We start from the raw sequence: 72,089 nt of genomic DNA on the forward strand, positions 1-72,089 counted from the left end.
AAAATTATAAAACGAAACGATCTCAATGTGTATGTGACAAATCTTCCACCCTCCATGGGAATTAGTTCCACATTCAATGCGGAGGATCTAGTTGCATTTTAAGGAGCCATTGATTCATTGTCCAGCCTTTCGCCTAACTATCCTGAATCCCCAGGCTTTTTCCTTAATCCATAGCCCCCTCCCGACCCATCTTCCTAGCCTTTACGTCCCATACCTACTTGTCCCGACCCATTTTTCCAACCTCTACCTCCCATACCTACCCTTCCTAACCTATTTTTCCAGCCTCTATGTCCCATACCTACCCATCCCGGCCTATTTTTCCAGCCTCTACCTCCCATACCTACTCTTTTCGACCTTTCTTTCCATCCTCTACCTTCCATACTTAGCCTTCACACACCTAGAGAGAAAATAGAGGATATCCTGGACCATCAGATAGTTTCAACGTCGGATAACGGGTTTCAGAAGTACCTGGTAAATAGAAGTCACGCCCAGCTTCAGATAGCACGTGGCTCACTGAGGAGCTTCAGAGACTTGGTCCTTACATCTTTGAGTGGTTTAGGAGTTTTATTTCGCTAGTGATGAAATATTCGCAGCTGGGGAGAATTGATGGGGACATCACGTGCACACGCACATGCCCGCCGCCCCTACGCACGTACGCAAGGAGAGGGAGGGGTCCACCGTCGATCTGGCTCGATGATGACGTCTAAGGAAGGCCTCCTAATTAGAAGACAAAGTTTTAGTTCATTAGAGTGGTCCCAATAATCAAGTAAAGCCCATCATGGGATCGCATGATCGGGGCCTACTAATCGAATTGATTTCATATTTCAAGTTTGGATTATTTATGTTATTTAGAATATCATGAACACTTTAGATTTCTTTGATTAGTTTTTATTTTGGTTTACTTCATCGCCAAGTAATAGGTTGCGCACATAGGGCGAGTTTTGGAGTATAGACTTTTCTTATAAAAAGGCACCCCTTGTATCTCTTTTGATTAATTGAAGTTGAATAAAAATTTCTGCGTATTTTCTACTCTCTGAGTTTCTGAGTTGTAGAAAAATTCAAGTGGGTGCGAAACCCTCCCTTTTCGAAGGGCTAAATTCAAGTTGGTACGAAGCCCTCCCTTTTCGAAGGGCTAACTACCGTGGTGCGAAGCCACGTTTATCCCAGTCCATCCTCCATCTTATTTCATCCATCCTTCAATCATCTTTGCCTCAAATTTACTTGTTTTGCAGCTATTTGTCTTTGTACAGTTAGTTTTCAGAATCTGGCCCTATAGGAGGGCTGAAACTTTAACAGAACACTGCGCCTCAACCGTATGTCGGATCACCATCAAATTTGGAGAGTTTAGAGACCCCCCCTATCTGACCAAGGCCAAGAAGTTCCTTTTCGGATTCGGGCTTCCTCCACACGTGCGGCCCCCTACTGTGCACGTGCGCAGATACCCTGCCCCGCTGCCCGCACGCGGGATCTGTTACAAGTTCAGGATTTCCTTCTCTTTTCCTTTTTCTTACCTAGTTTCATAATCTTAGTCCTAGTTTGCATTATCCATAATTTTTTTTCCTTTTTTCTCATCCTAATGTTCCTCAAATTGAAACTAGGGAATCCCTTGGGTTAGAGGCTGATTACTATGCATGTGTGGCTGAATTCTATTTCCCTTTGAGTATCGTTTGGTTTATAATTTTTATTGTTCCAGCCCTAGCCTGTGTAGGCCTGGACCCGCATAGATTTCCCTTAATTGAATGTTTGGACTTTCATGTGGGATATGAAATTTGTGTAGTTGTTTCTAAACTAATGTGATCTTAAGCCTAAATTCTTGCACATCATATTTGAATTTCATGTCCTGCATCAAATTTGGTATCAGAGCTTAGGGTTCTTATAGGGGAATACATTACATATTCAGGGTTAGTTTGTTTAAGTCCTTCATGCATCCAGTTTCATCACATATAGTTGTTTAGAAGCCCATAGTCCCAATAGTTGCTGAAATTTCTGTTAGCAGGGAGTTAGCAATTTACATTGTTATAACTTGCTGTTATTCCCGTATTTTGCCAACTATGATGCTAGATTTTAGTAACACTGCGTAGTTTCCCTCATATAGAGTCTCATAACATCATTTAGTCCTATCTAGTTGCATATAGTCGTCATAAAAAGTCCTTAGGTGGAGTTAGCAAGTGTATGCCCACACGTACGAGTTATGGTTTTGGTTTACACCATAATCTAAACATGGAGCAACTGCTAGAGTCACTAAACAAACTATCCCAGCAGATCGAGTCTGTGGGTAAGCGCGTAGAATAATATATAAACCAACACTTTGATCAATTTGATGTGCGCATTACCCAACTAAAGGCCTCTACCGGGACAAACCCTCCCATTGGGGTAAATGTTTAATCTCAGGTAGGAGGCCAGGAGGATAGACCAATGAACGGAGTTGGCCAAGGAATCGATTATGGGCATGCACCTGTGCACCCACCCCATAAGGGACATCAAGACCACTATTTTGAAGGGTACAACATGTGCGGCCTTATGACTGAAGAGAGTGCATCAGAGGTTAGTGTAGAGTTACCCACTGAGGCCAGTCCGGTAGTGGATGAGTTTCGTGATGTCTTTCCTAATGATCTGCCGGATAAGTCTCCCTCTAAGAGGGATATAGAGCATACCAGAACATGGGACACTGTAATACCTACAGCCGATTTTACGTTTAATAGTTCTGTCGATAGGTCCACAAGTCTCAGTCCTTATGAAGTCGTCACTGGTTATAAACCTGAGAAACCTATTAATCTTATCCCTATGTTACTGTCTCATAGGTTATTAGAGTCTGCAGAGTCTTTTGCACATCACATTCATTCATGGCATCAAAAAATCAAGTAGAAGATCACTACTAGTAATAAACATTACAAATTTTCTGCAGACCAATAAAAATGTTTCAAGGAATTCAATTTAAGGGACTTTGTGATGGTCCGTATGAGGCTCAAGCGGTATCCTCCGAGGGCCATTCGTAAGTTACACGTGCATAACGCTAGACCCTTCAAAATTATAAAATGAAATGGTCTCAATGCGTATGTGACAAATCTTTCACTCTCCATGGAAATTAGTTCCACATTTAACGTGGATGATCTAGTTGCATTTCAAGGAGCCATTGATGCATTGTCCAGTCTTTCGCCTAACCATCTTGAATCCTCAGACCTTTTCCTTGATCCATGACCTCATCCTGACCCATCTTTCCAGCCTTTACATCCCATACCTACCTGTCTCGACCCATTTTTCCAGCCTCTACCTCCCATACCTACCCTTCCTGACCCATTTTTTCAGCCTCTATGTCTCATACCTACCCGTCCCGGCCCATTTTTCCTGACTTTACCTCTCATACCTACACTTCCTAACCTTTCTTCCCAGCCTCTACCTTCCATACTTAGCCTTCACACACCTAGAGAGGAAATAGAGGATATCCTAGACCATCAGATAGTTTCAACGTCGGATGACGGGTTTCAGAAATACCTAGTTAAATGGAAGTCAGGCTCATCTTCATATCGCACGTGGCTCACTGAGGAGCTTCAGAGACTTGATCCTTACATCTTGGAGCGGTTTAGGAGTTTAATTTCGTCAGTAGCGAAATCTTTGCAGCCGGGGAGAATTGATGGGGACATCACGTGCACACGCGCACGCAAGCCGCCTCTACGCACGTAAGTAAGGAGAGGGAGGGCCCCACTGTCAATCTGGCTCAATGACAACGTCTAGGGAAGGCCTCCTAGTTCGAAGATGGAGTTTTGGTTCATTGGAGTGGGCCGGATAATCAAGTAAAGCCCATCATGAGATCTCATGATCGAAGCTCACTAGTCGGATTGATTTCATATTTTAAGTTTTGATTATTTATATTATTTAAAATATTATGAATGCTTTAGGTTTCTTTGATTAGTTTTTATTTTGGTTTAGTTCATCGCCAAGTAATAAGTTACGTACATGGCACGAGTTTTGGGGTATAGAGTTTTCTTTTAAATAGGCACCCTTTGTGGCTCTTTTGATTCATTGAAGTTAAATAAAAATTTCTACATTTTTTTCTGCTCTCTGACTTTCTGGGTTGTGGAAAAATTTAAGTGGGTGCGAAGCCCTCCCTTTTCGAAGGGCTAACTACCGTAGTGTGAAGCCAAGTTTATCCCAATCTGCCCCTCCATCTTATTTCATCCATCCTTCAATTATCTTCGCCTCAAATGTAAGACCCATATCCTAGTCCGTACCGTTCCATTAGTTTTCGCGGTCCTTCCGATCGAATTCCAGCAACCTTCGCACCGTATCCGATGATTGCGCGCGATCCTAAACCGAGTCCCGCATACCTAAGTCGGTTCGAACCAAAACTTGTATCATAGCAACCGCGCTGTCGCCGCGGTTCCAACGCCGTAACTTGCGCACTGAACCGATACCCAGGCCAGGAGATGTAGGCCTGCGTTCATTCCAAAGAAACGCCGCGCGCTACGATTATCGAGGGAATCTCTACGATATGTCTCATCAATCAATGTCAAGTACAAGCCTTACCCCAAGTACAACAACCCATCCCTACTTTTTTCAAAATTCCAGTCTCTCTCCACCTCACCATTCCCCTTTACACAATTTCAACCACAATCATACCTCTTTTACAAATTTTCAACCCAACCCATAACCTTCCTTAAATCACCCCATCCATATTATTCCCATCACCTCACTCCATCTCTCTCATTTCTCAAATCTCTCAAGCAACCCAAAATTCCAACGTCCAAACACTCTCTCAACTCCAAGTGTGGCCCACCCTCTCATCTCCCATCTCAACCATTCATCTTTCATCAACCACTATCAAAAGGTAAGGCAAGGAGCATAGAAGGCTAAGGGAGCAAGGAGGAGGCCTAGAGGTGGGTGATCCACCGTTAATTTTAAATTTTAGGGTCCACTTGTTGTGGGACCCACTTGATGTATGTGTTGTATCAATGGAGGGCCCATAGCAGCGAGGTCCCTCCTCTCCATCATCGTCTCTCTTGTCTCTCTCTCTCTCTCTCTCTCTCTCCATTATGATGGTGTGGATCCCACCAAAATGTGTAATATCTACTCCGTTCATCAACATCAGACGGTGTGGCCCACCCTATTGTAGGTGAAGATCCACACCATCCACTGTTAAAATGGATCCAATGCCCTTCTTGTTATATGTTATATTTTATATAATATATATATGATATATAATATAATATATATTATATATATAATATAAGATATATATATATATATATATATATATATATATATTATATGTATATAGGTGTAAGTGGGCCACGTACATGTGGGACCCACCATGATGCTGTGTCTATCCCAGCCGTCCAGCGTCTCTGGACGCTGGACGTGAGGCAGGGGTAGCTAACGTGGAATGCATGTACTGACATGGGTGTGTACTAACAAAAAAAATTGCTTTTAAGGTGAGCCACTCATGTAGGCCTCACCTTGATGTATGTATACAATCCAAGCCATCCATCCTCTTCCTCATATCATTTTAGGCGTTGAGCCAAAAAGTGAGGCTGGTCTAATTTCCTGGCGGGCCATGGTGAGGAAAACAGTGTTCTTACCATTGATATACTCCCTGATGTTCCTGTACATAAAAAACCATCCAATATTGATCTTGATAGGTTTGTATCGAGCCACAGGGACCATTGGCTGGGTTGGATTTGTCTGAGGCTGGCCCTGCCTACCAAAAACCACAGGAATTGTGATTTAAAAAAATAATAATAATAATAACCAAGGCAGCAGCATCTGCTGCTGCCGCTGTCAGTGGGCAGGCGAGCGGACGGACAAGCTGGGCCTCACGGCCCTAGCTGTGGGCCCCACCGTGATGCGCTTTGAACATCAACGCAGTGCATTGGGTGGGCCCCTAGGGCAGTGGCCCCCCTGCCAAAAATCAGCCGTACACGGAACTCAGGTGGGCCATACCATCTAAAATCATGTGAGGACATGCCTAAAACATATAAAATCACTCCGTGGGGCCTACCTAAAATTTGGATGCGGCTGAAACTTGGTCTAAACCCTCAGCCAAGTGGGACGCACCTAATGAGTGGGCTGGATTTGTGAACCACATCACAGTGGGTTCCCTGTCCACGTGATAAAAAAAAATCACGGTGGGCTCCCTGACCATGTGACCCTGTCAACAGGTTGCATGGCAAATAAACGTTACGGTGGGCCCTAGTCCCACCCAGGTCCACGTGGCCTTGTGAACAGATTGGATGTAAATAAACGTTATAGTGGGCCCTCTCCACGTGACCTTATGTACAGGTTGGATGTAAATTAACATTATGGTGGGCCCTGGTCCACGTGACCTTATGCACAGATTGGATGTAAATAAACATTACAGTGGGCCCAGGTTGTGTGGAAAATAAACATTACTGTGGGCCCCAGGTCTGAGTGACCTTATCAATGGGTTGGATGGAAAATAAACATTATGGTAGGCCCCACATGGGACCCACTTGTGTATGTATTGTAATCCACACCCTCCATTAGTGTGGGCTCCATCATGATGCATGTGTTTCATCCAAACCGTCCAACCAATTTGGAGATAATTTAAGGCTCATTGTTGAGGCCCATCTTGATGTATTGGTGGTCCTTGTTGAGGCCCACCTAGATTTGTATAAGGCCCATATTATGAGGCCCATTGTGATGTATGCAAGGCCCATGTGACTAGGCCCATCTTGATGCATTTGTGGCCCGTCGTTGAGGCCCACTTAATATATATATATATATATATATATATATATATATATATACGAGACCCATGTATGAGGCACATTTGATGTACTGGAGGCCCATGGGTCAATGCCCAATAGGACGTATATAAGGCCCATTGTAGTGTGATTTCACGATGGTATATGTGTTAATTTTATAGCGGGTTATACCTTGGGAGCAATGATGGTTTGATGTCCACAATGTAAGGATGATGTTGGTTAAATGTCCGCATTATCACTCTCTTCCTAGGGCCCATTAATAGGCCCATACCTGTAATGTGTAGGCCGTCTAGGCCCATCTTCATTTTGATCAGATCTCATCACCACATAACATGTTTAGTATAGATTCATGATCTATAATCATACGCATCATATGCATGCCTGATGTGAAGATTGACTGATCATTGCACATGCCTTCGGGTAGATGGTTTATGGACTCCCTGATAGACGGAGTTACCCTACATGAGCACGCAATACGCGTAGGATTATTGCATGTCTAATGGTATGATTCATGCACTTGCATTTGTGTGATTGTGATCATTGTACGCCCTAACAACATCAGAGCCAAAGCAGCAAGTTCATTACTGGGCATGGATTGGCTTGCCGAGTACCACGTCATATTTGATTGCTCTCAAGGACAGTCACGTTTTATATACCCGGCTTGCCGCAGTTCCAGTTCATTGCTAGCCCAGAGGAGAGCCATTGTCTTGCATGATGTCGTGTGCCATTGAGGAGCCCATAGCGATGAGCATCGACCAGTTGTCTGTGGTTTGTGATTTTTCTAATGTGTTCCAGGAGATTTTGGGATTATCGCCTCGCCGACTCACCGAGTTTCAAATTGATCTCGTGCCTGGTATCGCACCTATTTCGAAGGCCTCGTACCGTATGGCACCGTTGGAGTTGCGGGAACTGTAGAAGCAGTTGGACGAGTTACGCGAGTTAGGCTTTATCCGTCCTAGCAGTTCGCCGTGGGGAGCGCCGGTACTCTTCGTGAAGAAGAAGGATGGCTCGTTGAGGCTCTGCGTAGATTATCGTGAGCTCAATAAGGTCACGATCAAGAATAAGTACCCGCTCCCGAGGATTGATGATTTGTTTGATCAGCTACAGGGTGTACAGTTCTTTTCGAAGATTGACTTGCGTTCCGGTTATCATCAGATTCGGGTCTGACCTGAGGACATTCCGAAGACGGCTTTCAGGACGCGTTACGGTTATTTTAAGTTTCAGGTCATGTCCTTCGGACTGACCAATGCGCTCGCAGTGTTCATGCAGCTGATGAACGAGGTCTTCCGCCCTAATCTTGATCAGTTTGTTGTAGTCTTCATCGACGACATTCTGATTTATTCGAGGACCCATGAGGAGCATGAGCAGCATCTGAAGGTTACGTTACAGACCCTCTATGCACACCAGCTATATGCGAAGTTGGAGAAGTGCGAGTTCTGGTAGGAGGAGGTGAAGTCCCTCGGTCACGTGGTGACGAGGGAGGGTGTCGCAGTGGACCCCTCGAAGGTTGAGGCAGTGCGTCAGTGGAGCCAGCCCACGACTCCGTCTAAGATCTGCAGTTTCCTTAGTTTGGCGGGCTACTACCGGCGTTTCATTGAGGGCTTCTCTTGTATTGCAGCCCCGTTAACCAGGTTGACCCAGAAGGGCACAGAGTTTATTTGGAGCGACGCCTGCGAGCGAGCATTTATGGAGTTGAAGGACCGCCTCATGTCCACTCCTGTCCTCACTCTTCCCTCTGGGAGTGATGGATTTATTGTATTCACCGATGCCTCGCATATTGGTTTGGGTGTTGTCCTGATGCAGCATGGGAGACCAGTGGCCTTCGATCTCGTCAGCTCAAGGTCCATGAGTTGAACTACCCCACGCATGATTTAGAGTTGGCTGCAGTTATCTTCGTACTGAAGGTGTGGAGACACTATCTCTACGGGGTTAGGTTCGAGCTCTTTTCTGACCACAAGAGCTTGAAGTACCTCTTCTCGCAGTCTGAGTTGAACATGAGGCAGAGGCACTGGATGGAGCTCCTGAAGGACTATGATTTTGATCTCCAGTACCACCCGGATAAGGCGAACGTCGTGGCGGATGCCCTTAGCCATCAGCCACGAGGTTTGGTGGCGCATATGATGATTCAGGAGTGGCGGATGCTTGAGGATATAGTAGAGTATAACTTCGAGTTTGGTCTGAAGTCTTCTATCGTACAGTTATCTAGCCTGTCGATTCAACCCTCTCTTGTCGCAAGGGTAATCGAGGCTTAGCAGACAGACGAGTCATTACAGGATTACCAAGTAGAGGCAGTATCTGAGAGTCAGGCAGATTGGCAAATTGGTTCTGACGGTGGACTTCGCTTCAGAGGCCGATCGTGTGTCCCGAATATTCCTGAGTTACGCAGAGATCTTATGACCGAGGCACATTGATTGCGATTTTCTATCCACCCTGGCTCGACGAATATGTATCGTGACATGAGGCGACAGTATTTTTGGGCGGGGATGAAGCACCAGATCGCCAGTTTTGTGGCCGAGTGTGACACGTGCCAGTGTTTCAAGGCCGATCATCAGAGACCCCCTGGTCTATTGCAGCCGTTGAGTGTCTCGATGTGGAAATGGGAGCACGTGTCGACAGATTTCATTATGGGCTTGCCGGGGACTCAACGCGGTCATGACGCCATCTGAGTTGTTGTGGATCGTCTGACGAAGTCAGCACACTTTATTGCGATTCGTGCGACTTGGCCTTTGGACCAGCTTACGAGATTATTCATCGAGGATATTGTCAGACTGCATGGCATTCCAGTCTAGATCGTTTCTAACCGAGACCCGAGGTTCACGTCTCAGTTTTGGGGGAGCTTCCAAAGAGCGATGGGGACTGAATTGCAACTCAGCACCGCGTACCATCCGCAGACCGATGACCAGACCGAGAGGGTCAACTAGATCCTTAAGGATATGCTTCGGGCCTGCGCGATTGATTTCGGGGGTAGATAGGATGAGCATCTGTGATTGGCTGAGTTCGCATACAATAAGAGCTATCAGGTGACCATCGACATGGCTCCTTTTGAGACACTATATGGTAGACCATGCAGATCACCGAGTTGTTGGACCGAGGTTGGAGAGTGTCGTCTCCTAGGTCCCGAGCTTGTGTAGGAGACATCAAAGGCTATTGATATCATCAGGCAGAGGATGCACACAGCTCAGAGCCGACAGAAGAGTTTTGCTGATCATCGGTGTCGTCCCTTGGAGTTTGATGTAGGGGACCATGTGTATTTCAAGGTCTCGCCCATGAAGGGTGTAGTTCGATTTAGAGCAAAGGGCAAGCTTACCCCAAGATTCATAGGACCTTTCGAGATCACTGGGCGTGTTGGCGCCTTGGCTTATTAGCTTGCCTTGCCATCTCAATTGTCTAGCGTCCACAACGTTTTGCATGTCTCCATGTTGAGGAAGTGTGGGTCAGACACCTTCCTGTTATTGATTGGCAGTCGTTAGAGGTTCTTGAGGATGCTTCCTATATTGAGCAACCAGTCTGTATCCTTGATCGGAAGGAGCAAGTCCTCGGGACCAAGATCATTCCATTGGTGAAGATTCAGTGGGGTCACCATTCTATTGAGGAGGCTTCTTGGGAGCGCGAGGCTGAAATTCGAGAGCGCTATCCCCATCTTTTTTATGATTAATTGTGTTGTATTTTGTATGTTATCTCTGATTTTATATAGTGATGCCATGTTTCTTCTTCCTCATAAATTATGTCTAGTTGCGATGATTATGTAAATTTCGAGGATGAAATTTTTATTATGAGGGGAGAGCTGTAAGCCCCGTATCCTAGACCGTACCATTCCGTAGACTTTCGCGGTCTTTCCGGTCGAATTCTGGCAACTTTCGATCCTTAACCGGTATTTGTGCTTGACCCTGATTCACATGTCGTCAACTTGAATTGACTCAACCCGAAACTTGTACCCTTGCAACTGCGTCATCGCCGCGGTTCCGATGCCGTGTCTCGCGCACAGATCTGATACTCTGGCTAGGAGATGTGGGCCAGCGTTCGGTGCAAGGAAAACGCCGCTTGTGTGAATTACGAGAGAATCTCTACGAGATGTCACATCAATCAATCAATTAATCAATCCCATCATATCAAGTACACATCACCTCTCACCCTTCCCCAAGCAACCCCTAAAGTCAAAAGTTTCTTACACAAGCCATACTTTTCTTACACAAATTACCTCAAAAGTCAAAAAAGGCTCTTACACCCATCACTCACCACATCAACACATCCATCATCCATCTCTCTCTCTTTACAACCCTCACTCTCTCACTTTTTCAAACTCATTTCCAAGCAACCAAAATACCATACGTCCAAGCCTTCCAAGCCCTCCAAGAGAGCCACAAGTGTGGCCCACTTTCCTACTCTCTTATCTCCCATCTCAACCATCCAAACCCCATCTCCTCCGTTGAGATCGAAGCTAAGGAGCAAAGGAAGCCAAGAGAGCAAGAAGATCGAACGGTGGGTGCTTCTATAGGCTAGTTTTTCTTATTTTCATGATTGGCCAAGTGAGGCATACCGATCGATGGTATGGATCTCACTTTGGACCCTAGGTGTGGCCGATGGCCCACCTTGATCCACATGATCATTCCATGATAGGGCCATTCTCCATGAATCCCATCATGATGTTTATTTCTTTTTTTGCATGGCTAGAGGTCATCTAGACCTTCCATTTTTGTGGAGAAGGGATCTCCACCGTTGATCTTTGATTTGTTGGGCCCACGTATTAAGGGACCCACTTGATGTATGATTTAGTGCAAGGGAGGGCTCATAGTAGCGAAGCCCTCCATCACACGTCCCACTCTCTCTTTCTCTCTCTCTCTCCCTTTCTTTTTCATTTCTTTTCATGTGATGATGTGGCCATGTGGCCCACCCGGATGGACCCCACCATAAGGCATGTGTTTGATCCAAGTGATCCATAGGTGGGGGCCCACTTATATGTGTTGTATCCACACCATCTGTGCATTGGTGGCCCACTTGAGCAAGGCCCACCTTGAATGCGTGTGTTATGGCCAAGTCGTCTAGCATCCAAAGATGCTGGACGTGAAGTGAACCAAATATAAGCTTGATTCAACAAGCTTTTAAGTGGACCATGAGTGTAGGCCCCACCTTAATGAATAGTTCTAATCCAAGCCGTCCATTCCATTCTCCAGATTATTTTAGGCGTTGAGTCGAAAAATGGGGCTAATCTGACTTTCAAGCGGGCCATAGCATAGTAAACAGCGTATTTATCGTTGAAACACCCTCCAATATTTCTATACACCGAAATTGCTCAATATTGGGCTTGTTTTGCTTGTCTTGAGCCATGGAGGGCCATTGGACGGAGTGGATTCTCAAGATGTGGACCCCACTTGTGAAAAACCACAGGAAAACTGGAAAAAAAATAAAATAAAATAAAAATAACATAACACAGCAGCCGACGCTGCTGCCTGCGCACTAGCGGACGGGCAGCAGCCCACGGGCCCAGCCGTGGGCCCCACCATGATGTATATCTATCATCCAACCCGTTCATTGGGTGGGCCACACCCTGAAGTGGACCCACTCCAAAAATCAGCCTGATCTAGAGCTCAGTTGGCCCACACCATAGGAAACAGTGGGATTGAACGTCTAGCATTGACTCGTTCTCAGCGGTTTGGATGGAAAATGAACATTTCGGTGGGCCCCATGTGGGGCTACACCTGATGTGTATGCTGGCCAGGCCGTCCAGCGCCTGGACGATCACGATTTTTTTTATATTATATTTTATATACTATATTATATGGTATAGTGTATATATATCATATATAGTATATATTTTATTATATATATTGCATACAGTACGTAGCACTGTCCAGGCCGTCCAGGGCCTGGACGTGGATATATTATATTATATTATATTATATATATATATAATGTATACATGATGGTGGGCCCTATGTGAGACCACCTTTGCCCTCCTAGTGCAGCTCAGCTGCCGGTGCAGCAACCATCTAGCTGCTCCGTTATTGGTAGCAGGCCCCACATTGATGTATATTGACACTATCCACTATTTGAACGATAAGGCCCACCATGATGCATGTGTTGTATCCATGCCCACCAATTGTTAGGCCCATACTTGTAGGCCATCTAGGCCCATCTTCGTTATGAACAGCGTCCATCACCATATAACATGTTTAGTATAGTTCCATGATTCATGATCATACGCATCATATGTATGCTTGATATGAGAAGCGATTGATCATAACATATGCCTTCGGGCAGATTATTTAGGGGCTCCCGGATAGGCGGTGTTGCCCTACATGAGCGCACGATTCGCATAGGATTGTTGTATGACTGGATAGTGTGATTCATGCATTCGCATTGTATGATATGGTTACTGTACGCCCTAGCGACATCAGGGCCGTAGCCTTCACAGAGGTATCGTGGTTGGCAGGATTGGATACCGAAAATCTTGTTCTACATGAGTTGTTATAGATATCCCTGGGTGAAAGTCCCTAAACCCTTATGGTACCAAGAGGTTGCTCCAACGTCTAGACCAAGTGGGTGCATGAGCGCTGAGTGCCAATTACCAGACGGTTGCGCTTTCCACTATGTCGTGGTTGGTTGGAAGGGGGTGCGGCCTTACCCACCTGAGTGGAGGGGGCAAAGCTAGGCTGAGTTTGACCAGCTCGAGGAATGGGTCCGCTATTGACGAGCCGAGCCCGATATTGGCAAGCAGATAGTGAGGTCTCTTCCACTCCCCTTATTGCGCGGGATGGGGCGGCAATCTGGTTGGAGTGTACTAGACTCCGGTGATATTCCAGAGCTAATCTGTATTGATATGTGGACTTAGATGAGGGTTCGCATGCTTGAGATGCATTTCGCACCGCATGGCCTTGGTACGGCTAATAACATTCATGGATTCATCAGCATGTTCCGCATTACTCTGATACTGCATAACTGTATTACTACCTTACGCACATGCTTACACCACCCTCTAAACTTTCTATAAGCTTATGCACAACCGTTGAGTGCAGGTGACATTGGAGCGCAGCAGCGCTGAGGTAGGAGCGCTTTGCAGATCATCTTGGAGCTTTTTGTTCATTATCATTGTATTTTCCTTTATGCTTATTGTACTTGTAAAGTTTTTAATCATAGCAGAAATGTGATAAAGTTTTTAGTTGTTGTTTGTGGGCTATGCCTTTAGTTATGCTTATTGCGAATTAAACTGATGTTGAAAAATCCTCCTCGTAGCATCCCAGGATCGGAACCTGGCGAATGGGCGCCGGTAGCCGAGAATGGGGTTCTGCGAAGGCTGTCGGCGCTGGATTCAGTGATCGAAAATTTTGTGAGTCTTGTTTTCGAATTTGGGGCGTGACACCCGTAGTGGCGAGGTCCCTCCTCTCCATCACCGTCTCTCTCTCTCTCTCTCTCTCTCTCTCTCTCTCTCTCTCTTTCTATTGTGATGGTGTGGATCCCACCAAAATGTGTGATATCTACTCCGTTCATCAACATCAGACGGTGTGGCCCACCCAATTGTAGGTGAAGATCCACACCATCCACTGTTAAAATGGATCCAATGCCCTTCTTGTTATATGTTATATTTTATATAATATAATATTATATATATATATATATAATATAAGATATATATATATATTATATGTATATAGGTGTAGGTGGGCCACATACATGTGGGACCCACCTTGATGTTGTGTCTATCCCAGCCGTCCAGCGTCTCTGGACGCTGGACGTGAGGCAGGGGTAGCTAACATGGAGTGCATGTACTGACATGGGTGTGTACTAATAAAAAAAAATTACTTTTAAGGTGGGCCGCTCATGTAGGCCCCACCTTGATGTATGTATACAATCCAAGCCATCCATCCTCTTCCTCAGATCATTTTAGGCGTTGAGCTAAAAAGTGAGGCTAGTCTGATTTCCTGGCGGGCCATGGTGAGGAAAACAGTGTTCCTACCATTGATATACTCCCTGATGTTCCTGTACATCAAAAACTATCCAATATTGGTCTTGATAGGTTTGTATTGAGCCACAGGGACCATTGGCTGGGTTGGATTTGTCTGAGGCGGGCCCCACTTACCAAAAACCACAGGAATTGTGATTTCAATAATAATAATAATAATAACCAAGGCAGCAGCATCTGCTGCTGCCACTGTCAGTGGGCGGGCGAACGGACGAGCTGGACCTCACGGCCCCAGCTATGGGCCCCACCGTGATGCATTTCGAACATCAACGTCGTGCATTGGGTGGGCCCCTAGGGCAGTGGCCCCCTGCCAAAAATCAGCCGTACACGAAACTCAAGTGGGCCATACCATCTAAAATCATGTGAGGACATGCCTAAAACATATAAAATCACTCTGTGGGGCCTACTTGAAATTTGGATGCGGCTGAAACTTGGTCTAAACCCTCAGCCAAGTGGGACGCACCTAATGAGTGGGCTGGATTTGTGAACCACATCACGGTGGGCTCCCTGTCCATGTGATTAAAAAAAAAAAATCACGGTGGGCTCCCTGACCGTGTGACCCTGTCAACAGGTTGCATGGCAAATAAACATTACAGTGGGCCCCAGTCCCACCCAGGTCCACGTGGTCTTGTGAACAGATTGGATGTAAATAAACGTTATAGTGGGCCCTGGTCCACGTGACCTTATGTACAGGTTGGATGTGAATTAACATTATGGTGGGCCCTGGTCCACGTGACCTTATGCACAGATTGGATGTAAATAAACATTACAGTGGGCCCAGGTTGGGTGAAAAATAAACATTACTGTAGGCCCCAGGTCTGAGTGACCTTATCAATGGGTTGGATGGAAAATAAACATTATGGTAGGCCCCACATGGGACCCACTTGTGTATGTATTGTAATCCACACCCTCCATTAGTGTGAGCTCCATCATGATGCATGTGTTTCATCCAAACCGTCCAACCATTTTGGAGATAATTTAAGGCCCATTGTTGAGGCCCATATTGATGTATTGGTGGTCCTTGTTGAGGCCCACCTTGATTTGTATAAGGCCCATATTATGAGGCCCATTGTGATGTATGCAAGGCCCATGTGACTAGGCCCATCTTGATGCATTTGTGGCCCGTCGTTGAGGCCCACCTTGATATATATATACGAGACCCATGTATGAGGCCCATTTGATGTACTGGAGGCCCATGGGTCAAGGCCCAATAGGACGTATATAAGGCCCATTGTAGTGTGATTCCACTATGCTATGTGTGTTTAATTTTATAGCGGGTTATACCTTGGGAGCAATGATAGTTTGATGCCCACATTGTAAGGATGATGTTGGTTAAATGTCCACATTGTCACTTTCTCCCTAGGGCCCATTAATAAGCCCATACCTGTAATGTGTAGGTCGTCTAAGCCCATCTTCGTTTTGATCAGAGCCCATCACCACATAACATATTTAGTATAGATTCATGATCTATGATCATACGCATCATATGTATGCCTGATGTGAGGATTGACTAATCATTGCACATGCCTTCGGGTAGATGGTTTATGGACTTCCTGATAGGCGGAGTTACCCTACATGAGTGGGCGGTACGTGCAGGATTGTTGCATGTCTGATGGTATGATTCATGTACTTGCATTTGTGTGATTGTGATCATTGTACGCCCTATCGACATCAGGGCTAAAGCCTCCATAGACACATCGTGGGTGGCTAGATTGGATACCGGACATATTATTACTAAGCATCGGGGCGCCATAGATGTCCCTGGGTGAAAATTCCTAAACCCGATGGTACCAGAGGATGACTCCAACGTCGAGACCGAGTGGATATATGAGCGCATGAGGGCCGAATATCAGGAAGCCGCGTCTCCCACTCTGTCGTGGTCGGTTGGAAAGGGGCGTGGCCTTAATCGCCTGAGGGTAGGGGGCAATACTAGGCTGAGTTTGACCAGCTTGTGAATAGGTCCGATATCGATATGCTGGATAGGTATTGGCAGACTATTGGTCAGGCGGATAGTGAGGTTTCTTACGCTCACTTGGACTGTGCGGCTAGGAGAGCAACTGTGCCATTTGGAGTGTACTGAACCTCGGTGATTATCCAAAATGAGAACTGTACTGATATATGATGAGAATTGGCATGCTTGAGTTGCATCCCGCATCGCATGGTCGTGTTATGGCCGCTAGCATTCATATCTTGTACCGCATAGCCTTGGTACGGCTGATTGCATTCATGTACCCATCACCATGATTCCGCATTACTCTAACTTTGCATTCTGAGCACGCTTATATTGCGCACACACTTACACCACCCTCTAAGCTTTCTATAAGCTTATGCACGATTGATGCGTGCAAGTGACGACAGGACGCAGCCATAGCATAATAGCAGCATGAGCGTGCAGACGAGCTTTTGGAGTTTCTATCTTTTGCATTATCTTGTATTTCCCTTTCTTACGCATTGTACTCAAAAGTTTTTTATCATAGTAGATTTTGTGATGGTGTTCTTGTGGTTATTGTTCGTGGGTTATGCTTATAGTTATGCTCATTATGAATCAGACTGATGATTATAAATCCTCCTTGTAGTATCATAAGATCAGAACCTGGTGTATGGGTGCCGGGAACCGAGAATGAGGTACTACGGAGGCTGTTGGCGCCGGATTCGGCGATCGAAAATTTTGTGAGCCTGGTTTCCGAGTTCGGGGCGTGACATCAAATCTACTTGTTTTTCAGCTGTTTGTCTTTCTACAGCCAGTTTGTAGAATCTAGCCCTATACGAGGGTTAAAATTTTGACAGAGCACCGCGCTTCAACCGTACGTCGGATCACTATCAAATTTAGAGGGTTTGGAGACCCCCTTGGCCGACCAAGGCTAAGAAGTCCCTTTTGGGATTCAGGCCTCCTCCACACGTGCGGCCCCCTACTGCGCATGTGCGTCAATACCCTACCCCACTGCCCGCATAAGGGATCTGTTTCAGGTTCAGAATTTCCTTCTCTTTTTCTTTTTCTTACCTAGTTTTATAAACCTAGTCCTAATTTGCATTATCTATAATTTGTTTTCCCTTTTTTCACATCCTAGGGTTCCTCGAATTGAAATTGGGGAATCCATTGGATTAGGGGCCGATTACTATGCATGTGTGGCTGAATTCTATTTTAATTTAAGTATCGTTTGGCTTATAATTTTTATTGTTACAGCCTTAGTCTGTGTAGGCCTGGATCCGCATAGATTCCCTTTAATTGAATGTTTGGACTTTCATGTGGGATATGGAATTTGTGTAGTTGTTTATGAACTAATGTGATCTTAAGCCTAAATTCTTGCTCATCATATTTGAATTTCATGTCCTGCATCACATACACATCATTTATCCACCACTTTTATACATGAGGAACTGAGAGGATTAAAGGATGCAATCTCCTTGATGTGTTTTTTTGGGGTTTGATCGAGGTTCTTTTGGCCATTGATGAGTGTTTAAAGAAAGTTAATTAAGCACAAGCTTGCTTCCAGTGTCCAAATTACATTAAACATTGAGGAGTACTGTTCACATCCATCTCGATGGGCAGCATTGTTACGGTCCATTGAGTTACAAAACATATGGTTCACGTTTCATGTGTATATGACATCCGATCGAGCGGCCAAAATGGTTGGGTCCACCTTGAAGATCCATGGGTACAAAGAATCAGGACCCTTCATTCATTAGGTAGGCCACATTTGTGCACTGAATCAATCCATCGTTTTCTATGATTTTCTAGTGCGGCTCTTAATAAACAGATCAGCCTGATTTTTGAAGCCAAATTATCTTCATGGCAGTGCCTACCTTTTCCTTTTCGGCAGCCTGGATGTCATATAGACAGGATGCATCTTCTGCGTGAAACTCAATGGACGGAAACTTCGAGTCGATTCTGATGAAAGAGAAGATATTGTATGCTGCTCTGCCTCTGAACAAGTCTGTCCAGCATTATGTATAGATCGTTGATCTCGTTTGGTCTGACTATTCACGAGGGGGTTGCGTAGTTCTCTACAGAATTCAGTACTGGTGGGGCCCCCTTATTAGTGTTCAAGATGTTGATCTGGTTGACCTGACCATTAATTTGTTTAGGCCGAGTAGCAATCGAAACAGGAAGGAAATAAACAATGCCCAGCCCAAATTACCTGGGGTTTTCACTTAGACAAGTTTCCATAAAGTGGATCCCACCTTTCAGAAATCTAGATCATTCATATGGTGAGCCCCTCCATTGAGTAAATATTATGAAAAAAGAAAAATCCCATAGGAAAATCCCAGCCATCAGATCGCCCGCCTGCGATGGACAGTTAAAAAAGAAATTTGCAGTAGGAACACTTCCACATCAGATGGCTCTTATCTTTAATCTATCCTCCATCCACAGCTCCCACCATACAAACAGTCTGGATCAGTTAAACGTGGTGGGTCCCTCCACCTTTATAGGATGCTGGCCATCGTAGCCAAAAAGAAAAAGAAAAAGAAAAACGAGAAGAAGAATAGAAAAGAAAAGGAACAGAAATTGACCATTAAATTCATCAAGAAACAGTGAAAGATTTGACAAAAAAAAAAAAAAAGGAAGGAAAATGAAAGAATCAGAGCTGCTAACGGAAGAGAATTCAATGAGAAGAGAAGAGAATTACAGAGAATTTAAGAAGAAAGATGGTAAGAATGAAGAAAGAGAAGAAATGATTTCACCCCATTCATTAACTCCATGAGTTACCAGGGGTTTTCCCTCAGTCCAGTTTTTCATACAGCTTGAACCCCCCTGTCTGTAATCCAGACCGTTCAAATGGTGGGCCCCTCCATGGAAAGGAAATTCTAGAAAATTGATCCAGATTGGAAAATCCCAGCAACAAGAACCGTATGTGTCGTAAAAGGTGGGGCCCTCCACCTTTACAGGAAGCAGGGCAAGATGGAATTCGAGGCTGAGGATTTCATATTTCACAGCAAAAGAAAAAGAAAAAACAGAGAGAGAGAAGAGGAATAGAAAAACCACCCTTCAATTCATCAAGAAACGGTGAAAGATTTCAAAAAAAAAAAAAAAAGAAGGGAAAGAAAAAAGGAGTCAGAGAAGCGAATTCAAATTCTACAAATGCATGTAATAAATAAGCAGAGAGAGAGAACTGTTACAGAGAATTAAAGAAGAAATATAGCAAGAAAGAACAAAGAAAGAGAAGAAAATGCAGAAAAGCCTCACCCCCTTGCAACGATGACTATCTGGAAATGCAGAACTCTCTCAATCTGCTGCTGCAAGAGCGAATGTAGAGAGTTCTCTCTCACGGCGCTTTTTCTTGTGTAAGAGTGACGGTTGTGAGCGGGAAAATTCAACCGTATTAAGGTAGAGCACCAATGAGAGTACGCCCTGTGGCATTCTATTGGTGAGAAGGGAACCAGCTATGTGGGTGGGACCTGACCGTAGGAGCCCATCTTGATGCATCTGTTCATCTTCTTTTCCAGCCTATTTTAGGCCATGGTCCTAAAAATGAAGCAGATATAAATTTCAGATGGACCACACCACAGGAAACAGTGGTTAATGACATTGAAAAACTTCTGCAGGCTAGAAAAGTTTTAGATCAAGCTGACATTCGTTATCTCCTTTCATCTAGATCTGTATGATATTATCAATAGGTTGGATGGTCAATAAACATTACAGTGGATGCTAGGAAGGTTTTAATGGTGGGAGTGCAATGACCTTTGTGTTCCTGTGGTGTGGTCCAATTGAAGCTTTTATCGGCTTCATGTTAGGGATCATGTCCTAAAATAAGCTTAAAAACAGATGGACGGCGTGGATATACAATGCATATATCGGGGAGCATATTAAGTGGGACCCCAGATCCACCAAGGTGGTGGGAACCTGACTGTGGGGCCGTTTTAATGTCCATGCCTTAAATTCACTCCGTTCAAACATTTTGAAAGCTTATTTTAAGGCATGATCTCAAAAATGAAGAAGATCAAAATCTTCTGTGTACCATAACACAGGAAACAATAGTGATTGAATCCCCACCACTAAAAACTTCATGTGCAACTGGAATGTTTATTTGCCATCCAACCCGTTGATAAGGTCACAAAGATCTGGATGAAGAGACCACACAAATATCAGCCTGATCCAATACTTTTGTAACTCATGAGAAGTTTTTTATGATCGATTACCACTGTTTCCTCTACTATGGTCCACGTGAGATTCGAATCTGCTTTCTTTTTTCTTTTTTTTGTTAATGTCTTAAAATGAGCTTTCAATATGGATGGATGGCGTGGATGTAGTCACATAGATCACAGTGGGCCCCATCAGGTTCCCACATACCTTAGTGGATCCGGGGTCTCACCTAATCCGCTCCCGCGTGAGCCATCTCTCCAACGTGCGGATTTCATGCCATAGGCTTTTGAAGGAAGTTCCCGTGCTCAGAATGTAGGTGGGGCTCACCGTGATGTTTGTTAGAAATCTATCTGTATATCTGTTTTGCAAGCTCATTTTAGAATAGGAGATAAAAATTAGGCTGGATCCACGATCCAAGTAGGCCACACATGAAATGCCAATTGTTGAAACCTTACTCGACACGTGGTCGATGATGTGAAAATCAGGTCCCCCCAGGCCTTAGCTTGGATGGTTAATGGGTAAAAAATCATACCTATAACACGACAATAACGTTTAATGTTCGATGGGATGACCCTTATGGCCTATTTGGATTCATGTATAAGGTTGTATTGTATTGTATTCTGCTACTATTTATGTATACATTCAACCATTTTCAGAATACATCCAAATCAAGGTGCCATTAACCAATGTTTGGATATGAGGTATTGCTCGGACAAGTATATAATTTCTTGTACAGAGCAATGTTTGGAAATGGCATATAAGAACTGAGTATTGTACATACGTATAAATATTGATAGCACATGTAGGAGTCTAGCTAATTTTAAGTTCTCATACATTGTATCTAAGGCGGGGCCCATTGTCATATTTGTGATTAATCATATCCGTCCATCATGTTCTGATTGGTGAATCCTAACCGTCCATCCACAGTCACCAAGTTTGATTGACATATATAAGATCCGGGCCATCCATCAGGTGAGCACACATATGAAGGTTATGTGGCAAAGAGTCTGCTCGGCAATATGTTCAGGTGGACCACACGTATATCAGAAAGAATGGGTGGTTGGGAAAAGCAACAACAGCTTAATACGAGGATGCGAGTTGCCCGTCAGTTCTTTAGGGCCCACCGTGTTGTATCTACACTGTCCATCGGTTTCTACGGGGACATAAGAGAAAACAAGAAGGAGATCAAAAATTCAGGTGGGCCACATCCCAGAAAACAATGGTAATGGAGACGCCCACTTTTGAAATCTTCATGGGGCCCACAGTGATGTTTATATGCCATCTAACCCTTTCATAAGGTGATTCGCACCTGGATTAAGAGAAAACATAAGTATAAGCCTCATCAAAAACTTCTCTGTGGCGCTTATAAGGTTTCAGTAGTTGGGGTTCAATCTCTGTTGTTTCTTGTGATGCGGCCCACTTGAGTTTGTGATATCCTTGTGTTTGGGCTCTTCTCCTGAAATGCTTCGTAGAAACAGGTGGAAGGAATGGATGTAACACAAACAACACGGTGGGCCACACAGAGCTAGGTGTTACAGGGGTTCCGGTAACTCCTATTTACAAGCTAGTTGCGCCCTTAATTCAAGCACTGATTCCTCGTCAGTCGACCTGTCTGATTTTTTTTAGTAAGAGTATAATTTTTTTAGTCCCACCAGATGAACGGCCTGGATCTTGATAAAATGCGTTGAGCAAGCACACGTACCATGATTAACTTATTAAATCTATACAGCACAGATTACCGAACACACACGCGCACACGCAAAAATACAGCGCATTAAAGACGCTGCACTGCACGATGCAGTGGCGTCTTCTCTTACTCTACCGCCTTTACAAATTGTTAGTTTTTTATTGTATTCGCGCACATATATACGTTCGGATGCTAACTCCTATCCAAACACGGTATATCGTAAAAACCCACCCTTAATACGATACAATACACGAATCCAGCAGGCCCTTAGAAGTATGGGTAAGATTTTTCGGTGGCATTCGCATTTAAAATGCGATATATGTGAAGCAATGCATAATCAACCATGTGTGATATGGAGCTACTATATTGGAGATTTTACTGGTAGAATTGTACCATCTCGCAAAGGATTCAAGGAAATAAGTCGTCCACCATGGTACCATTCAATTGTGCAGATACCCCATCTCGATACAAAGTTACTAATTGTATCCAAACTCTTAAACCCTGCGGCTTGAAAATCTTATTCAGGTCTTAATGTTCCAAAAATCATACTTGTTAGAAGATTAAAGCCATTAGTTATTTTTAGCTTGCCAGCACTTAAATAAACATTTTTTTTTCTTTGCTAGTGATTTGAAGTCCACTTTTTAGATGCATGGAATCATCCCATCCATGTGGATCCTGAATCAATTTCCGTCCATAATAAGTCCCACTAGATGGATAATCCTGATCGAACCATGTGTACACATAGCTACATGGCCCTAGGATATTCTGGTACTTCTGTTGGCTACTCAGTTTGTTTTCAATTGTGTGGGCATGCCAGAATTTATATAGTGGCTTCATCCAAATTGATCAACTTTGACCCCAAGTACCAAAATAATCATTATTCATATTCGATATAAACATATATGACCATATTAAGAGAAGATTGGTCGCTTGCTTAGTTACTTACAGAATCCGATAACAATCAAGCGATAATCGAAGGGTGGGGTTCTTCCTCAGAAGATGGGTTACTTTGTGCCTTTCACAAGAAAGAACTTTTAAAATGCCAGTGTAAAACAAATAGAAGAAAAACTCACAATTATTCACTAGAAGCAAATATAAGAATGTGTCCCTTAAAAAACATTGCTTGATATTCGATAAAGAACAAATCCATCGTATAAGTGTAAACTAAAAATTACTATTACTTGATTAATGTTACTCTTAGGATAAGCCAAGATAAAATAAATTAATAGGTTTGTTTGTTTTAATTAGTGTGAAACCTGGGTATTTTCTCTATCATATTCCTCTGTTATTTATATATTCCTACTTTAGCTTATTCTTCTAGATCCTTCTTTCATTACTGCAATGGTCACAGCAGTCCAAAAGCCTTTTTAGATTCTTCTCTTCTCTATATCTTTCTTTTAGTATGTTTCTCTTTACAATGGTTCCACTTTTATTAGCCAAAGCTTTGTTGCCCTCGGTTACTTTTTATATCTTAAACAGCTTGACCGTATTTTTTATTTATCAACTGCAACACTTCGTCAACCATCCATTGACATGTAGAACTAGACTAATGTCAGATCTAAGCCTGCAAAAAGAACTCTAAATCTTTAAAGATCTTTTATCCACTTCCTAGTCCTCATACAATGCCACATGTCGTCCTCCAATTGACTTTCCCAGAATAGCTAGAAATATAGTACAACATTAACCCTCACGTTGCTTCTCCTTTGGTAAAAAGTGACACCGACATTGTTTTGTTGCTTGATATTATAAATGCAATCGGTCATTTATCCACATGTTGTTTCCCTATTAATTCCACTTGACCGATGCCCTATCATGAGATATCCTTCGTCTCATGCTTTTAGGTTGTCCATGCGATACATTCCATAACAATGTATCGTACAATGAGTCATGATCACCTCTTCATTAATGCACACATATTGCGGCCGATACATAAGCAATTATTAAGACAGTGCTTCTCCCATTTCACTCTTTCTTCTCTCTTTTGCATCAAATATTTTCCAATTTTCTTTCCTCAAGTCATCACAATGGCTACATCTTCTTCTTCTGCTGCTTTAGCTTTCCACTTAGAATCATTCATTAAAGATCTTGATGCCTTGTCGTCTGGAATGAATAATAATCTCCTCTTTAATACTCCAACTAAATTAGACACTACAGTGTTGACACTTGGTCTTGCTTTCCATCTAGCAGTCACCCATGATCAACTCCGTGAAATCGAACCCAGCTTCTCAAAGTGCCCTAATGAAGTTCTGATTCTCTAATCAGACAATCTTCTGGATCCCTCCGATGCATTCAAGTCCTCACTAACATGTCAAAATCAATGAATGATTGGGCTGAGTGGTTTGCTCATGTTGAAGCATAACATCCATTGACTTTTTGGAACCAATCGACCAATACATTCCATTTCAGATGCGGCCTCATGGGTCCATCGATCATGTATGTGCATTCACTCACCTTCTTCCCTTTGGTGAGCCTGTCTACTCGGGCTTAACTCTGAAAAATCTACATCTCTTTGCTCTCACGAACAAGACCAGCAAGACATATTTTATGTTTATGGTTCTTCAACACAAGTCTCAAGATAAGGTAGATGAACAAGAACATACAACATTCCTATTGATGTGGATCTGCCAATTTTTTTATATGTGAGTGCTCTACAAATCACCAAAGAATATATTCAACTAGCCAAGGCACTCGCTCAAGGACGTCATCTTGCCCTTACCCCTTTCGTGCTCGGCTACCTTTACCATAGCATGTATGAAGCAACTACAAAAGGATTCTACCAATCTGGTGGGCTTGTTTGGCTTGTTCATATGTGGTTTTATGAATATTTTATAGAAAAATTCGTTAAATCCATCCCAACAGATATTGAATTCACTTCCTTCGACCATCGCAACATTATCTGCTACAAGATTAATTATTCTTTCACCAAATGTATGAATTTCTTTCTTTCTTTCACTCTAACAAATCTAGTCATACATTTTGTCTCTTCAAGGATAAAGAGTACGATTCGACATGGTTCACTAAAGAATATGAATAATCCAATATCGAAATGGAAAACTTCAGAGATGTGGCTTGGAAGGTGAACAAAAATGAAGATACGTTGCTTGTTTGCTTGTATATGGATGACTTGATCTTCACAGGAAATAATTTAAGTATGTTTAAGGGGTTTAAGGAATCAATGATTCGAGAATTTGAAATGATGGACATCGGCCTCATGTCATATTTCCATGGCATAGAAGTGAAGCAAATGGATGAAAGAATCTTTATCTCTCAAGAAGGTTCTCAAGAAATTCAAAATGTACAATTGTAAGTCGATAAGCACACCCGTAGAATGTGGCTTCAAATTGACAAAGTATGATAAAGAAGAAAATGTGAATTCTACACTCTTCATGAGCCTACTTGGAAGTCTTCAATAGTTCACGTGCACAAGACCGAACATTTTATATAGAGTTGTGCTTGTGAGTTGGTGCATGAAAGAACCAAAATCTTCTCACATTAAAGCGGCCATGAGGATTCTTTGATTCGTAAAAAGTACAATGAGTTATGGTTTGCTTTATTAATCATCACAAGACTTTCAACTTGCAGGTTATTTAGATAGTGATTGGGGAGGAGAAGAGAATGATAGAAAAAGCACCTCTGATTTCGTATTTTACATGGGAGATATTGCTTTTACATGGCAATCAAAGAAGTAATTGATTGTCACTCTTTCGACATGTGAAGCCGAATATGTAGCTACATCATCAGGAGTATGCCATGCGATTTGGCTAAGGAATCTGCTCAAAGATATTCAAATGCATTAAGGTAAGCCTACGAAGATTTATGTTGACAATAAGTCATTCATTGCCTTAGCAAAGAATACCGTATTTTATGAAAGGAATAAGCATATCGACACTCATTTCCACTTCATCAGAGAGCATGTAAAGAATAACGAGATTGAAATCATATTCATCAAGTCACAATATTAAATTGCTGACATTCTCACAAAACCTCTCAAAATCGACATCTTTAACAAGTTAATAATTATGCTTGGAATGGTTGATGTAAGAATATTATATTTAAGGGCGTGTTGAGAAATAAACATAAATTTTGTAAAATTATTATAATGTAGTAAACTAATAATGTAAGAGTAAAAGTTTCAAAAGAGCCACCTAAGGGCCCGTTTGGCCAGGTGGCTTAGGAGGGATTGAATGGTATTAGGGTGGATGGCATGGATTTCTAGGTAATGATGGTGTTGTCGGTGGATTGTCTGGAGATCCATGGGATTGCTATATCTCTGGATTGCTACATCCAGTCCGTTTGGCGCGCCCGGCCAATTCCGGTATTAAACCTTCTCACCCCTTCCAATCCCTCAAACCAAACACGTCCCAGGCAAATTTGAAAGGCTTAGGGTGGATTGGATGGGATTTAAAGGTAATGATGGTGTTGTCAGTGGATTGTCTTAAGATCCATGGGATTGGGATCAGATCACCGACTCTGTTTGGCACGCCAGGCCAATCCCAGGATTTGACTTCCAATCCCTTCCAATACCATCCAATCCCTTCCAATCCGACCGGCCAAACGGGCCCTAAATGACATGAGTATTTGGAGTAGAGAGAATTTCATTAAGTGTAAAGAAATGTATAGAAAAGACCCTAAGGGCCTATATATATATATATAAGAGTCTTCATTGTAATTCAACCAGTAAATAATATCTAATACAAGTAAATTTTTTCCATCCCCAAGTCTTTCCTCTTATCCCGCTTCTAGATTGCGTAGAAGAAATTTAAAAGAGTTAACGGTCCTCTTCACATACAACAAATCCACGGATCAAATACCTTGATGGCCCATCATTGGAGAGTCTGGATGACATGGCCATGTTAAGATCTGCATAACCAAGTATAAATCGCATTTCACCTGAAATGAAAATTTCATTTTCTTCTTAGCCCAAGTAAATTAACCAAAAGAATTATGAGGGAAAAGGAGAGGGTCGCATATGTTCTCGTCTATGGGCTCTACCCTGATGTGAGTACCCTACATCAATTCCGACCGTCTATATTAACGGCTCATTTTTAGGGCATGATCCCAAAAATGAAGCAGATCCAAATCTCAGGTGGATCACACCGCAGGAAATAATGGTGACTGAATGCCCACCGTTAAAAAGTTCTTGACGGCCAGCGGATTTTATTATTACGTGCAACCTGTTGATAGGATGACGTTGATGAAGGGACCAAACATAACTCTTGTGACCTTTAAAAAGTTTTTAATGGTCAATCACCCTACGTCATTAGGATCATGCCCTAAAATAAGCTTTCAAACCGGATGGACGGCATGGATGTAAGGCACATGCATCAAGGTGGGCCCACAGTCTGGGACCGAAGCCACTCCCCCGTAATGTAAAAATAAAAAAATAATAATCCATTTGCGTCACGGTCTTCTCTTTCATCACCATACATCTGTCTATCCATCCATATACATATACATAGATACATGCATATCAGAAAGAATTAGCGACGAGAATAGCCTGTCTGCACCTGGCCTTTGCCTGCTCAAGCCTCTCATTCAACGTCTCTTCCTTCACAGCAGCTCTCACCATCTCCAAATCCATCTCCATCAGTCTCAGTACTCTTCCCAGCTCCGTCACCAACCTCTCCTCCACCTCTCCTCCTTCTCTCAGCACCTCTGCCTCTTCCCTCGCTCTCTCCGATACTATCTCCCCCACCTTCGCAAGTAGCTTCGTCGATCCGTACTCCCTCCTCACCATCAGCCCCTCCAGCTTCTCCAGAAAATCCATGATCATCCACCCCTTCGGCTTCTCCAGCTTAATCTCCTTCGTCCGTTTCCACCCGATCTCGAAGTTGGGGGGCTCTGGACGGCTTAGAGTCGATGGGGATTTGGGTTTTTTCAAGACGTCGGATTTCTTTTGGGTCTCGAGCTGGGTGTTTTCTGGGGCTGGGTTTGGGTTTGGAGCGCATTTGAGGGGGTGGGGTTTTTTAAGGAGAGGAAGTTTTGGGGTTGCTTTTGACAAAAAGAGGGGCGGATTTGGCAGGAATTTGGGGTGGGGGAGGAGTTGGAAAGGGTTTGTGGGAGAAGAAGCCATGGGAGAGAAGAGGTTCTTTTTTACTTTCGTTTGGAGTTGTTTTGGAAGGGATAAGGTTCGTTATTGCCTATTGGGAAGGAAGAATGTATGGTCCTCGAGTATACTCGGGTTTTTATGGTTTTGCAATTGGGGCACATGGATTAAATGATCCAGGCCGTTGGTGTGTTTATTCTCACCATGGATGGACGGCTATGAAGAGAAATGCAGCACTTGTAATGGTACAAGGAGAAATGCTCTAGTGGGGACCGTTAAGTTATAGGGATGCGGATTGCATACTAACACCGATAGTGTACTGTGGGCCCCACCAGGACGTATGTAATTTATCCACGCCGTCCATCCATTTTTCCATACTATTTCAGATCACGAGCCCAAAAATAAGATAGAATCAGGTTTAACGTGAACCACACCACAGGAAACAATGATGATTAAATGCCCACCATTAAAAACTTATTTGGGCTAAGAAAGTTTTGCTTGAGGAGATATTGGTGTGTTGCATTCATCTATTTTGTGTGACCTAATAATCAACGGGTTGGATGGCAAATAAACATTACATTAAACCTTACAAAGTCTTAATAGTAAGCGTTCAATCACCACCCTCTTCTCATGGTGCGGTCCACTTCAGATTTGAATCCGTCTCATTCTTTTTTGTTCATATCTTAAAATAATTATTCAAAATAAATGAATAACGTGAATAAAACATATATTAAATGGTGGGGCCTATGGAGCAGCGTGGGTATGCAATCTGTATCCTAAGTTACAGCGCCCCTCGAGTCACTTCAACTATTCAATCGATGGATATGAACTGTGCATTAAATAAAAAACATTTCATCAGTAATCATGGAAAAATCACTCTGATAAGATGATCCAATTCACCCTTAAATACATATACAACATGGTGGGCCTTATAGAGCAGCGTGAGTATGCAATCCCTGTCCAAGTTTTAGTGCTCCTGGAGTCACTTCAACAGTTCAATCAATAGATATACACTGTGCATTTAAGTTCAAAAATATTTCGTCAGTAATCATGGAAAAATCACTTTGATGGGATCATCCAATTCATCCTTAAATTTCCATCCTTTATCTTTCTCCAGGTCATGAATTGGATGGCTAGGATTAGCTAGCAGAAGTGATCTTTTAGGAACATGAGCAACCCATAAGGGGACCTAGTAAATAGACAGATCAAATTATTCGTGGGACCCATTTTTGTGTAAATGATCTTCATGATCCATATTCATGGTTATTGATCATGTTTGTTTAACATTGTTGGATGTGTATCATGTTTATAATGTAACAGTGAAAGATACCTCGTTTCAACACAAAGGTCTTGGTGTTGATCCCTAGTGGGGGTGGCTAACAGTGATGTGTGAACTGACAGTGGGGTGTACTAACAAGCTTTTTAAAAAAAACATGTTTATAATGTAGCACATAAAACGTACATGGGATCTAATGAGTGGTTTAGATAACTTCTCATACCAGACCAACCCATTGAAATGCAAATAAGGGTCAGATAACTTCTCATGGAGCCATGCATGATGGAGTGGCCATTCTCTGTTTCTGTCAGCAAACAAGTTCCTCTCTTTCCATATGTTGAGCACAATGAGATCATAATTGGATCCTTTCGGGCAGTGGTGAAGGTGATCACTGTAGTCTGTTCGACCGGAAATGAGGGTCCTTCCTCTCAGACAGTCGAGAACACAGCACCCTGGATCTTAACCATTGCAGCTACCACCATCAACAGGGCCTTCCCAACAGCTATTACACTTCGAAACAATCACTCTCTTGTCAATGAAGAGTTCTCATGTGGTAATTCCCTTCTCTGAAGTGTTATCTCAGGAAACAATGGTTAAATGACAAATACTATGGAGATCCTTGCATTGGCTTTCTTCACGCTACACATGAATGACACCTGAAAATCAGGTGGGCCCACTGTGAACATTCCCTGGCCCAAAAGATTCAGCTGGTCCACTCATCAGGTGGCACGTGCATGTATGAGAAATCTGAGCAGTTAGAATATAAAAAAAAAAAAAAATGGTCAAATGGGTACATCTTCACCGTGCACAGCAGCACAAGCTACCCACTTGATGAGTAGACCAGTCTAATTCCTGGAACAAGGCATCATTGTGGGCCACACATAATGACTCGCAGTTCTCGGAGTACACGAATCCTGCACACAACACTTGTCATATTTGCATGAATCTCCTTATCATTTCTCCAGTTCAATCAAGTAACATGGATGTCTAGCAAGCATGCTCCCTTCGCCCCATGTTTGTGCAGGGTCAGTCATTGGACACCAAGATGGATGAATGTGACTAAGGACTTGTACAAGCAGATGACAGTGCCATCGGAGTGTATCAAATGCGGATAGGTAGACCTTTCTCTGAAGATGATTTTCCCTACTTTCCGGTTTATGTAACCTTGCTGAGTAAGTTGTTGAGGCCACTTGGTCAGCAGCAAGAGTTGCAGAACTGGAACTCTTAATGCCACATTAGTGGCGGGGAAGGTCATCCTCTGTTTCTCACCATCTTATGAAGCAACTTTGTATGTGCACATCACACATCGCACATCGAGTTGGTGTCATCCTCGTGTGTGGTCAAGATAATATGCTAGAAGCATGTAAAATTATCGCCTGTATTAGAGTAAATTACAAGATAAAACAGAGGTTTTGTCCACCATCAAACAGCCGAAGTAAGCAGATTCTGAGATGGTACCATAGGATTAGGCGACGTGTGTGTGGAAATGCATAATAACTGTTCTTCCTTCAGTAGGTCACCAGTCGTGTAGTTGGGCAGTGCAAAGACTGTCTCTGGGAAAGTGGCATTTTCTCTTCCAGAGGGCCTTGTTCCTTGTCTCCTGCCATGTTAAAGGTATGGTCCATCTCCAAGCCTCGACTATTCATTTTCTTTTTGTTGCTCAAAATTTCATTGGATTTTCTAGAGATAAGATAGACACTAAATGAAATGGTGGAACAAAATCAAAATGGCATCTTTAAACTTCCATTCAAGTCTAACTAGCAATGCCCTCTAATCTTGGATCAAATGCCACTTCAATGAGGTGGTGGGTGCTTTGACTCAGGAAAGTGTTCTAAATAACGAATAGCACGTATCATAACGTTCACCCCTCTGTAGCGTAGGGCGTATGCTATGTAGACTGCAGCATAAGCTATATGCAACTTCTAGATTGCTAATTAAGGTTGTGCTTGGTTGCACCAAATATTATGAAAATTTATGATATTTTGTGCCAAGTTAGACTAAACAATAATGAAACTTAAAGATATTAGGTGCAACCAAACACATCCTAAAATAATAGGAAAAATAGAGCAAAGATTAATCATAAACATAAAGACAGAACGGGAATTATTTAATACTGTTACTTATATTATTTTACTAAAATCATTGAAAGCATTATTTTATTATTTATTTATTATTATTATTATTTTACAATGATGACACCAACTCCTTGAACCCTTGACTTAGAGGTTAAGAAGCCATTACATGGAACAACCTAGTAAAGGAGAGGATCAATTGAAAAAATTAACTATTGTTTATTGCAAATAGAAAAATAACACAAATCATTAAAGCATTAATTAGTGTTAATGTTTAGAAAGAAAAAAAAATAACTAGTAGTGTAAGCGTGTACCACAGGTCACAAACGGTGTAGTCTGTGCTAATTAGCATGTAGCGTAGGCTACATGGTGACTCAAGCTATTTTAATAGCCGATGTAGTGTGAAGGCTAAGCTACCTATGTCACATGAGCTCCATGCTACAAAGCATAAGCTATGTAAAACACTTTCACCCTTCTCCTTGTATCAAGATTTCTCACCTTTTTTTATGTAATGTGTTTCTTTTCTAATATAGTTCTCTCCGAAAAATTTAGGAGGCTTCAATAGCTTGTCCTCTTTAGTTTATAAAGCAAAGCATAATATCTCAAGCACTTTGAATGGTAAAAATGATGTCCTGGTTTTGAAGAATCCATGATTGCCCCCAAATTCCTGCTAATGGAAAGATATCTAAACTGGATTCAATTAAGGGGAATCAAATACAAGGCAGTTGATTAATGCATATAAATTAGCCTAAACGGTGATTATTTTAGTAAGTACTGATTTGGGGAGCATTTAGTGGAAAACAACTCCAGAAATTGGTTTTAGGGTGTTTTTGGAAGCTTTCCTTTTGTGGCAGATGGGATGTGCTCTACCAAATATCCCATTCACAATCAGAGGAAGAAAAAGATGTACAATTAAAACCAGCATAGCTGCAGTTCCTGTTTCCAAAGCCACCAAAAACAATTCATGAATTGGTTCCACCAAAAAGCAGAAGTAAAAAAATATACATTTTCAGGGATATACGAATGAACCTGACAGATTGAGAAAATTTTCAAAAACGAAAAATAAAAATAAACCTCACATATTGAGAGTGTTCAATATACCATAATGAGATTATGGGTGATGGTCTTTTAAACAATTATCATATCACATAGAAAATGTTGTCGCCTACTGCATGCTAAAACAATACAAGTATTGTCGGCTATTGTTGGCTAATGCAAAAGCAAGTTTATCCGGAAATTGTCTTAATTATCAAAATTTCATGATTACCTCTGGTCTTCCTGTTGCTTTTCATATTATTGATGAATGTCTCTGGCAGCCTGACATATCTGCACCTGGTGTCAACATCTTAGCTGCATATCCACCATCCAACGATCCGAAGAACAGTGATGAGTTTGTCATGCTATCACGTACCTCAATGGCTTGTCTGCATGTGGCAGAAATAGCTACCCTTATGAAATGCATCAACAAAGATTGATCTCTGCAGCACTAAAATCAGCAATCATCACCACCGGTGAGTAACAGTTACTTGGATTACGTTTTCTCAAAGTGCACTATTCTACCTCTTTCAAATTGATGTTCTTACAAAATGCAGCCTCTCGATCTGGCAAAGATGGGAAGATGACAGTGGCAGAGGATGGTACTTGCAACCCAGCAGACCCTTTTGACATCAGCAGTGGTCTTGTAAACCCCAGCAGAGCAGCAAATCCAGGGCTTACTTATGATATGAGCATTGGGAACAACATTTAATTCCTTTGTTCAATGGGCTAAAACGATGCTGCCCTTAGCGGTTTAACCAATAAGCCAACATTCTGCAAGAAGAACAGCCATCCAGTGGTACTGGATCTAAACCTCCCTTCCATTTTCATCCCCAACCTTAAAACAACCATGACAATCTCAAGCACCGTAAAAAAATGCCGGCCCCACTAACTCAGATCTTGTCCTTCAATTCATCCACCACCAGTTTTCCCTTCAAAGTAATCTTCACTTCTACAGGCAAGGTGCATCGAGATTACTCATTCAGAAGTCCCGTAGCTGTTTGTGCTGTCAAATAATCCTACGCAGACATGTAGAACTGTCTGGAAATTAGGCTACATTAAATAATGAGAAATAACGATATGTAATATCAAGCCTGCATCAGCGATTTCAAAAAATGGAAATGGTTCTTTGGATAGGACTAGATCTCCGACATTTTCCTAATAATTTGTGTATCTACTAACAAACATAAAGATGTACAGTTTACTAAAGCAATATACAAATTCAAGAGCATAATACAGGCCAAGACAACAAGGACTGGAAATAGCCACAAATGAATAATATTAATCATTGAGGGGGACAAAACTGGAGGTTTATGAGTCATACATAAGGCAGGCACTCAAATCAGTGCAGAAGGAACATCCCTAAAATTTCTTCTTTTTTTTTTTCCTCAATGCAGGTTTACTTAGCAAGTCATAGAAGGAAATTTCAGATGCAATAAGCTCTTCAAATCCATAATGACAGCATCAAGTAGGGGTTCGTTCAGATGAACATCTGATAAGGAAAATTGCCACCTCTAATGTGATAGTAAACATATCATTTTCTATCATGTGAAGGGATGGAATTCCATTGTTTCCACTGGATTATCGGGGGTGCCAAACACACCACAGAATCCAACACGTGATTACATAGGTATTATGTTCATGGTTTTAGCAAGATAACCAGGCCATCCAAACAAGTTATATATAACTGAAGGACAAGGAAAGAGTTCATCCTGTTACCTTAATCAGCAGGTGAAGTTGCCATTCTTCACATCAACACACCCCAAAAAAAAAGGATCAATCCACCAAACATCACAGGAAAATCAAGACTTCATTATTTTGGCACGTTCCCTTCTGATCATACCCCCCAAACCAAAGCCTGCATCAATAATCTTTGTCTCGCGTTTCCAATCTCCGTTCCCAAACATACGAACAATCTCCTCCACTTCCATTCCATCCTCGTCACAAATCCTCGGCACAATCACCACCCATGTATCCAGATGTGGGGCCACACCGTGCCTCAGCATCTCCGAAAGCACATGGAAAGCTTCCTCAATCTTACCCACATTGCAAAAGCCTTTAACAAGCTTATGAAAAGCTGAGAAGTGTGGCGACAAGCCTCTCGCAATCATCACCTCCATATAACCCTTCGCCTCGTCAAGCATCCCATGATCACACAATCCATTCACCAGTGTACTAAAAGACACTAAATTTGGAATGCACCCATTTGACGGCATTTCTTCAAGAACCTTGCATGCATCAAGAGGGCGACCCTCCCTACAAAAACCCAAAATCACCGTGTTATAATGGATGATATCTGGGTTGCATCCTTTCACCTTCATCCTACAAAGGAGCTTATATGCCTCTCTCAACTTCTTCTTCCTACACAAGCTATTCAACAGCGTCGTGTAGCTCAGTGCATCTGGGACAAAACCCTTATTGAGCATATCTTCAAGCAGGTCAGAAGCAGTATTCACCTGGCTCTTACGGCACAGCCCCTGCATCAGAATCCGATACGATTCCACATCAGGGACAAGGTCATGCTTGTGCATTTGATTGAACAGGGAGTAGGCGACGCTCAATCTGCCGTTGAAGCAGAAAGCACGCATGAGGATGTTGTAGGACCTGGTGTTGATGGCGATCCCGTGGCGGGCCGCGGACTTGAAGAGGGAGAGGGCAGCAGGGAGGAGACGGGGGCGTTCGGCGAGGACGAGGAGGAGGCGATTAAAGTGTTTGGCGCGGGGCTTGCAGTTGAAATCATGGAGCATGGAATCGAAGATCTGGAGGGATTTGGAGGGGAGGCCAGCGTCGGCGTAGATCTGGAAAAGGGAGGAGAATAGGCCTGGGGCGACGGAGGGGAGGCGTTGGGAGCGGAGCGAGCGAAGGAGAGAATCGGAGAGGGAGAAATGGCGGGAGCGAGCGAGCTTGAGGATTAGGGTATGGTAGGAAGGGTAGGAATGGCGGAAATTCGGTTGGAGGGAGGCGAGATCGAAGATTTCCTTGGCAAGGAGTGGGTCGGGTTGGGCAGCGATGAGCTTTTGGATGCGGGCAGGGGACCCGATTGGGGATTGGAGAGGGAGGTGGGTTTGTTGTGGTTGTTGTTGGGAAGAGGATGATAGCGATTTAAGAGAGGAGAGAAGGCTGTTGGGGAGGAACGGGTATAGAGTTTTGCAGTGAGTGAAAAATGGCGGAGGCATTTCTCTTTCGTTGTTCTTTTTTTTAATCTATAATGAAGAAGGGGTGTGGTGAGTGGGTGTGACTGAAAGCTCCCGGCGAGGAATGGATCGGTTTAATTCGGTAGGTGCTCGCGGGCGAAACGGATTTGCTGCTCCCCTTGCCACCAGCCCGGTGGCTGATGGTCGGTGCTCTGTGGGCCCACCATGATGTATTTGTTTCATCCGTTCCGTTCATCCATTTTTAGATCATTTTAGGGCTTGATCAAAAAACTTTTAAGGATAAAAATCTCATATGGACCACACCACAGGAAAACAATAGTAATTGGATATCCACCATTAAATTCCTCCTAAGACCCATTATACTGTTTATTTGATATCCAATATGTTGATTAGGTCATACAGGCCCAGATCGAGGGAAAAAACAATGATCAGCTTGATCCAAAACTTTAATGGCCCCTGAAAGGTTTTTAATGGTTGACCATCATTTAACATTGTTCCTGTAACGTGGCTCACTTGAGATTGAGATATACCTTATTTTTGGTCTCACACCATAAAATAATTGTAAAAAAAAAGATGGACACCATGGATGAAACACATAATCATTTTGGGGTACACAGAGCACCGACCACCAGCTATTGGCCGTTAGTTCTGTGGTTGGATATTGATGTGACCTCATCAAGTTCTATGAACCCTCCCATCATGTATGCGTGATATCAAAACCGTCCATCTATTCAAAGAGATCATTTTAAGTATTGAACCAAAGAACAAAACAGATCCAAAAATTGAGGCAGATCCAAAGCTCGAGTTGATCCCACTAAAGAAATTAGTGGGACAGCTACGTACACCGTTCAAAACTTCTTAAAGGCTACAAAAGTTTCGGATGAAGCTGATATTTGTACTTTCACTCAATCTCTCTATGTTAACTTATTGAATAAATTGGATCTAAAAAATAAATTATTGTGGGCCTTAGAAATGTTTCAACGGTGGTGTCACTGCCCACTGTTTTCTGTGGTGGGTCTACTTGAGCTTTAGATTTACCTTATTATTTAGCTCATGTCATGAAATGATCTCTCCAAATGGATGGTGGACGGTATGGATACAGCACATATATCATGCTTGGCCCACAGAGCTTTGTGACGTCACTTCAGTAGTGATTTGGCGGCGATGAAGATTGCATGCTACACTGCCTCGCACTCGACTGTATTATGTGGGCCCGACATGACGTATGGGAACGAACTGATATTCGACTTCATCCGGGATTCTTCGCATAAAAACATGTGTGTGACTTAACATTGGTGAGATGACCTGGGACGAGATGCATCTCAGGCGGTCCTAGAAATAATTGATAATGCCAGGTCAACGGAACCAGGGTTCGATCAAACTGATACTTACTATATTACCGAAACCCCTCGTTACACCACTTCGATAAAACCGGCTTCAGCTAATTCAAAAAACCTTAAAAATCAAGATGGACTGAATGATCTATAAATGATTAATGAACCAGATTGGCAAGCCACAACTTAATAGTATCAGATATTAGTTAATGTTCAGGTTGTCTAAAACTTCAGTTGTGCACAGCTTTAATTAGATTACATTGGCTAAACTATAAAGACATCGAAAATCCAAATGGATTGGGCGGAAAGGAAAACACCCCAAAGACAATCACCGAATTCAATTAGTGAAAGCTTAATTCAATAAAGAACAGATCGTGGCCATTCATCTTGACTCCATAGAATCCTAAAATTCATTGTACATAACAACTACAACGTAGAAAAGGACAAAGTAGACAACCAGTCGTTCAAAAGAACCTCTCCTAGCACAGGTCATCATCACCTGTCCAGAAAGAAAAAAGAAAAAAAACAAAAAACAAAAATAAATAGAAAGAGCACGTATATCCTACAACCAATTCCTTAAAGGGCCGATTGAAGGCTTATATGAACAACATGACAACGAGCCTTAAGGAAGGCAACTAGAGTAATCAGAGAGTCAGAGGGATGAGGTGGAGAGGAAATGTGAGAAAGGGTTTTAAGGTTTTTGGGGTTGCAGATGATACATGTAGTGTCCGTTTTAGGTTTCAGAGTGTCTGAAAATTCCCACTGCACCAAAAATCTACCCAATTCGAGAGATGAAAAATAGTCATCGGAGACGAGTAAAGTTGAAATTAAAGATATTCGCCTGTCCTTTTTGCCAAAAGAGTGTGGGGTCTCCCTATTTTATTCTCACATCTTAAATCAACTTTTATTTCAATCCACACATTTCAAACACATCAAGAGCACATACTCACTTTTTTTTTAATATATTTTATTATGCAATACTCCATTTTGTCTTTAAACCCTACGAAGTAAAGCTGAATGTCGTTTATTTTCTGTTTTGCCTGTCCAGACTTTTTAACTCCGTGGAGCGGGTTGGATATAATAATGCTAAAAAGAATTTGAATAAAAAAATAGTTAAAAGCAGTGACTCAAGTGGTGTAGGTAGAAAATGATGCTTAACTCCTTCATTTTCTATCACCGAGTCCCTTATTCGAAATCTACGATTGTAGATCAACTGTATGAGTCACTTGAATTAAAGAATCTTATAATTCCTCAACCTTTAAGTGATTTTATGGTTTCTAGCCGACCGTAAATTCTAAGTTTCATTTGACCTACATCATTTAACGTAAGACAACTCTAAATTAATTGCTCATTTACATCTGAATCAATATGTGGGATTCCGGTCTCTTGTAACATTGCTCGTGCACACACGTGTCCCAACCCACACTGTTGATAGACCGTTCATCACGCCCTAGTATACCCAACAACCCCATTAAAGTGATTTGTATTGGATGCCTTCAAAATCCATGTCATGTCGATCGTGTCATCCCTATGGTTGCAATGGTGAAAACTATGCATCAATCTGATGCTCTGTTAGTGAGATACAACTTATCGAATCCGTGGCCTAAACTACGTATCTCGTAACACAACTAATCTTTATTATGTTAGGCCCATTGGACTTGAGCCCATGTGAGCTTAAAAGCACACTTTCTAGAATATAAAAATTATCATGAGATAAGACAAACACTATATGACAAATGAAGAACTAGTGCATATGAGACAATGCACTATGAGACAAAAATGGGTTCTACTCTAAAATACATCATTAGTTATTTCCACATGCCTTAGAAACTAATCACGGCCCATATCCACCTCATCCTACACATGCATCCAATGCATGCCTTGTTTTATGCCACGTTACTTCATATAATTAATTAAAACACTCCACTTCATCATCTATCATGCATCACTTATAACTCACAATCCTTAAATATCCATTAGCCAATGCATGCCTGGATTTCATCCACCTTATTCAATGCATGCTTAGCACCATCCATTCACTACTCATAGCATACGTCACCTTCCACCTTACTTTTAGCACCAATTAGACCCTATAAAATTACCACATCATCTTGTCACCTCAACCTCATTCTGTATAAAAGAGTATGAGCTCTCTTACACTTATACTTTTGCTACACTTAGAAAATTTTAAAATTTTTAGAAAGATAGTGAAAGAGAGAGAGAGTGGGGCTAAGGTGTGGCCCACCATCAAACCTAGAGGGAGTGGACAACTCATCATCATCTAGCCGTCCATTCATTTAAGGTGAGTCTATACTCCCTCCTTCCATCCTCCTCATCCTCCTCTTTCTTTCTTTCTTTTGTATTTTCTTGATGTATGTGGGGCCCACTCGCGTGGGGCCCTTGTGTGCATATATGGATGGTCATGGTGGTTAGAAAGGTAGCCCACATCGGTATAGTCTACCAAGATGAACAGTATATCTACCTTTCACATGTAATCCCATTTTTCTATTTGGAAATAAACTTGTAAATTTTGTATAAAATTAACTGTGTTAAGATCTAAAAAAAAAACTTAGCGGTAACATGTATCAAACTATAAGGTAACTTTGAACCAAATTTCGTGCCTATCTGACAATCCAATCTCCTGTAGCATCAATTTTACTTAACCGCTATCCAACAGCATACATATGATCCCAATTTATCAAAATGGACCCATTTTTATTCCCTTTATTAAACATAATACAAATATATATTCCTTTGGGTTCTTAGTAAATCGAAGTAGCTTTCCAATGGCATATAATATGCCTCGATCGGAATTCGGACAACTGAGATCTTGGACTCGTGCAAAAATATATTTTGTAGCTTATTGTGGCCACACATTTTATGGGCCGTATATGTGATTCCAACTGTAAGATCTATTTGATATTTTTCCTTAGCTTACTTAAGTTATTTAATAACTATATGTACGGTCCCTGTAGTTAGATTTTTTGTTGACGAAATTTAGAAAATTCTGGACTGACGGATACTTACACAAGGATAAATCTTGAATTATTATATGTGGTATAGATGGATCCAAGATCCTGTATGGTTGGAAATCTATATTTCTACTGAATGATGTATTTCAAAACTATTCGTTGGCTTAGATTTTCCAACTGAGAATTCGATCATAGAGATTTGATCAACACATTTCATGTGCTACTTGATGTATATGTTATATGCATTTTGTCTATAACATTAATCCTCTATTGTTGACCCACTTAGGAGTGGGACCACTTGTGATTTATGTGTTTTATTAGTTCATCCAATTTAGACAATCATGTGCATTGATGTATCTTATCTATGCTTTTCCAGCGTGTAGGCTCCAATCGCCATTGGATCTATTTCCATTCTTTGACATTTTTCTGTTTACTGAAAAATTTTCGAAGTACCTTATTATATTGCATGTAGGCCTCTTTGACTCCTCGTGGTGGGCCCCATGCTTTGTACCAAAGGTTCCCACCATGGGAGATGTTTATTTGACATGTCTGAGTATTAGGATGTCCCACCACATCATCAGGAATGACCCCTAAGTGTTTGAGAAGTGGGCCTAAAGTTGGGACAAATCCATTCTTGAAACTGCATGTCTAATTTTTCAAGTTTTGGACTGATTTTGGGCCCTAGTGGTGGACCCCATGCACAAGATGTGTGGGGGCCATTACTTGAAATTTTTAACCTATACCAATAAATAAATAAATAATATTTTACTTGGGACAAAGCGGACCCTACATGATCTGGAAGCAGATCTCAAAATGAGGCCAGTCACAGTTAATGTAGAAAATTCTCCGCAGAAAATTGAAATGCCCACATTTGGCCTTGTGCCAAAATTTATGTTTGCGCAACCAGTAGGTCCCACCTTATGAGTTTTGAAGTCATGCCTATAGGTAGCCCCATGTGATTGTGGGACGTACTTAAAATTGGGTCAAAACTATTTATGAACTATATTTCTTGCACAGTTTCTCCAAGTACCCATGTTTGGGCCATCACTGTAAATTGTACACATTCAACCAATGAGGCCCGCCTTATGATTTTTAAAGCCTATACATATAGTTACCAGATTACTATTTCCTTTCACTATATGTGGGCTCCACATGATCATAAAATTGACTCAAAATTGGCAAAGAACCACTTTTTCACAAAAGATCTGTTTAACATAAAATTTATGTGGGGCCACACCAGTGGGGTCCACCTCCTTCGTAAGGCATTTAATGCAGCATCTAAACCCTAAAAATGAACTCTTAGGTGTTGGTGGTCACAAAACCTTAAGCGGGGCATCTAGTGTGTGCCGTGTTGTATGGGCCTTCCGATTGCCTAGTGAGGCCCACCTTGCACACTATGTAAGCCTAACATTTTCTGATGATGTGGGACATGAGATGGGCAGTCTTGTTGCCCATTTGTTTCTCCCAAGTTATATGAGGCCTTGGACTTATCCAAATAAAGCAAATCTAAGGCATAGTTGGACCCAATAGCAAAGGAAACACTTGGGAGTAGGAAGCTAATCATTGTAAACCTTCTTAGGCCCGTTAGGCAAGCTAATTGCCTAGTGGGGAGCATGACTTACACACTACCACTTTTCAGTTGGGATATACTTAATGGGGCCCATTTACATTATATGAGTTGTAACAGATGAGCTTTCTTATTTTACTTATGCATGAGGTTTGTGAGGCCCAACAAGATGTACAGTTCGTACAATGTTGACATGTGGGTTTTATGTTTGAAATCGTAATTTATTTTCTAGTTGATGATGGAATTTGTGGGCCCATATAGTTATGGAATTCGATCCACACTATTGAAAGCATTGTGGTTGGAACTTTATTCCTTTAAGTTGGCCCAGTGGTTCACCATGTGGGACTCACACTTGAGCTATAGGACTGCATGCCTTGCACGTAGTATAAGGTCAATATGGGAGTCATACCTTGGTGGGATGCACCTATTGAGAGTTGAAATGATGATACATGTGTGGTAACATAATGATGAGGATGGTGAATTGTTGGTTGAAATGATAAATATGATCTAATTAATGGTGATTATGGTAGGGTTAATATCAATTATGGTGATAATTTAATAGACGATAAATTGATGGCATATGCATTGATGATGGATGAGTAGTTGTTTGTGGTAGTTATGACATTGCTTATATTAGTAATGAAGTAGAAGTGTCATAATGCTAACAATGATGATAGTATGTGTGTGTGTGTGTGCGTGTGGCATAGTTGGACTGATGTAGAGCGGGTCGCGGACACTTTCACGTCCAAGATGGACCAGAGAAGGCTCGATCAGAGGCAGAAGCCATCAAGCTGTCAGAACCTTAAAATAAGCATATCTCGCGAACCAGAATGAGTTACTCGATGTACCATGTATGATTTTGGGGTAGGACGAGCTACTTTAGCCAACCAAACTGGCTAGGTTATCCATGCCGAATTTGTGAGATTCCATCATATCGACGGCCGAATTCCATGTTTAGTTACGTTTTTACTATAAATAGTAATTTTTAGTTTGATTATAACTCTTCATCTGTTGGGCTTTAGGAGTTGTGTCCAACATGAAAAGTGCTTAGACTAATTAGGAGAATAATGTGGTTGAGCCACATAGGATACTTACTATAAAAGTAAATTTACTATTTATAGTAAGTTACGAATTTCTAGGAGTTTTAGTTATAGTTTGCTTCTGGTTTCTCTCTCATTGCTTGGTATCCCTATTTAAAGGGTTGTGAATGCCTTTATTTAATGAATCAATTAAAAATTTAAATTTATTAGAATTTATTTCTATTTTCTTGCTTTCTTTCCTCGTGGATTCGAGAAGTATCTGTGAGGAGTCCAGAAAAGCTCTGTGGATTCGGAGTAGCTATCCTTGAGGAAGATGGTGATCGACCTCATCACGTTCATCCCTACATTAATTGGCATTAGAGCGAGGACTCCCCTCAAGCTAATGGCAACAACAAAGGTATGAACCAAAATCCTGTGGACGGTGATCTAGGGATTCATTATCTTTCGGAAAGAATGGAAGTTTTCCACCAGGAGAGTCAGTTGACCATGCAAGGACTGCAGGCAACCCTCAACTATATTACGGATGCGCTAATTCCACCAAGAACTCGAAGCGATGCTCAACCACTCGTGGCCGCTGTACAACACAACCTCGATTTCTGCAGAGCACCATCAGATTATGGTAAATCGCAGGCCTCCACTTTGATCATGAGGAAGTCGTTATACATGCCAAAGGTATAAATAGAATTACAACGAGACAACATCTTTCGAACGAGGTGCACTATCAACAAAAAATCTGTAATGTGATCATCGATGTCAGGAGCAGCGAGAATCTCATATCAAAAATAATGGTGGAAAAGCTGCAATTGAAAACAGAAAAGCCTCCATCTTCGTACATGATTGGATGGATCAAGGAAGTCAACAAAGCAGAGGTAACCGAACAATGCATTTTCTTGTTTTCAATTGGTAAAAATTATAAGGATCAAGTACTTTGTGACGTAGTCGACATAGAAGTTTGTCATATGTTACTTGGTCGACCATGACAAAATAATATTAATGTTATTGCTACACATAGAGGTTAAGATAACAAATTTAAATTTACTAAAGACGTTAAAAAGATTGGCCTTCTCCCTATGAGAGTGAAGAACCAACCTATGACTTCTAAAGTTGAGGAACAGTCTCTCACAATTGAACTGGTTTTTGTTAAACAATCTGAGAAAAAAAGAGATATATATGCATTAGTTGAAAAGAAAGAATATATGAAGCCTGTGATCACCCCAGGGGATTTAAAACCAGTGTTACAGGAGTTCAAAGCAATTGTGCTTAATGAACTCCCTAATAAATTGCTTCCCACACAAAATATACAAAACCACATTGATTTTGTCACAGAGATAAGTCTGCCTAATTGCCCACATTATCAGGAGGAACATGAGATCTTGAAGGCAGAAGTGAAGGAACTGATTCATACTAGCCAAATCAATGAGCGCATGAGTATATGTATTATGTCAACTTAAGAGCCTAATGCCAAGTAAAAGAAAATGACTAATAAACATCGGCATCAAAAGTTATCTCAGAATCATGAACCAAGTCCCTTGAGTAACTCGAGGACGAGTTTTTTTTTCCAAGCGAAGGGGTCTGATGTAGAATGTGTCACAAATACATTCTTAGCATGGTTGGACCAAAAGAAGGTGGACTATAAATTGATCATAACTTTTGATCCGAATATCGTTACGGCGCACTAGACTGAGTATCATAAACTGAATCAGCACGAGAACTCAAGGATGAGTTCTTTTGAAGTGGAGGGGACTAATGTAGAGCGGGTCATAGACACTTTCATGTCTAAGATGGACTAGAGAAGGCTCGATTAGAGGCAGAAGCCATCAAGACCGTCAGAACCTTAAAACAGACATATATCGCAAACTGGAATGAGTTACTCGACGTACCATATATGATTTTGGGGTAGGACGAGCTAGTTTAGCTAACCAACCTAGCCATGTTGGGTTACCCATGCCGAATTTGTGAGATTCCATCATATCGACGGTCGAATTCCATGTTTAGTTACGTTTTTACTATAAATAGTAAGTTTTAGTTTGATTATAACTCTTTATCCATTGGACTTTAGGAGGTGTGTCCAACATGAAAAGTGCTTAGAATGGTTAAGCCATATAGGACACTTACTATAAAAGTAAATTTACTATTTATAGTAAGTTACGAATTTCTAAGAGTTTTAGTTATATTTTGCTTCTGATTTCTCTCTCATTGCTTGGTATCCCTATTTAAAAGGTGGTGAACTCGTTTATTTAATGAATCAATTAAAAATTTGAACTTATTAGAATTTATTTCTATTTTCTTGCTTTCTTTCCTCGTGGATTCGAGAAGTCTCTGTGAGGAGTCCAAAGAAGCTCCGTGGATTCAAAATAGTTATCCTTGAGGAAGACGATGATCGACCTCATTACATTCTAAAAGTGCCTTGGTTTGTCAATTAGTGTGAGGGTTGAGTCGGTAAGTCAGGTGAGCCCCATATGAAGATCGTTCAAGACATTACCTCAACCAGTGTGTGTTCCGAGCCCGTCAAAGGTAAATTAAGCCTCACATCTTATGTCCCAAAACACCCAGGTGAATAAACCCTTAAAAGCCTTAGAAACATAGGAGTAAAAAGTGAGAAAACTTGTTTTTAAACAGGAAATTTTTTTTAGTTTTCAACTTAGTTCGATGACATCAAAATGGAATCGATGACATCGAAATGAGACCTTTTATGTCCAACAACCATAAAGTATTTTGGATAGAATGTTAATGAATCGAACATACCATCAATGACATCGAACATAGTTATCAATGACATCGAGGACATGTCAATGATATCGAAGGACTTAGAGCATTATCTAACAAATCTTCTTGAAAAATATTCTGACATTGCTCGAATAATCGAACGATCTTTGATGTCATCGAAACAAATTTTGATGACATCAAACACAGTTCGATGACATCGAATCTGGACATGACTGGTCCAGCAAGCTTGATAGGAAAATCATCTGAAAAGTTCGAGGAATCGAGACTACTCTCGATGTCATTGAAAGTCAAACTTCGATGACATCGAGGGAGCCTCGATGAATCGAAAAAGGACAAAGAAATGTCTAGCGAGTTTTCAAGGAATATCTTTTGAAAAGATCGATGAATCGAACTAAGATTCGATGACATCGAAATTTGAAATACAATGAGATTGAATCAAGATCGATGACATCATAGTTAGCCTTTAATTTGTCCAGCAAGCTCTTGTGTTTATAATGTCGGGGAATCGAACTGTGATTCGATGGCATCGAAGTTCAAATATTGATGACATCGAATTAGGTTCGATGACATCGATCATCTATCAAAAAGTTCCAGGAATGTTTTATAGTTGAGTTCATATCATCGAACCGATATTCGATGGCATCAAAAGTATACGTTTAATGACATCAAACTCAGTAAAAAAATTGACAGTTTTTTTTCCGTTGGAGCTTTTTGCCTTTATAAGTAGAGCTTGTTCTTGGTTGTTGTATTGAGAAAAAAAGAGAGAGAGCTTTGAGAGAATACTTGCATATCACCTACCCTAGCCCTTTTTTCTCATGGGAGCTCATTCTTCAATCCACCATCATCATTGACATTCAATAGAGTGGATTAGTAAATGAACTTCCTAATTCAAGGATCATCCAGCTACCATCTTAATGGCAAATCATTGAGCTGGGATCCCTTGAATGCTTGGAATCACTCCTTTTTTAAAATAGGTAAACATTTATTAAAGTGGATTCCAACATAGCCTTGACCCAACCCGTTGCCTCTATTAGAGCATCATCAAGTGTTGCGGATTAAAGGACCTGAAAAATCTTCATTATCAAGGAGGAGATCTTCATCTACATGCAAGAACGGGGCTCATCTACTTATATGTAAGTCATTAGAGTCCAAAGACCCTATTGATCATTTATTGTGTAGGATTGGACCACAGTTATATCTCACCCCTTATAAGCCATCATAGGAGGCCTCCGATGGGATAATACATTTAGGTTCTTAGTGTAAGACCTTTTCTCTTGTGTTGGGCATAAACTAGGGTCTTTGTGTAGGTCCTTGACCTGTGTGGTCTAAACTAGGATTCTTGTATAGATCATTGACCTATGTAGTCTATACTAGGTTCCTTCTGTGGATCCTTGGCCTGTGTGGCCTAAAACCTAGGTTCCTTGTGTGGATCCTTGGCCTGTGTGTCTAAAACCTAGGTTTCTTGTGTGGATCCTTTACTCTTGTGTAGGGTATAAAACTTAGGTTCCTTGTGTGGATCATTTGCTCGTGTAGGGCATAAGACCTAGGTATTTTGTGTAAGACCTTTGCTCTTGTATAGGGCATAAACGTTTGCCTTGTGTAGGCATGTCTAGGTTTCTTGTGTAGGTTGTAAAGGTTAGAGGTGAACCTGATTTGAAACCTCCATTAGTGAAATCTGGTACACTCAAGGGTTGTACGTCTGCCAAGACTGGAGTAGGCATATAGTCGAACCACTATAAATGATTGTGTTTGGGATTGCTATTTGCGTATTCTTTTATTGTGTTTACCTTGATCATTTAAAGCATGATAACATGAATATCTAGAACTAATAAGAATCACATCTCACACACTTTCACATAGTTCATCCATCATTGACTAATTGCTATATCTTGTTTAAATATTGAGTAGTCATATGATTGGATCCTTTACTTGGCTTGGAAGCCATTAGAGTTACAATGAGTATATTTTAATAGTTGCACATTAAATCAAGATTAAGTTAATAGGATTTTAAATTGGCATAAAATTTTATAAAGTCCTCTTCACCCCCCTCTAGGATACTTTGACCTATTCCTACTTCTACTATAGCGGTCCTTACCGCAATTTCAATTGGTATTAGAGCGGGTCTCTCTTAAGGGTTTAACAACCTAGAGAGTGATCTTGACTAAAGTTGGGAATCATGGTCAAAGGAGAGGGTTCATCTGTGTCAAGACCTCCTGTATTTGATGATTCAAACTATGCATATTGGAAGGCAAGGATGCACTATTTTCTGAAATCTTTGGATCATGACGTTTGGGACAGTCGAAACTGGATATGTGTCACCAACTAATCAAATAGTACTTGAAAATGGTACAACTATTTCCAAACCTAAATCCAAAGAAATGTGGACCACATATGATAAAGAAAGACAAACATTTGAAGTAAAAGCAATGAATGTTATTTACTGTGCGGTGTCCCAAGAAGTCTTCAATCAAATCAGTATGTGTAGCACGTCAAAAGAAGCATGGGATTTATTAGAAACAACTCATGAGGGAACCAACACAGTGAAAAGATCCAAGCTGCAACTTCTAACATCACAGTTTGAACATCTCATAATGGAGGAACATGAGATGTTTATGGAATTCTTTACAAAACTGAACATCATCTGTTATTCCATGGGTGGATTGGGAGAGAAAGTTTCGATCTCAAAATTTTGTAGGAAAATTCTAAGATCCCTACTGGAACGTTTCAACTCCAAAGTAACAACTATCAAAGAGTGTAGAAACATGGACGAAATGAAAGTAGAAGAACATGTAGGTTCCCTGCAAACATTTGAACTACCTTTCAAACCAACCCTCAAATCCAAAAGTAATGCCCTCAAAGCTGCAAAACACACCGCCATTAAGGAGGAGGAGAGTGAAAGAGAAAATGAGGATGAGGAAGTGGCTCTCTTGGCTCAATGGTTCAAAAAATTCTTTAACAAAAATCATGGCCGACCATTTAACTATAAAGCCAAACAATTGGACAACAAGTGCCATACAGGCAAACCTCTTAAAAAGTCTAAAGAATCTCAGTGTTATAGTTGCTGGAAACTTAGGCACTTGTCCACTGAATGTCTCACTAAAAAGACTAAGGGAAAAGCCATGGCAACCACTTGGGATGACACTGAAAAATCAAACTCCGATTTCTGTGATTCATAGAGTGATGGAGACCAGAAATCTTTGAAAATACTCATGGCTTCTGTCACGCCCTAAACTCGGAAACCGGGTCACAAAATTCCCGATCGCCGAATCTGGCGCCGACAGCCTCCGTAGTACCCCATTCTCGGCTCCCAGCGCCGATACGCCAGATTCCGATCTTGGGATCCTACAAGGAGGATTTTTAACTTCAGTTTGATTCGTAATAAGCATAACCAAAGGCATAACCCACAAACAACGACCAAAAACTCCATCACATTTCCACTATAATAAAAAACTTTACCAGTACAATGAGCATAAGGGAAATACAATGAAGATAGACCAAAACTCCAAAAGAAGATCAGCCAAGCCGCTGCTGCGATCCAACGTCACCCGCACGCAACGGTCGTGCATAAGCTTATAGAAAGCTTAGAGGGTGGTGAAAGTGTATGCTCAAGGTGATAATGTAGTCATGCAGTATCAGAGTAATGCGGAACATGCTGATGAATGCTAAGAATCCCATTAGCCGTACCAAGGCCATGCGGTGCAAAGAATGATGTCGGCCATACCAAGGCCATGCAATGCAAAATGCAAGTCAAGCATACAAATCCTCATCTAAGTCCACATGTCAATACGGCTCAAATCTGGAATATCACCGGGGTCTAGTACACTCCAAGCCAGATTGCCGCCCCATCGCGCGCAATAAGGTGAGTGAAAAAGACCTCACTATCCGCGTTGATGTTTATATGTCATCTAATCCGTTCATGAGTTGGTCAGACTTAGCCTAGCATTGCCCCCTACTCTCGGGCGGGTAAGGCCGCACCCCCTTCCAACCGACCACGACACAGTGGAAAGCGCAACCGTCTGGTAATCGGCACTCAGCGCTCATGCACCCACTCGGTCTAGACGTTGGAGCAACCTCCTGGTACCATAAGGGTTTAGGGACTTTCACCCAGGGATATCTATCGCACCCCATGTAGAACAGTATTTCCGGTATCCAATCCTGCCAACCACGATGCGTCTGTGGAGGCTATGGCCCTGATGTCGCTAGGGCGTACAGTCACAATATCACACAATGTAAATGCATGAATCACACTATCCAGTCATACAGCAATCCTGCGCGTATCGTGCGCTCATGTAGGGCAACACCCCCTGTACGGGAGCCCCTAAATAATCTGCCCAAAGGCATATGCTATGATCAGTCATTTCTCATATCAAGCATACGTATGATGCATATGATCATGAATCATGAAATTAAACATGCTATATAGGATGGATGATGTACATAACGAAGGTGGGCCTAGACGGCCTACACATAACACGCACGAGCCTAACAATGGGCCTTAGGGAATGTCATAATGCGGACATTTAACCACACTATACTTGCAATGTGGACGTCAAACCACCATTGCTCCCAAGGCATAGCCCTGACGTAAACATCATTACATAAGTTATTTTGGGATCACCCATTGCAATGGACCTTAGGTACATCCATTGGGCCCTTAAATACATCAAATTAGCCAAGTCATATGGGCCTTACATTCACTAAGTGGGCCACACCAATGGGCCTTATGTACATTGCAATGGCTATAACCCGGGGGCTTCAGAACATATCAAATAGGCCTAAGCTTATGGGCCTTACACGTGTCAAATGGGCCTCGACAGTTGGGCTCCATATGTACATCAAATGGGTCTACTCACCTGGGCCTTATATGTATCAAATGGGCCTCACCAATTGGGCCCCATGTGCACATCAAATGGGCCTCAACTCATTGGCCCCATTACATCAAATGGGCCTCGACCCATGGGCCCCTGATACATTAAATGGGCCTCGACCCATGGGCCTTATATATACATCAAAGTGGGCCTCAACCATGGGTCACAAGTACTGAGGTGGGCCTTACCTATATATCAGGTGGGCCTCAATCACGGGCCCCAACATTAGTACAACTATATACATATAATATAGTATATAATATATATATAGTATATAATATATATATACATAATACATATAATATTATATGAAATATAATATTATATATATATATATATATATATATATATACACACACACACGCACACAACACAGTGGGCCCACACACTCATCACAGTGGGCCCACACACCATCACAGTGGCCTACGTCCACCGTCCAGGTGGACGGTGGGAATGAAACACATACATCAATGTGGGCTCCATGTGGGGCCCACCATAACGTTTACATTCCATCCAATCCGTTGATATTGACCCGCGGGCCCAAAAGAATTGGGAGAACGAATTTCGACCGGATCCAAAACTTCTGTGGCCCAGAGCAGTGGTTTCAATGGCAGACGCTCAACCTCACTGTTCCCTTTCGTGTGGGCCACCTAAGTTTCGGATTAAGCTGATATTTTATTTTCCCTCCTACTTCAAGGAGGGGCCCACCTCATGAACGGGTTGGATGACATGTAAACATCAAGGTGGGGCCCGCACTTGGGCCGTGAGGCCCTGCCTCGTCCGTCCGTCCGAGCGCCTGCTGCCGCCTGACACAGCAGCAGCGGCTGCTGTGTTGAGCTCTTTTTTTTTTTTTTTGATTTTTGTTTTTTGATGGATTTTGCAGGTGGGGTCCATATCCAGCGAATCCACTCCGTCCAGTGTTCTTCCATGGCTCACCACGAGCAATTCAAGTCCAATATTGGACATATTACAATGTATAAATAATCGGGAAAAGTTTCAATGGTGAAAACTTCCATTTGCTATGGTATGGCCCGCCTGAAGGTCTGATGGATCCCACCTTCGGGCTCAACGCCTAAAATCATCTTGGGAAAGGAATGAACGGCATGGATTTAATACATACATCAAGGTGGGGCCTACATGAGTGGACCACTCCAAGGTTTAAAAATATATATATATATATTTGTGTTCCCTTCCAGTAACGTCCAGCGTCCAGGGACGCTGGACTTTGCATGTACTTAGGAGGTGGGCCCTGCTTAGGTGGGCCACCAGGGAATGGATGGCAGGGTACTTACGCATAGAAAGTGGGCCCCACTTTTAAATGATTTGGATAAAATACCTACCTCATGGTGGGGTCCATTCAAGTGGGCCACATAACCTCAGTATTACAAAAAAAATAAATAAATAAGATAAAAGGGAGAGAGATAGAGAGTGAGACCGTGTGATGGAGGGACCCCCGGCACTATGGGCCCTCCCTTGCACCAAATCATACATCAAGTGGGTCCCATTTTATGTGGCCCATTAAAAATTAAATCCAACGGTGGAGAACACATCTCCACCAAATTAAACTGACTAGATGACCCTAAACATACAAGAAAATAAACATCATGATGGGGTCCATGGAGAATGGCCCCATCATGGAATGATCATGATGATCCAAGTGGGCCATCGGCCACATCTTAGGGTCCAATGTGAGATCCAAACCATTGATCGGTTGGCCTCACTTGGCCCATCTTATAAATATGAAAATCTACCCTATCAAGGCACCCACCACTTGATCTTCTTGCTCCCTTGGCTTCCTTAGTTCCTTGAGCTCCTCTTTGATGGTGGAAGATGAGAAATGGATGGTTGAGATGAGAGATCAAGGGGTAGGAGATGGGCCACACTTGAAACTTGGGAGAGAATGGGAGAGGGTCTCATACGTATGGTGCTCTCTCTTGGATTGGATTTTTAAAAAAATGAATAAGAGAGATAGTTGTAAAGGGAGAGAGAGAGAGAGAGAGAGAAGGAGATGGGTGATGGAGTGATGGGGGATGGTTTGGGTTGAAAATGGTAAAAAGAGGTATGGTTGTTGTTGAAATTTGGAAAAGAGGAGTGGTGAGGTGGAAAGAATGGTGGACTTTTGTAAAAGGTGGTGATGGGTTGTTGTACTTGAGGTATGGGATGCTTTAATGGTTGATTGATGGGACTAATAGTAGAGATTCCCTCGAAATCCGCAACGCGCGGTGTTTCTTCGGAATAAACGCTGATCGGCATCTTCTTGCCTGAGTATCGGTTCAGTGCGCAAGTCACGGCGTTGGAACCGCGGCGACGACGCGGTCGCTATGATATAACTTTCAGACCAAGCCGACGTCGGTGCGCGGGACCTGGCTTAGGATCGTGCGCAAATACCGAATACGGTGCGAAGGTTGCCGGAATTTGACCGGAAGGACCGCGGAAGCTAACGGAACAGTACGGATTAGGACACGGGTCTTACAGCTCTCCCCTCCTAATAGAAATTTCGTCCTCGAAATTTACACAATCACCGCAACTAGGCAGAATTCAAGAGGGAGAAGAAACATAACATCAATATATAAACTCAGAGATAACATAAAACATGCAACACAATCAATCATCAAAAAGATGGGGATAACGCTCTCGAATCTCAGCCTCACGCTCCCAAGAAGCCTCCTCAACAGAATGGTGACCCCACTGAACCTTCACCAACGGAATGACCTTGGTCCGGAGGACCTGCTCCTTCCGATCAAGGATACGGACTGGCTGCTCAATATAGGAAGCGTCGTCACGAACCTCCAATGGCTGTCAATCAATAACGGGAACAATGTCTGACCCACACTTCCTCAACGTAGAGACATGGAAGACATTGTGAATGTCAGACAACTGAGATGGTAAGGCAAGCCGATAGGCCACGGCGCCAACGCGCCCAGTGATCTCAAAAGGTCCTATAAATCTCGGGGCAAGCTTGCCCTTCGCTCCAAATCGAACTACGCCCTTCATGGGCGAGACCTTGAGATACACATGGTCCCCTACATCAAACTCCAAGGGACGACGCCGACGATCAGCAAAACTCTTCTGCCGGCTCTGAGCTGTGCGCATCCTCTGCCTGATGATATCAATAGCCTCTGACGTCACCTGCACAAGCTCGGGTCCTAAGAGACGACGCTCTCCCACCTCGGCCCAACAACTCGGTGATCTGCATGGTCTGCCATATAGCGCCTCAAAAGGAGCCATGCCGATGGTCGCCTGATAGCTGTTATTGTATGCGAACTCAGCTAATCGCAGATGCTCATCCCAGCTACCCCCGAAATCAATCGCGCAGGCCCGAAGCATATCCTCAAGGATCTGGTTGACCCTCTCGGTCTGGCCATCGGTCTGCGGATGGTACGCGGTGCTGAGCTGCAAATCAGAACCCATCGCTCTCTGGAAGCTCCCCCAAAACTGAGACGTGAACCTCGGGTCTCGGTCAGAAACGATCGAGACTGGAACGCCATGCAGTCTCACAATATCCTCAATGAATAATCTCGCAAGCCGGTCCAAAGGCCAAGTCGCACGTATCGCAATAAAATGTGCCGACTTCGTCAGTCGATCAATGACAACCCAGATGGCGTCATGACCGCGCTGAGTCCTCGGCAAGCCCATAATGAAATCTGTCGACACGTGCTCCCACTTCCACATCGGGACACTCAACGGCTGCAATAGCAAGGGGTCTCCGATGATCGGCCTTGACACGCCGGCATGTGTCACACTCGGCCACAAAGCGCGATCTGGCGCTTCATCCCCGCCCAAAATACGTCGCCTCATGTCATGGTACATCTTTGTCGAGCCGGGATGGATAGAAAACCGCGATCGATGTGCCTCGGTCATAAGATCTCGGCGTAGCTCAGGAATATCCGGACACATAATCGGCCTCTGAAGCGAAGTCCACCATCTGTACCAATCTGTCAATCTGCCTGACCCTCGGATGCTGCCTCTGCTCGGTAATCCTGTAACGACTCGTCTGCCTGCTGAGCCTCGATCACCCTTGCACAAGAGAGGGTTGAATCGACAGGCTCGATAACTGCACAATAGAAGACTGCAAGCCAAACTCAAAGTCGTACTCTGCTATATCCTCGAGCATCCACCACTCCTAAATCATCATGTGTGCCACCAGGCCTCGTGGTGAGGTGAAGGCATCCGCCACCACGTTTGCCTTACCCGGGTGGTACTGCTGGAGATCGAAGTCATAGTCCTTCGGAGTTCCATCCAACGCCTCTGCCTCATATTCAACTCGGTGTGAGAAGAGGTACTTCAAGCTCTTATGATCGAGAAAAGAGCTCGAACCTAACCTCATAGAGATAGTGTCTCCACACCTTCGGTGCGAAGACAAACTGCGGCCAACTCTAAATCATGCGTGGGGTAGTTCGGCTCATGGACCTTGGTGCGAGAGCGCGAAGGATACAGACCTGCCGTGCTGCATCAGGACAGACCCAAACCAATATGCGAGGCATCGGTAAATACAATAAATCCGTCACTCCCGGAGGGAAGAGTGAGGACAGAGCGGGACGTCGACGGTCCTTTAACTCCATAAATGCTCGCTCGCGGCGTCACTCCAAATAAACTCTGCGCCCTTCCGAGTTAACCTAGTCAACGGCCGCAATACGAGAGAAGCCCTCAATAAAACGCCGTAGTAGCCCGCTAAACCAAGGAAACTACGGATCTCGGACGCGATCGTGGATTGGCCCAACGCACCGCCTCAACCTTCGAGGGGTCCACTGCGACACCCTCCCTCGTCACCACGTGACCGAGGAACTTCACCTCCTCTGCCAAAACTCGCACTTCTCCAGCCTTGTATACAACCGGTGTGCGCGGAGGGTCTGCAATGTAACCTCCAAATCTGCTCATGCTCCTCACGAGTCCTCGAATAAATCGAATGTCGTCGATGAAGACTACAACAAACGATCGAGATACGGACGGAAGACCTCGTTCATCAATTGCATGAACACTGTCGGCGCATTGAGTCAGTCCGAAGGACATGACCCGAAACTCGAAATGACCATAACGCGTCATGAATGCGTTGTCTTTGGAATGTCCTCCTCTCGGACCCGAATCGGATGAAACGGAACGCAAGTCAATCTTCGAAAAGAACGCTGTGCACCCTGCAGGTGATCAAACAAATCATCAATCCTCGGGAGCGGATACTTGTTCTTGATCGTGACCTTGTTGAGCTCGCGGTAATCTACGCGAGCCTCAACGAGCCATCCTTCTTCTTCACGAAAATTACTGGCGCTCCCCAGGCGAAGCTGCTCTGGGACGAATAAAGCCTAACTCACGCAACTCGTCCAAGTGGTTCTCCCGCAACTTCAATGGTGCCATACGATATGGGGCCTTTGAAATAGGCGCGATACCGGCATGAGATCAATCGAAACTCGGTGAGTCGACGAGGCGGTAATCCGGAATCTCCTGAAACACATTGGGAAAATCGCAAACCACAGTCAACTGGTCGACGCTCACCGCTAAGGGCTCCTCTATGGCACAAGACATCAAACAAGACAACGGCTCTCCTCTGGGCTCGGCAATGAATTGGAACTGCGGCAAGCCAGGTATACAAAACGTGACTGTCCTCGCGGAGCAATCTAATATGGCGTGATACTCGGCAAGCCAATCCATGCCCAGGATGACATCGAACTCGGACATAGGCAAAGCAAACAAGTCGGCAGGCAAAAACATATCCCCAACCAGAGGGGCAAGACAAGCAAAATCGGCCCAACACTGCGGTCTTCCCCAAGGGAGTCGATCCTCCAACCCCTCACGAGCAGACTCCAACGGTAAACGATCAATCGGCAAAAACTCTCGGCCACGAAAGAATGCGATGCACGAGAATCAAACAACACACGTGCAATGCATGCGAAAACTGGAAGTATACCCTCAATGACTCCTCCAGGTGACTGAGGATTCTGCTGGGCCGCATAGAATCGAGCCTAACCGGGAGGTGCCTGTCCCCTCGAGCGTCTTTGCTGCTGCTGCTGCGGCGAGGCGGTCAGCTCGCCTCGATCGCGGCCTCGGAGGCTGGTGCTGATGCTGCTGCTGAGGTGGTCTCGGTGGTGGGGGCTGCTGTCGCTGCTGCTGTGGGGGCCTCTGCTGCTGCTGTGGGGGTCTCTGCTGCTGCTGCGGTGGTGGAGGCTGCTGTGGACCTCTCTGCTGCTGCTGGGGGCGAGGACACTCCCACATACGGTGTCCTGCCGCACCGCACCTAAAACAAGTGCCGGTGAACTGCCTCGGAGATGGTGCTGACGCTCGGAAGGCGGGACTACCTGTGCGCCTCTGCTGTGGTCGACCCTGCTGGGTATCACTGGAAGGAGCCTGCCTCTTCCGGTCTCTCCTCTGACCGCGATCAGACTGAGAACCGTCCCACTCAGCCTCAAAAATCTGGGCCTTCCGCACCACTTCCTCGAAGGTAGGGAGCTCATGCCCAATAACACGGCCTCGAAGACCGTAACGTAAGCCGGCCTCGAATCGGCGGGCTCTCCGCTCCTCATCATCCACTAAATATGGTGCAAATCTGGACAGTGCTACAAAACGAGCGGCATACTGAGCCACTGTCATATCGCCCTGCACCAAGGCCTCAAACTCCAACGCTCGCTGACGTCGGATGTGATCGGGAAAATACTGTCGGTCAAACCGATCCACAAAATCCTCCCAAGTCCATACAAAATCGGTGCCTGCTGCGGAGACTGATGTCCACCGGTGCTCGGCCTCACCATGGAGAAGAAATACGGCTAATCGGACTCGCGCTCGGTCGCGCATCCCATCGTCTCAAATATCTTCTCTACGTCGCGCGCCACCTCTCACTAGGTCGGGTCCGGCTCACACCGGAAATGCGGGGATCAAGGCGTCGAAACTCTCGAAGGAGGGCACTCGAGCGCTCTTGCTCTGCCTGTGGGAACAACCGGGTGTCTGCTCTGCCCTGAAGTGCGGCCGTCACGGCCTGCGTAAGTGGGAAGCACTCACGGATACGGTCGGCTCGCACTAGTCTCTGGTGGAGGAACTGCACCCATAGTCTGGGCAGCATGAATCCCTGGAAGAGGAGCGGCATTCAGGTGGGGCAGTAGGGATCTCGGGTGGTGGGACAGGAATCGTAGGTGGTAATGCGGGAGCCGCAGGTGGTGGAGCGGGAGTCGATCGGGTCACTCTCTCGGGTCACTCTCCTGCGCGCCATATCCTACAGGAAAGAGCGAAGGTGCCTATCAACTTTGAAAACTCTCGACGGCACGCTCGTTAAAGGTCGGTAATAAAGGATCGCTAGGCTACTCGAACTTAGGACTTAAATCATTCATAGCAGACATGTCATATAATACTATTATATTAAATGATATCTTTTCTCACGCCCCAAACTCGGAAACCGGGCTCACAAAATTCCCGATCGCCGAATCTGGCGCCGACAGCCTCCGTAGAACCCCATTCTCGGCTCCCAGCGCCCATTTGCCAGGTTCCGATCCTGGGATGCTACAAGGAGGATTTTTTAACTTCGGTTTGATTCGTAATAAGCATAACCAAAGGCATAACCCACAAACAACGACCAAAAACTCCATCACATTTCCACTATAATAAAAAACTTTACAGTACAATGAGCATAAGGAAATACAATGAAGATAGACCAAAACTCCAAAAGAAGATCAGACACGCGTCAAGCCTCGCTGCGATCCAACGTCACCCGCACGCAACGGTCGTGCATAAGCTTATAAGCTTAGAGGGTGGTGAAAGTGTATGCTCAAGGTGATAATGTAGTCATGCGGTCCGAGTAATGCGGAACATGCTGATGAATGCTAAGAATCCCATTAGCCGTACAGGCCATGCGGTGCAAAGAATGATGTCGGCCATACCAAGGCCATGCAATGCAAAATGCAAGTCAAGCATACAAATCCTCATCTAAGTCCACATGTCAATACGGCTCAAATCTGGAATATCACCGGGGTCTAGTACACTCCAAGCCAGATTGCCGCCCCATCGCGCGCAATAAGGTGAGTGGAAAAGACCTCACTATCCGCCTGCCAATATCGGGCTCGGCTCGTCAATAGCGGACCCATTCCTCGAGCTGGTCAGACTCAGCCTAGCATTGCCCCCTACTCTCGGGCGGGTAAGGCCGCACCCCCTTCCAACCGACCACGACACGGTGGAAAGCGCAACCGTCTGGTAATCGGCACTCAGCGCTCATGCATCCACTCGGTCTAGACGTTGGAGCAACCTCCTGGTACCATAAGGGCACACAACACAGTGGGCCCACACACTCATCACAGTGGGCCCACACACCATCACAGTGGCCTACGTCCACCGTCCAGGTGGACGGTGGGAATGAAACACATACATCAATGTGGGCTCCATGTGGGGCCCACCATAACGTTTACATTCCATCCAATCCGTTGATATTGACCCGCGGGCCCAAAAGAATTGGGAGAACGAATTTCGGCCGGATCCAAAACTTCTGTGGCCCAGAGCAGTGGTTTCAATGGCAGACGCTCAACCTCACTGTTCCCTTTCGTGTGGGCCACCTAAGTTTCGGATTAAGCTGATATTTTGAGCGGGCCTACATCAGGGAGGGGCCCACCTCATGAACGGGTTGGATGACATGTAAACATCAAGGTGGGGCCCACGGCAAGGGCCGTGGGTTGCAGCTCGCTCGCCCGGCCTGACACAGCAGCAGCGGCTGCTGTGTTGAGCTCTTTTTTTTTTTTTTTTTTTGTTTTTTGATGGATTTTGCAGGTGGGGTCCATATCCAGCGAATCCACTCCGTCCAGTGTTCTTCCATGGCTCACCACGAGCAATTCAAGTCCAATATTGGACATATTACAATGTATAAATAATCGGGAAAAGTTTCAATGGTGAAAACTTCCATTTGCTATGGTATGGCCCGCCTGAAGGTCTGATGGATCCCACCTTCGGGCTCAACGCCTAAAATCATCTTGGGAAAGGAATGAACGGCATGGATTTAATACATACATCAAGGTGGGGCCTACATGAGTGGACCACTCCAAGGTTTAAAAAAATATATATATATATTTGTGTTCCCTTCCAGTAACGTCCAGCGTCCAGGGACGCTGGACTTTGCATGTACTTAGGAGGTGGGCCCTGCTTAGGTGGGCCACCAGGGAATGGATGGCAGGGTACTTACGCATAGAAAGTGGGCCCCACTTTTAAATGATTTGGATAAAATACCTACCTCATGGTGGGGTCCATTCAAGTGGGCCACATAACCTCAGTATTACAAAAAAAATAAATAAATAAGATAAAAGGGAGAGAGATAGAGAGTGAGACCGTGTGATGGAGGGACCCCGGCACTATGGGCCCTCCCTTGCACCAAATCATACATCAAGTGGGTCCCATTTTATGTGGCCCATTAAAAATTAAATCCAACGGTGGAGATCCCTTCTCCACCAAATTAAACGGTCTAGATGACCCTAAACATACAAGAAAATAAACATCATGATGGGGTCCATGGAGAATGGCCCCATCATGGAATGATCATGATGATCCAAGTGGGCCATCGGCCACATCTTAGGGTCCAATGTGAGATCCAAACCATTGATCGGTTGGCCTCACTTGGCCCATCTTATAAATATGAAAATCTACCCTATCAAGGCACCCACCACTTGATCTTCTTGCTCCCTTGGCTTCCTTAGTTCCTTGAGCTCCTCTTTGATGGTGGAAGATGAGAAATGGATGGTTGAGATGAGAGATCAAGGGGTAGGAGATGGGCCACACTTGAAACTTGGGAGAGAATGGGAGAGGGTCTCATACGTATGGTGCTCTCTCTTGGATTGGATTTTTAAAAAAAATGAATAAGAGAGATAGTTGTAAAGGGAGAGAGAGAGAGAGAGAGAGAGAAGGAGATGGGTGATGGAGTGATGGGGGATGGTTTGGGTTGAAAATGGTAAAAAGAGGTATGGTTGTTGTTGAAATTTGGAAAAGAGGAGTGGTGAGGTGGAAAGAATGGTGGACTTTTGTAAAAGGTGGTGATGGGTTGTTGTACTTAGGGTATGGGATGCTTTAATGGTTGATTGATGGGACTAATAGTAGAGATTCCCTCGAAATCCAGACGCGGTGTTTCTTCTAATAAACGCGATCGGCATCTTCTTGCCGGATATCGGTTCGATCGCAAGTCACGGCGTTGGAACCACTGAATGTCTCACTAAAAAGACTAAGGGAAAAGCCATGGCAACCACTTGGGATGACACTGAAAAATCAAACTCCGATTTCTGTGATTCATAGAGTGATGGAGACCAGAAATCTTTGAAAATACTCATGGCTTCCACACCTACAAACATTCCCTTGGAAACTAAGGAAATTAATGAACCACGAGACAAATGGACATTTCCATCAGATGATGAGAAAGAAGAAGAAGAGGAAGAAAAGGATAATATACAAGATGCCTATGATCAACTCTATATGCATAGGATCAATATCCTCAAAAGACTTGGTATCAATGAAAATAAGAATAAATTGTTGAAAATGGATCTAGACAAAACCTTAGAGATGAATACTCATTTGATCAATGACCTTCAACAATACCACTCAGATAATGATAGGCTGAAAAGAATTAATTCATTTCTCAAAACTAAGTTAGTAAAGCTAAACAAACAGATTGAATTATTGGAAGATGAAAATATGCATCTTAAGAATGAAAATCATACGCTTATTTTTTATGCAGAAAAATCTAAAAAATCTGTTGAGCTTGGTTACAAAATTTTCCAAAGTAGTGAAAAACTAGAAAGACTTTTAGGGATGAGGACACCACAAAAAGACAATAGAGGATTGGGATATGAAAATTTCAAACCAAGTCCCACTCCTGCAGCACAAATGATTAAGAAAACTACTGCATCAAAACTACTACATCAGGGAGTAATACAAGGGCTACTCCTATCTGTCACTCATGTGGAGACTCAGGCCATTATAATTTTGAATGCCTTACTTTTGGCAGGACTCAATTTGATTCCAATTTGAACTTTCTTGGTAAATACAAACCAACTGGAAGAAAAATACAAAACTTCAAGAGTCCACCAAAGTACATGCCAAGAAGTAAGAAACATCAGTCTCCGCCTAGAATGACAAAAAGAATGGGGGAGCTATTGAGTCAAGTGGCTCCACTGAATCAGAAAATAAAAGAATTAATGAAACAAGGAAATGTGATTCAGTTACCCAACATGCCCAGACAAGCCCATAATGAAGGAAAAACAACTTTCCCAAGAAAAACTATTACAAAATGGGTAGCACAAACCAAAAGAAATTGACTAGTAACTCATTCCTCTCTCAATACAGGCAATTATGTTAAATAGTACCTTGATAGCGGGTGTTCAATGCGATAGGTGACAAATCCCTTCTCTCATATTATTCAAAACATGATGATGGAATAGTGACCTTTGGAGATGGAAGCACCGCTAAGGTAATGGGGCATGGAACTATAGTTGGAATGGAGATGCTCAAAAATGAGAGTGCTCTTTATGTAGAAGGGTTGACACACAACCTTCTAAGCATTTTCCAAATATGTGACAACAAGCATATGGTAACATTCACCAAACAAGAGTACAAGATCTTGGATCTATCAGGAAAATCGATTATGAAGGGTCCTCGCACTAGTGATCTATGTCGTTAAGGGCAATGGGAAGGATGATCCATCTGCCTGATATCACCAGAGCATAGATAATAAGTTCAAGTCATGGCATCTAGGCCTGGACATGTGTGTGAAATGATGCATTTTTGTGATTAGTATGTTATATCTGAGGTTTATATACCTCATCAAATTCTTTTTGAATATGAATATAGCAAATGTTTATAATTTTGGTTCACACAATATTTTATACAAATTTTGTTGTGTATATAAACTATAAAGGAAATACTTTATGATATAAATCTCTGAAAATCTATCGAAGTACTCAGAACAACATCATATTTTTTTTACTTCGATAAGTCAGTCAATGAATTGAATGACTTGTCGATGTCATCGAAGATCTCTCAAGAATCGAAAACGTCGCACCTGATAGTTCGTCATCGAACTCCTCCTCGATAACATCAATTAGGGGCTATCGATGTCATTGAATATAATTTGATGACATCGAAAAAGCCCACCTGATAAAAGGTGGGCAAGCGGGAAATTTTTATTTTGTTTTCGGTTTTAGGCGTTTCTTCTTCCTTGAGTTTCTTGACGCCATTAACGTATTGGGCAGTCATTTGCACCCCATATCCGGAGATCCCTAGGCGAATTCCTCCATTCCTTCGAAGGTATTTATCATTTCATTGAGTTATCCTAGGTTTGTTAGGAGTTTGTTTTGGAAATATCCTTTTATTCCTCAGTGTTTCAACTATCTATTAGGTATTTCTGTCATCCTTCATCTTGCATTCTTGTTTACCAAATATATCATGTCTAAGGATAAAGGAAAAGCTCCAATCATTGGAGAATCCTCGCGGCCTACTTGAAAAAAGGCTCTGGCTCCACAAGAAAGAGCAAGAGCTCCAGAATCTCCCGCCCGCCACTCGTTAGTCATCGCACGGTGAGGCCCCGTCTGCGGCACCTGTACCTCCTCCAGCTGCAGTAATTCCTCTGTCACATGCCAATGTATTGAAAAAATATATGGGGAGGAATCTTGTGCATGAACGTCAAGTAGATAGGGAATGCATTCGAGCTTTCGACTTGGAATCCCTGTTGTCTGCTGTTGATTGGTCCCCGGTATTAGATTTTGGGGGACCATGCCATGATGAAAGAACCTACCGTTTCCTCGCCTATTATCATTCTCCAATTCTTGAGCCTCTCTCTATCATAGTCACAATCGGGGAAATGAATGTAGAAATCACAATCGAGTCCGTTGCAAATCTGTTTGGTCTCACTCTTTTCCCTATTGGCTTGTCCAACCTTGATCTTGATGACCCAATTGTCCAATCCCTGGTCACCAAGTTCTTGTGCTATGGTAGAGATGTCCCTTGGTATCAAGGGAATGCACTTAAGGGAAAATACATGCTCCCTAAATACCGAGTTTTGCATGGGATCTTCTTTACAAATGTATACCCCAGGGGGATGAATCGAGCCGATCTTACCAGTTTCATGATCCTCATCCTATACAGCATTGCGTCTGGTGTCAACTTGTGTTTACCCCACTTTAATAGTCCACTAATTGGTTGTTGTTGTCCACACCTCCCGAGCAACTCATCTACCTTTCCCACATATCATCCATGTGCTGTGCAATGAGTTGGGACTGCCCGTAACAGATGATCCTGAGCATCCTCTACAACATTTGAATAAAGTTAACATCCGAAAGATGGACCTCAAGTTTTATAAGACCCGTATCCTAGCTCGTACTGTTCCTTAGGCTTCCGCGGTCTTTCCGGTCAAATTCCGGCGACCAACGATCTTTTATCGGCAGTTACGCACGAACCCGAATCATATTTCATATTCCAGAGTCGGCTCGACCCGAGACTTGTACCAGTGCGACCGCGCCATCGCCACGGTTCCGACGTCGCGTCTCGCACGCCAAGGCGATACCAAGGCCAGGAGATGTGGGCCCACGTTCAATTCGAGGAAACGCCACACGTTGCAATTTCAAGAGAATCTTTATGAAATGTCACATCAATCCATCAATCAATCAAAGTACTCCCATCACCTCACACCCCATCCCCAAGTATAACCACCCCTCCCCTAAAGTCAACACTCTCTTACAACTAAGTACACCTACCCATCACTCACCATCCCTCTCTCCCATCACTCCTCTCCCATTATCTCTCTCTCTCTCTCATTCTCCCAAGCAACTCCCAAGGAGAGGAAACGTCCAAGCTCTCCATGAGAAGAGACATGTGTGGCTCACTCCCTATCATCCTATCTCCCATCTCCACCCTTGGATCATCATCTCTACCGTTGAAGGAGCACTTTTAGAGCATTGGAAGGCTAGGGAGGAAGAAGAAGGATAGGTGGGTGCTTCTCTCTCTCTTTCCTTATTTCTTTGTGATGGTGTGGCCGTGTGGCCCACTCGGATGGACCCCACCTTGATGTATGTCTCATCCACACCATCTCATACATTTGGTGGCCCACCTAAGCAAAGCCCACCTAAATATACGTTGTATCCAAAACCGTCCAGCGTCCTTGGTCGCTGGACTTTAGTGAAGGGTGAACGGAAAGTGTGGTGTCCTGTCCGTCAAAGCAAAACATCAGTTTGATTTAAAATTTTGGGTGGACCCCTCATGTAGGCCCCACCTTGATGTATCGGTCTAATCCACGCCGTCCATTCCGTTCCCTAGCTCATTTTAGACGTTGAGCCAAAATATGAGGCCAATCCGATTATCGGGCGGGCCATACCATAGGGAAAACAGTGGTTTTACAGTTAAAAACTAATATGATGTTTCTATACACCAAAATACCACGAATATTGGGCTTGATGGGTCTGTCTTGATCCATGGGATCCAACAGCTGGGACGGATTTCTCTGATGTGGGCCCCGCATGTGAAAAACCCCAAAAAAAAAGAAAAAAAAGAAAAGGCATGCTCATGTCAGTAGCGTGCGTAGGCACTGCTGCACTGGACGTGAAGAACGGGCTGGGACCACGGTCCCAGCCGTGGGCCCCATTGTGATGTGTGTGAAAATCCAAGCCGTGCATTTGGTAGGCCTCCCTCTGACCAACGTCCACTCCAAAAATCAGTTGTATGCAAACACTCAGGTGGCCTACGTCACAGGAAATAGTTGGGTTGAATGTCTGTCATTGAAACTCCTTTTGGGTGTCACGTGAGTTGTGGGTCATTAAGAAATTTTTTTTCCCTCTTCGTCTGGGTCTGTGTGACCTTACCTACAGTCAGGATGGCAAATAAACATTGTGGTGGACTCCATGTGGGACCCACCTTGATGGCACTTGTGGCCAACACATACGTGGCACCCGCCTTGAATGTATGTGCCTTGCATCCACCGTCAGTCTAACACGTCCGGGAGATCTGGATGTAATATAGCATATTATAAAATATTATATATTAATAATATAATATATATTTGGGTGGGCCACTTCCACGTGGACCCACCATGATTTATGTATTTCATCCACCGTCCAGTGGACGGTGGGACCTTCCCTGTCGTGTGCTTTAATCCACACCATCCAGGCAGTGTGGCCTATGTGATGTATTATCCACGCCATACATCAAGGTGGAACCCACGGTGATGTATGCGTTTTATCCCTACCGTTCAAAGGCTCTACACGTGTGAACCCACCGTCCAGATCCTTGGACGGTGGGGACTCTGATGTATGGAATGAGATCCATACGTCCAGACGCTGGATGGATATAGACTTCCAATTATAATAATTATAGTAATAATAATAATAATAATATATAATAATAAAATAAAATATTGTTGTGGGCTCTGCATGTGGACCCACCTGATGTGTTTGTTTCATCACTGGACGTTGTAGATCTTCAATAAGATATATGTATATATATGTATATAATATAAATGAAAATAAAATATTAATATAATAGTATTATATGATAATATATACATTGTATACATATCATACGTATATGGTGGGCCTCATGTGGGACTTACCTTTTATTTGGACTTGGATTGGCTGGACTACCACGCTAGCTATATAGCTGTGTTGTAGCATCAACGGCTCCATGGATCCCACTGCCGCTGATGACGTCAGCATGTTCAGTAGCCCACCATGAGGCAACGTTCTATCTACACCATCCTTGCTTGTGAAGCCCACATGATGTATGTACCACACCGCTGTGTATATGTTTCATACCCACATCGTCCATCCAGCTGAAGGGCGTGGGACCTCATGATATATGTATTTTAATCTAAACCGTCCATCTTGAGATGGTGTTGCACCATGACGTATTTTCCTTGCATCCTTACCGCCCACCTATTTTACATTTACGATGTTCATCTGGTTTACATCTCAACTGTCCAATTATTTGACCAACATCCCAGTTAGGTGGGTCTGATCATGGAGTATGTGTTTTATCCAACCGTTCATCTATTTGGGACCCATGTGTTGCAAGTGTTTTACCCACACGTGTGGGTCCCATCTTGATGTGTTGCATATATCCACACCGTCCTTGTGTATAGGACGGTGGGCCCTGATGTAAGTGGCATGCCATGGTGTATGTATTATATCCACGCCATCCTTTGTAATTCACGTCGTGCATTTGTTTTATGTCCATACCAACCATCTGTTTTATATTCACGTCGTCCATCTTACATAAGGCCCATTTAAGTAATATATTTGTGGCCCATTTGTGTGCGCCCGTTAATACGACCCACTTGATGTTTATCGGCCCATTCATGTGGCCCACTTATTGTATATAAGGCTCATTGATGCGGCCCATTGTGATGTATATTAGGCTCATGCCCTGCGGCCCATTATGATGTGTTTTCAGCCCATATGTCATGGCCTATTGTGATATATTTAGCCCATTGTTGTGGCCCACTGTGATGAAAGTCCGGCCCATATAGTGCGGCCCGTTGTGATGTATATGTGGCCCTTGAGTGAGGCTTATTGCGATGTATATTAGCCCTTTGTATGAGGTCTTGGGCCCACGATACATTTGGCTCTATGTGGGTCACTTCTTGGGAGCAATGATGGTTAAATGTCCACATTGATGGGCAGTGATGTTTAAATATCCACATTGTGACCTTTTATTAGACTGGTTAGGCCTATTCTCATCATTCTCTAGTAGGTTAATCCAAACGAATGGGCCCCATTGATATTGTTTGGTCCATAATTGGTCGTCCATTTATGGACCTCGCCTCGCGTCAAGACCGATTGTCGATTAGCGATCGAGGCCGTTTATCTTGACTGATTGTCGATTAGCAATCAAGGTCGTTTATCTTGACCGATTGTCGATTAGCGATCGAGGTTGTTTATCTTGACCAATTATCGATTAGCGATCGAGGCCTTTTATCATGACCAATTACCAATTAGCGATCGAGGCCATTTATCATGATCGATTGCCGATTCTGATTGACTTGACCGATTGTCGATTAGCGATCGAGGCTGTTTATCTTGACCGATTGCCGATTAGCGATTGAGGCCGTTTATCTTGACCGATTGTTGATTAGCGATCGAGGCCGTTTATCATGACCGATTGCCAATTTCGATTAACTTGACCGATTGCTGATTAGTGATCAAGGCCGTTTATCTTGACTGATTGCCGATTAGCGATCGAGGCCGTTTATCTTAACCGATTGCCGATTAGCGATCGAGGCCGTTTATCTTGACCGATTGCCGATTAGCGATCGAGGCCGTTTATCTTGACCGATTGTCGATTAGCGATCGAGGCCGTTTGTCATGACCGATTGCCGATTCCGATTGACTTGACCGATTGTTGATTAGCGATCGAGGCCGTTTATCATGACTGATTGCCGATTCCGATTGACGTGACCGATTTGCTGATTCCGATTATTGGCCGATTTCAATTGTTGACGGGGATTATCGAGACCTATATGGTTTATATGCGACTCGTAGTTGAGGCCCTTTGTGATGTATGTTAGGCCCATGTGAAAGGCCCATCGTTATGTGTATTAAGCTCTTGAGTGAGGCCCATGGTGTTGTATATTTGGCCCTTGTGTGAGGTCATGGGTCCATTATATGTTAGGATCTCTGAGGGTCATTCCTCGGGGGCAATGTTGGTTAAATGTTCACATTGTCGAGGTCGATTGTCGATGCCGGTCATTGATACCGATTATGAGTATGTGACTGCATAGCATCATGATACATGCCCGTACACATCATCTGCATGTTTGTTATGAGATATAGTTGACCATTGTAGATTTCATTAGGCAGATTGTTATGAGACTCCCTGATAAGCGGAGGTTATCTCACATGAGCGCACGGTATGCATAGGATTGATGCATGATTGGATTGTATGACTCATGCATCTTGCATTGTGTGCCCTAGCGACATCAGGGTTGTAGCCTCCACAGGCATATCGTGGATGGCCAGACAAGACACCGAAAATCTGTTCTACATGGGGTGCTATAGATATCCCTGGGTGAAAGTCCCTAAACCCTCTTGGTTCTAGAGGTTGCTCCAACGTCTAGACCGAGTGAATGCATGAGCGCATGAGGGCCATATACCGTTGGGCCGCGTCTCCCACTGTGTCATGGTCGGTTGGAAGGGGGTACGATCGTACCTGCCTGAGAGGAGGGGGCAATGCTAGGCTGAGTCTGACCAGCTCGAGGAATGGGTCCGCTATCGACGAGCTGGGCTCGATATTGGCAGGCGGATAATGAGGTCTCTTCCACTCAACTTGTTGCATGCAATGGGGTGGCAATCTGGTTTGGAGTGTAATAGACCTCGGTGATTTCTCCAGAGAAGAACCGTACTTATATGTGGACTTATTGAGCAGGAATTACATACTCATTCATTCATTTATTCACTATCCACTTGGGCTGGTGGTGCGCAACTATTTGTTACGTGTACCTTCACATGGCCAGGATTTCGGTTAGGCGCACGACTAACCTGAGATCAGGAGTTTACCACATTGAGTCTGACTATCCAAATCTAGGTATGAGACTGGTTTGGATAGAAGTCCCTTGTGATAGACCCCGTAGCTTGCGATACTACGTACTATCATCCCAACCTTACACTTTTGCTTGGTCATTTCATTCGCATCACATATTGCATCCGTAGGCATATGACATTTTGGGTTGTTGTATTTTCTATACTTATACGGCCTAGACGGACTTATTAGGATTTACCTATTGCATTATACCCTCGGCACCTGATATTTGACTCTCTATGACTTATTTGCATAGCTGATCTGTATTGCGTACTCTGATAATGTATGACTCTTGGACTTGTCAGTATTCATGCTTACTCTGTTATCGTATGATTCATGATCTTGCTAATATTTTCAATATTGTATGATTATGGCATTGCATTGGGTACTTGACACTTATCTTGTGCACACACTTACACCACCCTCTAAGCTTTCTATAAGCTTATGTACGATAGATGCGTGTAGGTGGCTTTAGGTTACAGCAGCGTCAAGCTTAGAGTGTGCAGCTGACTTCTGGAGTTTTAGATTTTGATATATGTATTTTCTTTTTTAGCATTGTACTCAAATGTTTATATTAGTGAATATGTGATGATGATGTTGCCTTTGTGATTTGGGTAAACTTGTGGTTATGTTTATACTGAATCAAAATCATGCTTGAAATCCTCCTTGTATGATCCCAGGATCGGAACCTGGTGTATAGATACCGGGAGCCGAGAATGTGGTACTACGAAGGCTGTCGATGCCAGATTCGGCGATCGGGAATTTTGTGAGCCCAGTCTTTGAGTTTGGGGCCGTGACAAGTTCCATCTACTCACAGAAGGACAAATTGAGGAAGAGACACAAGGTGGAACAAAAATGGGGGAAGTAATGGCACCGACTGAAGGAGAAATGCAGGAACCACGTGTAATTCCGACCACTCTTGACTCTGCACAGACTCAGTGACAGAAGCGGCATCAGGATCGAGTTGGGGCGACTCTATGAGGACTGACTCGACTTGAGGATAGGTCCGATCGGCAGGAGGAGAGACTCACAGGCCTGAAGTGGATGGTAGCCGCATTACAACGCACGGCTCAGTAAATTGTTGACCTATTGACATGCCGACGTGACGATAGGACTCCATTCGACTTAGCCCCAATACCGTAGTTCTATTGATTGCCCCATCGCATACACCTGTTCACCACTCATACTTAGGACATGGATATCTTTTTTATTAATCTAAGTACTTATGAGTGTATGTGATGGCTACTAACTTGCATAGGCTAACGGTTTAATTTGTTTGTCTGGTCCTTGAAAGGACCAAAAAGGTTGAAAGTGAAGGAATATTTTGATTGGTTGGGATATTGTCTGATACTACCCATGAATGGGCAAAATGGTTGGATTTTTTTGGGGAAAATGTGCCCAAGAATGGGCTGGATGATATTTTTTTTTGGATTTATGTGTGCCCATGGATGGGCTAGATGATTTTTGGATGCTTTAAATATTCATTCTACCAAGCTTGGGCAGTTTCTGTACTTTAATGAATGATGATATTTCTAAACTTGATATAAAATTGTCTATGAGAATGAATCATGTCTGCAAAATGCTAAATATTGCATATTATATGCTCGTCGGGATTGAATGCTGAATGATTATAGAATGGTAATTGCTTTTCTGGTTATGCTTGTGGTAGAGTTTAATTCTGATTGTTAAATGATGATTTCAATGCTCTCTTCTCAAATGCATATGTGCTTATTATGTCTCTTACGGAACATTGTATACCCTGCTATCTATATTATGAATTTTTGGAGATATAGTTATAGGATATAAAGTGAAATTTGTTGGCATTATAGAATGAGGATTCCCGACTTGGCCCTCCTATATTGATTCTCCCAGTATCTTCAAATTCAACTTCAGTCAATACGTTTGTGATTGGTATATCCTAACCTTTGCCAATGACTGATAAAAAAGGGGCAAATAAATCCCACCATGAGAACAACTGTGTATGGTTTATATGCATGGTGATACAAGTGATAGGGGGAGCAACTACATGAAGGATGTGTGTATGAACTCAATAGATTATTTATAAAATTATGTAAAGTTCATGTACACACAATTTAGGATGTTGTTCTAGGTATTGTGCTAGGTGTTTTGTGTTTTGTCACGTAATTAACCAAGGAGGAGATTGAAAGTACGCTGGTTTGTCAATTAGCGTGAGGGTTGAGTCGGTGAGTTGGGTGAGCCCCATATGAAGATCGTTCAAGACATCGCCTCAACCAGATATGTGTTCAGAGTCCGTCAAAGGTAAATTAAGTCTCGCATCCCATGTCTCAAAACACACAGGTGAATAAATCCTTAAAAGCCTTAGAACAACATAAGAGTAAAAAGTTAGAAAACTTGTTTTTAAACAGAAAAATTTTCTGAGTTTTCTACTTAGTTCGATGACATCGAAATGAGACCTTTTATGTCCAGCAACCACAAAGTATTTTAGACAGAATGCTCAATGAATCAAACATACCATCGATGACATCGAACATAGTTATTGATGACATCGAGGACGTGTCGATGATATTGAAGGACTTGGAGCATTGTCCAACAAATCTTCTTAGAAAATATTCTGACATTGTTCGAGTAATCGAATGATCTTTGATGTAATTGAAATTTAAATTTTGATGACATTGAACATGGTTCGATGACATCGAATCTGGACATGACTGGTCCAACAAGCTTAATAGGAAAATTATCTGAAAAGTTTGAGGATTCGAGACTACTCTCGATGTCAAACTTTGATGATATCGAGGGAGCCTCGATGATATCGAAAAAGGACAAAGAAGTGTCTAGTGAGCTTTCAAGGAATATCTTCTGAAAAAATCGATGAATCGAACTAAGATTCGATGAGATTGAACTTTGAAATACGATGACATCGAATCAGGATCGATGACATCGTAGTTAGCCTTTAATTTGTCTAGCAAGCTCTTGTGTTTATAATGTCGAGGAATTAAACTGTGATTCAATGGCATCGAAGTTCAAATATCGATGACATCGAATCAGGTTTGATGACATCGATCATCT

General features: G+C 43.1%; 3 protein-coding genes and 1 long non-coding RNA gene across 5 annotated transcripts; 1 reads left to right on the plus strand and 3 right to left on the minus strand.

Annotated features, from left to right (window-relative positions):
- Positions 1-25,494: 25,494 nt before the first annotated feature.
- On the plus strand, positions 25,495-26,137 carry LOC131249597 (uncharacterized mitochondrial protein AtMg00810-like). The gene is made up of 2 exons (XM_058250397.1): positions 25,495-25,723; positions 26,031-26,137. The coding sequence occupies exons 1-2, from the start codon at positions 25,495-25,497 to the stop codon at positions 26,135-26,137; spliced, it is 336 nt and encodes a 111-aa protein (XP_058106380.1).
- Positions 26,138-27,856: 1,719 nt separating this feature from the next.
- LOC131248664 (protein CHLORORESPIRATORY REDUCTION 41, chloroplastic) lies at positions 27,857-29,294 on the minus strand. Its single transcript, XM_058249047.1, has one exon. It carries the CDS (start codon positions 28,519-28,521, stop codon positions 27,919-27,921), a length of 603 nt encoding a protein of 200 aa, XP_058105030.1. The 5' UTR covers positions 28,522-29,294; the 3' UTR covers positions 27,857-27,918.
- A 1,074-nt stretch (positions 29,295-30,368) lies between these two features.
- On the minus strand, positions 30,369-33,766 carry LOC131248665 (uncharacterized). Its single transcript, XR_009172330.1, has 2 exons — positions 33,110-33,766; positions 30,369-31,450 (listed from the first exon to the last, which is right to left on the minus strand). It is a non-coding gene; the product is annotated as an uncharacterized LOC131248665 (long non-coding RNA).
- Position 33,767: 1 nt separating this feature from the next.
- Positions 33,768-36,092, minus strand: LOC131248660 (pentatricopeptide repeat-containing protein At4g01400, mitochondrial-like). 2 transcript variants are annotated; one of them, XM_058249044.1, is made up of 2 exons: positions 34,597-36,092; positions 33,768-33,896 (listed from the first exon to the last, which is right to left on the minus strand). In XM_058249044.1, exon 1 carries the CDS (start codon positions 36,051-36,053, stop codon positions 34,680-34,682), a length of 1,374 nt encoding a protein of 457 aa, XP_058105027.1. In that variant the 5' UTR covers positions 36,054-36,092; the 3' UTR covers positions 33,768-33,896; positions 34,597-34,679. The 2 variants fall into 2 exon arrangements, with proteins under 2 accessions (XP_058105027.1, XP_058105026.1); XM_058249043.1 differs by having other exon boundaries at positions 33,774-33,914.
- Between the last annotated feature and the right edge of the window lie 35,997 nt (positions 36,093-72,089).

The sequence above is a fragment of the Magnolia sinica genome, chromosome 6 (genome assembly GCF_029962835.1).
Source record: "Magnolia sinica isolate HGM2019 chromosome 6, MsV1, whole genome shotgun sequence".
NCBI classification, from domain to species: domain Eukaryota; kingdom Viridiplantae; phylum Streptophyta; class Magnoliopsida; order Magnoliales; family Magnoliaceae; genus Magnolia; species Magnolia sinica.

Bases quoted from the DNA above. Each gene is read 5' to 3' on its own strand.
- LOC131249597 (XM_058250397.1), top strand. From the start codon at position 25,495: ATGGAAAACTTCAGAGATGTGGCTTGGAAGGTGAACAAAAATGAAGAT. The intron at 25,724-26,030 runs GTTCTCAAGAAA...TTCAACTTGCAG, and splicing joins AATCTTTATCTCTCAAGAAG to GTTATTTAGATAGTGATTGG.
- LOC131248664 (XM_058249047.1), bottom strand. From the start codon at position 28,521: ATGGCTTCTTCTCCCACAAACCCTTTCCAACTCCTCCCCCACCCCAAA.
- LOC131248660 (XM_058249044.1), bottom strand. From the start codon at position 36,053: ATGCCTCCGCCATTTTTCACTCACTGCAAAACTCTATACCCGTTCCTC.